General features: G+C 43.4%; 1 protein-coding gene and 1 long non-coding RNA gene across 2 annotated transcripts; both read right to left on the bottom strand.

Moving 5' to 3' along the window:
- Positions 1-3,398: 3,398 nt before the first annotated feature.
- Positions 3,399-4,046, bottom strand: LOC139057079 (uncharacterized; the record flags this gene model as incomplete). The annotated part of the gene is made up of 1 exon (XM_070534866.1): positions 3,399-4,046. A coding segment is annotated over exon 1 (648 nt), but the record flags the coding sequence as incomplete, so codon positions are not given.
- A 36,881-nt stretch (positions 4,047-40,927) lies between these two features.
- On the bottom strand, positions 40,928-54,174 carry LOC139057475 (uncharacterized). Its single transcript, XR_011512814.1, has 4 exons — positions 53,994-54,174; positions 52,400-52,441; positions 44,568-44,772; positions 40,928-40,982 (listed from the first exon to the last, which is right to left on the bottom strand). It is a non-coding gene; the product is annotated as an uncharacterized lncRNA (long non-coding RNA).
- Between the last annotated feature and the right edge of the window lie 17,915 nt (positions 54,175-72,089).

The following is a 72,089-nucleotide window of genomic DNA, read 5'->3' as shown; positions in this document are numbered from 1 at the left end:
CGACCGGTTTACTGTGGTCCTTGTGGCGAAAGCCATCTCCTGGATACGAACGTCCCAGTCCTTGTGCCGCTCGGTGAAAGCCACCAGCATTGTCTTAAGGTTTCTGTTGACACGCTCCGTGATGTTGGCTTGAGGGTGGTATGGTGTCGTCCTTTTGTGCTGCACGCCAAGAGCTTTGCAGGTGTCCACGAATATCCTGCCTGTGAAATACGTGGCATTGTCCGTGATAAGCTGCGCTGGGAAACCGAAACGGGTGAATGCTTCCAACAACCTATCCCAGATTATCTTAGAATCCAGCTTGCGTAGCGGGTACAGCTCTACCCATTTGGAGAAATGGTCAGTAACCACTAACAAGTATCGATTCCCTTTAGCTGACCTGGGGTATGGGCCCATAACATCACATGCCACAATTTCCCATGGGTATCGACTCTCAACTGGTTGCATGAAGCCCGGTGGCTTCCCTCCCCTCGGTTTCACGGTCTGGCAGGTAGGACATGTGCGAACGTATCTGAATACATCCTTTCTCATGTGCGGCCATGTCGCGACGCGACACAACTTTTCGAATGTTTTCTTGCCGTCGCTATGACCGGCGAGCCGGGTGTCATGAAAGTACTCTAGAAAAGGCTTGCGCAGCTTCCTAGGCACAACGACGCGGAATGGGGACTCACCGCAATCCGTATCGGCAGCAGGTATATACCGCAAGAGCAGGCCATCGTCTGCTTGCATGTAGCAGTCGTGGTTGCCGCTACCGGCAGGGTTGGCGCCGTCCAGTCCCTTGCGTATCAAGTTGCACTGGTCGTCGCATAGCTGGGCGTCGAGTAGCTGCTGGCGGGAGATCACTGTCCCCCAGGCGTCCACAGGCACTGCCACAGCCAGGACTTCGGGTGCCGGCTCGCCATCCCCGGAGAGTGGTGCTTGGGATAGGGCGTCAGCTACCTTGTTGAAGGTGCCTTTCCTGTATTCTACTCTGTAATTATACTTCTGAAGAGAGAGGGCCCAGCGGGCTAAACGGCCGGCTGGGTTTTGTAGCTTTGACAGCCACGTCAGGGCCTGGTGGTCAGTCTGAATAGTAAAGTCAGCCCCATCCAGATACATGTCAAATTTCTTTAGTGCAAATACAATTGCTAGGCACTCTTTCTCTGTTACGGTATAGTTCCGCTCTGCTCCTGTGAGAGTGCGACTTGCAAAAGCCAGAGGGTGAAGCTTTCCTTGGTGCTTCTGAAGCAAGACTGCGCCGATGCCATACTCACTTGCATCGGTCTGCACGGTGAATGGCAGGTTGAGGTCGGGAAGCAGCAGACGTGCGGTATCGGCGATAGCCGACGACAGAGCCCGAAATGATCCCTGCTCCACGTCAGTCCACTGCCAACTGGCACCTTTCCGTAGGAGCTGGTGGAGAGGTCTTGCCAGGTCAGCGCAGTTGGGGATAAAGTGGCGGTAGAAGCCCACCCTGCCCAAATACCGCTGCAGGCTCTTGACGTCTGTTGGTGGTGGAAGCTGCAGTATGGCCCGGAGTTTCTCCTCGTCAGGCCGGAATGTGCCTTGCTCGACAATGAAACCTAGGAGGTTTATTCTGGTCGAAACCAGTTGAACCTTCCGCGGGTTAATGGTGATGCCTGCGGCCTGCATTCGTTGTAAAACGGTGGTTAGGTGCAGGAGATGCTCCTCCAGGGTATTCGAGAACACTACCACGTCATCCATGTAAGCCATCGCATAATTGAATTTGGCGTCTTGAAGCACAATATCTATTACACGCTGAAAGGTTGCCGGTGAATTGCACAAACCAAAAGGCAATCGGACGAATTCGAACAGTCCCCGATGGCAAGTGAATGCAGTCTTTGCAATATCACAGGGGGCGATCGGAATTTGCAGGAAGCCCCTGCTGCAGTCTAAAGTAGTAAAGAACTTAGCGGACCCAAGTGAATACATCACTGAATCGATTGATGGGAAGGGGTACGAGTCTCGAACTGTGACAGCGTTCAACCGACGGTAGTCGACACACAACCGCGCCGTGCCATCTTTCTTAGGTGCTAGTACAACCGGGAACGCCCAAGGGCTCTTAGACGGTCTTACTGCACCGGTAGCGATCATTTCGTCTAGCGCACTATCAAGAAGTGCTCGCTTGTGGATGCTCAGGGGCCGCGGGTTCAAACGAATTGGGCGGGCGCATCCGGTGTCTATCCTATGAGTCAGCACTTTAACGCTGCCAGGAGCTTCCGTGAACATTTCGGCAAATGGTTTAAGTGCTGTCTCGATTTTGGTCTTCCCCGCCGGAGATCCTGTGAAAGACTTCAGAACAGTGAGGATACCACTACCAGTCTCGGAGACCGCAGAGATATTGGCGGTAAACTGATTTGACTGTGGGTCTCTTGGCTTAGTCATGAACTCGAGTGGATGTGCATGCATGCCGTATTGGTAGGTGCCTTTAGAGAGATCGAGAACGATTCCTGCTTTGGCTATGAAGTTACGGCCCAAAATCACCGGACAAGAAAGTCCTGGAAGGTGTAGGAAGCGTTGTCGGAATTTTTTATCATTCATGGTAACCGTTAACCGGGCTGCTGACGTAGCGGACGCAACGTGAGCGGATGCCATGCGAAGGGTCGTGTTTACACTTCGTAACTGTAGACGTTTCGTCTCGCAGGCGCTTTTGACACGATCGCCGAAAACGGAAACAGCAGAGCCGGTGTCTAAAATAGCAGGTACTTCTATTCCGGCCATTCTGACCACCACCAATGGTGTTTTCTCAATCTGGGCGTCAAGAAGACTGAACGTGGATGGCAAAGCCCTCACCATTTGTCCAAGATCCTGGGCCTTCGATCTGGGGGGGCGACACCTTTCCGGTACACCTACTACCGTTGATGCCGGTGGTGATTCGAGTGTGAGGAGCCGTTTCTTTCCCCCTCCTCGCTGCCGAGGTTGTCCTCGGCTCAACGCCGTGGCAGCAGGATGGTGAGACGGCCAAAACACCCGGCTTTTCGTAGTCTTGGAAACGCCTGCCCCCGCTTGGTGCTTGACGGCCGCGTAGTCTGCATGTGCCGAGGGGACGTCGGGGCGCGGTAGGTCGTTGGCCGGCGACTGGGAGCTGCTCACCACCGCCGGCCCTCGTCGTTTCCCTGCTGGCAGGAGCCAGGGGGGCTCGGGCACTGGCTCCTGTAGTGGCCTCGTCCTCCACACTGGAAGCAGACTGGAATGCTCCTGCGTGTATCTGCTGCGCCTGATTGGGCGGCAGCCACTACAGGCCTGCTGCGGCCCCGAGTGCCTCGCAACGTTGTGGCAGGTTCCGCGACCGGAGGCCGGAAAGGTACCTGGGTGGCAAAGGTGCGGTGAGTGAATGGGTCCAGCGCCCTTGGAGGCGGTACCATATTCCCCGGGCTTGCAATCTGAGAACCTTGCCACGCGCAAGACGGCTCGAGGGAGGCTTGAGGCGGGGGTGGAGGCTGGTAAGTTAGCTCTGCCAACATCGCCGCCTGAATATCGGACGCCGCTTTAGCGAGATCGTCAAGCGAAGAGAAGGTGCGGCTCCTTAGATAAGCCTGGAAGCGTGGGTGAGCTTGCCGGATTGCCCGGGTGACTCTTTCCGTTTCGGGTGCTGAAGGATCTGCGCGCTCGTAAAGCTCCTGAAAGGACCGTATGTATTCTAGGAGGCTTTCCTCCTCCGCCTGACTACGGGCGCGAAGCTCGTCTTTCATGCGGACAACGTAGTCGGCGGGGAGGAATTCTGCTCGCAGTAGCTGCTCGAAGTGCGCCCAACTTTGGAATGACTGGCGACGACGCCAGCGGGCGGCGGACCCAGTCAGGGCGACGGGCAAAACGCGCTGAAGAAGAACGTCATCCGTAATGGCTTGCGCATTGCGGTAATCTTCCATTTCCTGAAGGAAGTCCGCCACCGATTTCGTATCTGTGTGCCCTTCATATGTAGGCACAGCGAGCTGCAAATGGAAACTGGCTGCTGGAGTTACGTTTGTCTGATGCTCGAGCAGCGCGGTCAGCTGGGCAATAATGTTGCACATATCTTGTGCGGGCGCACCCTGGTCCTTATCAGGCATTGTAGTAATGGGTTTGCGAGGATGATTTTCAACCGCGCTCTTCTTGAGTTTACCCGAACGTAGGTGCATTAAAATGCCGGCGGTGCATCTTTGGTGTTCAAATTGGGCGGGCAAAGCGGTCCGACGGAATGGTCAAGCGGTTCTGCGGAAGCAGGATGGCGCGGAATAGCGGGGCGCAAGGAAAGCGGGAGGTCGAATAAACGTTCAGTGAGCTTACGCCGGTCAGAGGGGTTGGGTACAGATGCAGCAGCTGTGGGACCCGATGTCGGAGCGAAACAAGTAGGCCTAGGGGGCGAGTTCCAGCTGCCTCGAGATGGGGGCGGTTCCCTCGTTCCCGTGCTCGTGGTCCCTGCGGTGCGGAAGCGTACTCCAGAACAAACAGAAAAACAACGAGAAAGAAGAAAACCACGTTGGGCGCCAGATGAAGCCCCCTCGGCCTTCGCTCAGGGGGTCCGCGAGCCGCGACCAGCACGACAAAGGACCAAAGGCGCAAGTAACAAAAACCGCTTTAATTTACGATAGAATGTAACACTCAAAATTACCGCAGCCTCGCGGCCAATAGCAGAAAACAACAAGGCAAGGAAGCAGGCAGCAAAGAAGCAAAGCAGCAAAAAGCAGCAAAAGCAAAGAGGCAAGCAGCAAAACAGCGAGGCAACAAAATATACAAGCGAAAGGGAGCGACGAAAGAACGGCCGCTACCAACCATCAACCAACACAATCTTTCGGGCGATAACCGAATGCATAAAGCGCAGAAAGCAAGCAAGCACCGAACCAGGCGCGCAGACAGTCCCAAAAGCGAACAACAAGAACAACAACACTCTTTCATGCAGACACAATGCAAAGACGCTTTTCCCCCTGCTCTGCAGCACGCTCGGTAAAAGAAACCTAGACGGGCCACGCCCCACCAGCGCCTCCCCAAGCCCGCGCCCCGCAAAAAGCCCCGAGTGCCGTCTCCGCTGCCTTCTTATCGGGCAGCCGCCTTCCCGGCAGTCCCCGCGCGAGTTCTCACGCTACCGCGATCGATGCGCATGCTCCATGCGACGAGTGCCGTTGTGGCGCGCGATTCAAAGGCTTCCCCCGTGCGCGCCGCAGAGAGGGCCAAGGGCCCGACACTATATATATATATATATATATATATATATATATATATATATATATATATATATATATATATATATATATATATATATATATATATATATATATATATATATATTTAGTCATATCATAAGAATCCAACAAACACTGACACCAAGGACAACATAGTGGAAATTACTTGTGCTTAATAAATGGAATAAAGAAACGATAAACTAATGGAAATTAAAGTGGATGAAAAAACAACTTGCCATAGGTGGGAACCGAACCCACAACCTTCGCATTTCGCGTGCGATGCTCTACCAATTGAGCTACCGCGGCGCCGTTTTCCCATCCACTTTCTTGGGTATTTATGTGTCCTAGTAGAACCCTGGGAGTGTTAGCCAGTGCCACCACTCACAGACCTTGGCGGCGGACGTGGAACGTCATTTTTGCCGCAGGCGTCACGAGAACGTGATCTTTTTAGGGTGAAAGCAACTGGTCAATAAACCCACATATGCTACCTGAAGGCATCAATGTCGCCGGATTCGAGACCCTCGTTATGTAATAACGAGAAGAAAGGGGGTTAACCGAGGGGCCCGATTTTTATTAGTCATATCATAAGAATCCAACAAACACTGACACCAAGGACAACATATGTTGTCCTTGGTTGTTCAACTTTTGAAGTGTCCATTATGTGACGCAACCATATCCAACCATGAGACATGCCGTCATGTCATGAGAACGGCATGAGACATGCCGTTCTCCTACGCGCATGCCTCGCAGATAATGAGCCGAACCATTATTGCGCGGTTAGGGTAGGCTCACTTTCATTTGACTCACCCTCGTACATTATAAATGCAAAGATACAATGGGATACGCAAATGCGAAAATACTGCTTGATAAAGGACAAAAAAGTGTCACTGGAAACAAAGTTCACTGCATGTATACACAAAACCTCGCAACAAGATATTTAAGTATACGTATAAGTCTCCAATGAGTCTATGTATGTGACTGTATAAGTTAACTGTATATAATGCGTCTAATAACTGTATAACTGTAATAACTGTATAATGCGTACATAATACTGTAATAAAGAAGTAACTGTATATAATGCGTCAAACAAGGCAAATAAACATGTTGCAGAATCATAGATTCACAGAATCCTAGATTCCGCCCCCATTCCATCCACTCCCCCCGATGTATTGCGCGCGACGGAAGTCGGCGCGCTTGCTCCCCGCTTTTCTCCTTTGCGCACACAAGACTGAGCCACCATCGTCGGCTCACCTATTCCACCTCCCCTCCTACGCTTTCACTCGCACATACAGCATGCAGCGCGTGGTCACGATGTTATCACCCTTGGACTTTATACGAAACATGAGGGCGATGGCAGGAATGCGCCTGGAGTGTCCATATAATTGCTTTCGCAATAATATAATAAACGTATCCGGCAACTGAAGCGTCCCGTCGCCCATTACTTTCCGCAAAAGAAGTATCAAAATCGAACTTTCGCCATGCCACAATTCGCTGCGCCGCAACAATGTATTTTTTTTTTCTGTGAGGCGGAGGCACCGAAAGGAAAAAGAAACGCATAGGAAAGTATCTTCGCCAGAATCTAATGCCTACTTCGGGCACCTAATGGGGCTACGGAAGGAATACCGAAGAAAAGATGAGACGCTTGGTCCACTGAGAACCATACGCATACTGCTCAGTATCCTACAGCGGCGAAAGAAGACTTTCCGGAAAGGTTCCGCTCAAGGAATGCGCTGCAATCCTTCGAGTCCCCACAGTGATGGCGGCGAGCGACCATTTTTTTTTTTTCTCGTCTGCTAGCCAGAAAACGTCCAAAACTCTGTCCGGTGAAAATCCACTCGGCCAGAGCAAACCGAATGCGCACCAAAGTGTACCGCACGGTGGTCGGGGCCATACGAGAAAAACGTATGCGCTCTGGTTGGCTCTGGCAGCCCGCGGTTAGGGTAGCGAGAACAAAAAAAAAATCGAAGAGGCTCAATGTGTCCTCGCGAATAAAAGTCAAAGTAGAAAAAATAAATAAGAAGGTATTTACTTTGGCTGGCTTGAGTGTCTTGACATGGATGTTCTGGCGTAGGTTAAAAAAAATGTTTATATTTTTTGATGTGACATGACGGCACAAATGAACCACCCCAACGCTTCGTCTCATTGGACCTCGCTGCCTGTTTGTCAACTCATCTGCTAGTGTGTTGATTTGGCTTGTCTCGTTGTATGTTACGATGTAAGACTTTAGAAAAGTCAATAGACATTTGGCGTCAAATGTTTATAACAACATTAAACCCACAAAGTTCCGCAATTGAAAATCTAAAGCACAACTTTGGAAATGTCAATGCACCTTTCACATAAAGAGCTTATGAGATTTATACCCATAAAGTTTCGCAATTGATATCCATGCGCTCCACAGATTCCGTGGCCTCAGTGAGATGCCGCGGCGAGCCCGCTCACCATCAAAGCGCCCTCGAAACTTTGTGCTCGGATGGGACTGCTTGGCGTTATGTGACTACCTGTGTATGGGCGTTGCCACGAAATCCAGCCCGAGTTTGCAATCTTCGCGGTTAAATGTCTTTTCGAGCGTCAAAAAGACATTCTAGACAAAATCCAGAGTGATTTCCGGCGCCGGAGGTCACTATGGTCGGCGGTGCATGGACAGCACGAAAACATTTCGGGGGGGGCTGAAGCCCCATAAGCCCCCCCCCCTGGCTACGCCCCTGCCGTCTGTTGGTTACGTCGGTGGTTACGTAAATTTGACGTCTAGAGACTGGTATAAAGGAAGAATGAGAATAGTTTTTCGGTATACGGGCCTGCGTCTTGTCTACGTCCACGTTTAACCTTCGCGCTCTAAACACGATTTTGCATGGTAGGGCACCGGCACCTGCGTATTTCGCCCGAGGGAAAGGGCAGCGAATGCCGGAGTCAGAGGAGAAGAGAGCGCTCGCTGGTTGGCCTTTCCCGCACCTCCGCCATGAATGACGTCACTCATAAAAGCGACAGGGCGCCGGGGTTTTACGCGGTAGAAAGCAGTGGAGAGACATAACAAGGGTTTCGGGGCATGTGCATCACAAAACACTAACTACCTGTGAGAAGAAAGGGGTTTAACCGAGGGGCCCGACTTTTATAAGTCATATCATGAGAAGCCAACAAGCACTGACACCAAGCACAACATAGGCGAAAAGAACTTGTGCTTAATAAATGAAGTAAAGTAACGATAAATTAATGGAAATTAAAGTGGATGAAGAAACAACTTGCCGCAGGTGGGAACCGAACCCACAACCTTCGCATTTCGCGAAGGTTGTGGGTTCACATTGTGGGTTCGGTCCCCACCTGCGGCAAGTTGTTTTTTCATCCAGTTTATATTCCATTAATTTATCGTTACTTTACTTCATTTATTAAGCACAAGTAATGTCCTCTATGTTGTGCTTGATGTCAGTGTTTGTTGGCTTCTCATGATATAACTACCTTTGAAATACACGTGTTTATATAGAGACCTTTGAGGCTTCCGAAGGTTCAGATCATGTGGTCGTTGGTGAAACTGCATCGCTTTTATCCGCCGCCTAGGCTTATGCTTGGACAGCGCGCTCATTAGTGTAGGCCACTGCGTTTGTCTTGTCGGGATGGCCAATTCTGTCCTACCCTTCACTGCTCAGAATCTCGAAAGAGAACATTATCCATAGCCAATATATTTGATGAACATCCGTCGATGGCAGTCCCTGCTTTTTGGCTATTTAGGTGACCACCTTTGATTGTTACTGCATGAATGTCATTAACTAAATGTAATTGGTGCCCCTCATCGCTTGTAGCGGTCGATGTGGGAGAGACTTAGTTATGAGAAAGAAAGAAAAAAAGAAAGAAAGAAAGAGAGAGAGAAAGAAAGAAAGAAAGAAAGAAGGAGAGAAAGAAAGAAAGAAAGAAAGAAAGAAAGGAAGAAAGAAAGAAAGAAAGAAAGAAAGAAAGAAAGAAAGAAAGAAAGAAAGAAAGAAAGAAAGAAAGAAAGAAAGAAAGAAAGAAAGAAAGAAAGAAAGAAAGAAAGAAAGAAAGAACATCCATGGAGAAGCCTTCATTGCGAGACCCGCCTAGCTTTCTTTATATGGCCACTTGTTATTTTGCGCTTCCAGTTATGCCTCTTTTTCTGTTGCGATGTCTCTACCGATGTCCTGCATGCAAGCTTAGTGGAGGCAATTTTCCATAATACAACTTCTCATCTGGTTCTGCTTGAAAGACATATTTCTTTTTTTTTACAGCGCATGATTTAATGAGTGGCAAGCTCTGAACATGTCCGTGGCTCGAATAACTAAAAACATGGCGTCAAAAAAAAAAACGAAGAAAACGACTGGCCTCTTTTCAAGAATGCTATTCTCTTGCACGTCTTGCGCGTGCTGTCTCACGTGAGCAGCGCGACTCAAAGATGCTGTAAGCGTGGTGGACGCAGTACGAACTTGGCATAATGCAGCCGCTGCTTCACTTAACGCACGCTCTACGTTGCTCCCTGTTGGCGCGGAACGTGTTTGTGAGACCTGCTGAACTAGTTGTTGCACGCAGGAAAGCTTCCATTCTTGCCCGTGCACGTAGAAGTATACTTCAGGCAATATTTTCTGTTTCGCCCACAATGCTGGAGATATGCTCGGCGAGAACAGCCGGCACATGACATAAAAACTGGATGAGCACTCCCAGTAGAAGAGTGCTATTCAGTAGATGTTCCGATGAATGAACCTCTACGGCTTAAAATATACAACCACCCGGGCTCACGCGCCTAATTCAAAGGAAAAGCTGCTCATCCACAGACTCAATTTATTTATTTATTTATTTATTTATTTATTTATTTATTTATTTATTTATTTATTTATTTATTTATTTATACCCTCAAGGTACGGTTGTAAATTGCAGAGGGGAGGGGCAAGCTAAATACACAGGCAAATCACACAATAGTTGATTATAGAAAAAATTTATAAGTACAAAGAAGCAAAAACTTTCGAAGAAAGCGTCAAAGCTAAAGACGTGGAAGTCAACAATTAATAAAGAGGAACAAGGAAAAATGAGGAAGGAAGGCAACAAGATGGCAAAAACACCGCATTACATGGTATACAAGGTAGTAAGAATGATAAATAGAAACTTGGAAAGCATGGCAAAAATGCATGGCGTAACAAAAGAAGAAAGAAAGAAAAGAACGTACCATATAAAAATACAAGTCATAATTTAAAATTATGGCATAAGAGCAGTTAGTATGCAGAACAAGCAAACGCAACATTAATTTATAACATGAAACTTTGAAGTGTGGTTTTAAAGTTATTGGTGTCAGTTATGCTTGTAAGTAAGGCGGGTAAGTTATTTCAATCTTCGCTCGTTTTGGAATGAAACGAATATGAAAAGCCGATGATGTTGCAGTGCGGAATGTTTAGCTTTTGGCTGTGGTCAATGCGAAATGAAATGTATGGTGGCGGTTGAACAAAGATAGAACGTAAATGTGCGTTGTGGTAGTGTACTTTATGGAAAAGACATAAGCGAGATAGTTTTCTGCGGGTTGATAACAGCGGGTGGTGTAGGAGAGCTTTCATGTTAGTGAAACTAGCAGTTCTTTAGTTGTTGGTGAGAATGCAATGTGCTGAGTGATTCTGTATTACCTCTAGAGACTGTATGAGGGCGTTATGACCAGGGTCCCATACTGATGATGCGTACTGAGTTTTGTGAGTTGTGTACGAATGTGACGAATGTGAGTTGTGTACAATAAGCGTTTTAGCGACGATAGTGCTAGAGAAAATTTCCGACGAAAGTATCCCAGTGTACGAGTGGTCTTAGATGTTACGTGATCATTATGAATTTTCCAGGATAGATTGCTGGCAATGTGAACCCCCAAGTATCGGTATGGCGTTACACATTTTAGTGGGACGTTATTTAGCGTATAAGTGGGCAGATCACGTTAGTACGAGAAATCCTCATACTCTCACACTTTTTAATGTTTAATTCCATGCGCCACATACGACACCACTCATTTATGTTATTGATATCCTCCTGAATCGCTAGAATATCTGAGGAATTAGTTATCTTAGGATACAAGACGCAGTCATCCGCAAATAGACAAATGTTCGAGGAAACGTGAGTGGGCAAGTCATTAATATAAATTAGGAATAATAAAGGACCGAGCACGGATCCTTGCGGGACACCATAGTCAACTGGAGCTAAAGGTGAGTTAGCGTTATTAGTGGTTACAAATTGAACACGTGATGTCAGAAACGCGCGAATCCAATTAATGACGGAAGAGTCTACGTTTAGAACGTTTAATTTATAAAGAAGCAATGCATGGTTCACTTTATCAAATGCTTTAGAAAAGTCAAGAAATATGCAGTTTGTTGAAAAACCAGAATCTAAATTGCCATGTAGGCCATTAGCGTAGAGGATATGCTGAGTGTCACAGGAGAAGTTTTACGGCATCCATGCTGCATAACTGTGAAGTTGCTATATTCCAGAAAATTAACTAGATGCGTGTATATTATGTGCTCCATAACTTTACATGGTACAAATGTGAGTGAAATAGCTCTATAGTTCTGTGGATCATGGGTTGCTCCAGTTTTGTGAATGGGGATTACTTTGCCAATTTTCGAATCAGATGGTAAGGTGCCAGAGTTGTAAGATTGTGAGTAAATACATTCTAGAATGATTGAACAATGTTCCACTGTGTTTTGTAAGAATTTAGTATTAATTTCGTCTACCCCACATGTCCACATGATGCTTTAGGTTTTGATTTCTGTATTATGGCTTTGATAGCAGTTAAGTCGAAAACAATGGGATCCATGAAGTGGCAATTAGTTGAATTTATCTCAGGCATCGGATCAGGGATCTGAGTTGATGAGAATGACTGAGTGAACGTATTGTTAAGCACAGTAGAACACAATAGGTCAGGTACTGGGTCTCAAGAACTTGTCAGCAATGATATTCTAGTTTTATGGCTATTTCCTCGTATGGTTTCCCAGAAGCGCTTTGGATTGGTCTTCAATAAATTTGGAAGTGTACAATTAAGGAATGAAAATTTAGCTGACCTTAGGGCCCTAAGATATGCGTTTTTATATGTTAGTCAATGTGTCTGTTTTGAGGAGTGTTTCTCTGTAAGGAATAAAAGTTTTTTTTTTCTTTTTCAATAACCGATTCAGATATGCGATGTACCATGGTTCTTTATTGTTAGCATAGACGGATCGAAGGGGCACGTGTTTGGTGATTAGCTCACTGATTTATTTTTGAAAATAGACCAGTTAGCTTCCACGGAGCGTTGCAGATGAAGATATCTAGAAATATGCACAGTTATCTGTTGATGGCTTGATCATTAGCTTTTTCATAATCTCGGAACCTTTTCCGCTGTCCGTATATTTTTTGTTGTGTTGTTCTAAGTGTAAAATGCAAGACATCATGATCGCTCAGTCCGGGCATGTGCGTAACCGCAGAAACGTTATCGGTTGATGACATTAGAATGAGTTCCAGGAGTGATGATATCTTTGTGCTACACGTATTGGTAGTCTGACGATCTGCGATAAGCCAAAGCCAGAGCAAATGAAAATGAACCGATTAGCCTCAGCCGATGAAGGATTAGAAAAGGGATTGGCATGTTGGGCCAAACAATGTTGGGAAAATTAAAATTACGAGTATAATTTCAGTTCCAGGGAAACGCGTGGTAATCTTATTTAAGCAATCATATAAGTCATCGCAAAAGTATGAGTCGCTTGATCGGGATTGGTAGCATACACCTATTATGATTATTTTTAAACTAATAGTTACACAACAACAAATTAGCTCTAAATTTGTATCACTGGTCCCACAAAAACAATTAATACATTCTTTAAAGGCGAGCAGAACGCCACTACCAATTCTACCTGTTCGGTCACTTTGGGAACAGCATATTGGTTCCCACACTCAAAAGTTCGGGGTTTGTTATTTTGCTATTTAACTATGTTTCTGTGAGTACAATAATGTCAGCATTATAGTCGTTGATGACAGTGCATAATTCGTCTTTCTTAGGAACCAAACTACGAATGTTAGTAAAAATAGCTGAACACCCGCAATCTTTTAAGGCGCTTCCCCTCGGATGGCCATAACTTGGCGGTAACGTACGGCCAGAACGAAGAGTGGTGCCACGTGTATGCGTGCGCATTTCATAAATACTGTCATTGGCCTCATCATGTGCGTAGCATTTCCCATCCAACATTCTCAGTTTTTTATATCGTAGTTTGCAAAACGTGCTTTTTGATTTGCCATATGCTATTATTTTTTCCTTGTATTACGAGTCGTTCTTACAGGTCCCGCGTCCGCGGGCCTCAAGTCCATATCATCATATCGTATCACGATATCGTCGACCCGTAGTGACAGAAACCACTAAAGTTACCAGGGAGAATCAAACAATTAAACATGGCTCCACATAATAAATACATAATATGACGATGGAACTGTCGCGGGTATCGCCGGAAACGGGAACACTTGCAGCAGTTCATAAGTAGCAAGGAGGCCCCAGACGTCATCGACCTGCAATAAACGGGGGGACTGGCTAAATTATCCTGTTACAAAGCATGCGCTGCTTCCGACGAGAAGGCGTCCGTTACAACTCTCGTACATAGAAACCTTACGGTCATAGAAAACAACACTGGCGTGACCGACAGACCACGTTCTTTTTGAAATAATTCCCACGCGCAAGGGACAAGCAAGCCTTTTCATCTTAAATGTATACAGTAGCCCTCGACACAAGCTGAAATTTGGCCCGCTTTTTCGTAAATCCTTAAATTTAGCAGAAAGAAATGCAATGGTAATTGTAGGACTCTTTAATGCACCCCACGCGGCTTGCGGATACCGTTTGCAGAACGTCAAGGGTCGTAATCTATGGGTAGACGCTCAGCAGGCGGGTCTTACTCTCCTAACGTATCCACAGCCACCCACTAGAATGATAAACAGCGTGAGCAATGACACTACACCAGATCTAACTTTTACGAAGACCACATCCGATGCAAAATGGATAAACACACAAGAAAACCTGGGTAGTGATCACTTCACTGTAACAACTGTACATGCATGCCCATAAAGAAAGAAATGCAGGAAAATAAATAAGGAATTGTTGAATGGGACTCATTGCACAAAATCCGGGAGCTGCAAGCTAAATGAAGTCATACACGACATCGAGATCTGGACTGAAAAACTTCATCAAAGTGTGAAACGAGCCGCCAAGACTACTCCGGAAAAAGCGGGGATAGAGGAGGCAGACAGCAAACTCCTACATATCTCTAGGCCTCATTACCGATCCCATCGCATCGATCACAGCCACAAAGTTGGTATTGACATTTGTAACACTAAGCATTTCTTTCACTCCTTTTTGCCCAGGACTAGTCGCGATTGGAATCACCTTCCTTCTGATACCGTATCTATCACTGATAACCATCACTTCCGAAATCTTCTAGCCAACAATGTATAAACAAGGTATTTGTAATGTTGTTTTTTCATGTTATTGTACTAATATTTTACGTAATTTTTCCAATGATATAGCTAACATTGTATAATGAGCGAATATTGTATTTTTCTTGTACGTTTTGCTTGTATATTAACACCACTCCCCTCTGTAATGCCTTTGGCCCTGAGGGTATCATAAATAAATAAATAAATATGTGGGAGGCAAAAAGCAGCACGCAGAAACGCTGGAAACAGCAAAAACTTAATAGAAAGCTGAGAAGGAAAATCGCCCCACTCAATAAAGAAATAAAGGACTATGCGAACAGATTAAGCCGTCAAAATTGGGAAGCCACGTACAACTCCATGGAGAGACAGATCGGGCTACCTAAAACCTGGAATATTCTGCGTTACCTTTTAGACTCGGAAAACAGCAAGTCCACCCAACGACACTGCCTGCACAAATTAATTCACAGATACAAAGGCACGGAAGAAGAACTTTTACAGGAACTACAAAGGCTATACGTAGGAAATACAACCTGAGAACAACACCATCAGTATACTGGTAAGGAAAACCCGGATCTTGACAGCGCCATAACCAAGGCTGAAGTTCGAGCGGAGCTCATCAGGCTCAACACGAAATCGACGCCAGACGCGGATGAAATCACCAACAAGATCCTGCGAAATCACGATGATGAATCTATCTCGGCCCTCACCAAGTATATTAACAACTGCTGGGAAGAGGGTAATATTCCACGCCAATGGAAAACCACCAACGTTATAATGATTACAAAGCAGTGAAAGAAACCTCAAAATGAGAATCTCATGCCTGTATCGTTAACGTCGTGTGCCGGCAAGCTCATAGAGGACGTCATCCTCACGCGTCTAACTAATCACATGGACGATAATGGCCTTTTACCGCACACCATGATAGGGTTTAGACCAAAACTTTCTACACAAGATATTATGTTGCCAAAGAAACACCAAATAATAGACGCGGGAACCCAAACACTGGATACCAAAGCTAGCCTTGGTCTTCATCTTACGAAGGCCTTTGACAATATCACCCACATGGCTATTTTAGAAAACTTTGAAGGCCTTGTAGTGGGGCAACGAAACCATGCCTATGTTAAAGACTTTCTCTCTGACCGTATTGCGCAAATCACATTAGGTGAAGTGAAATCAAAAGAGATAAAACACGGAAGCCGGGGCACATCACAAGGTTCAGTCTTATCTCCCTTTCTTTTCAATGTAGCTATGATTGGCCTGCCAGCAGAACTAGAATATATAGAAGGATTACAGCATAGCCTGTACGCTGAGATATCACCCTTTGGGTAACAGGTGGAAGTGATGGGCAGATAGAGGAAATTCTCCAAAGAGCCATACATACGGTCGAGAAATATGTCGTGGATAAATGAATGAGATGCTCGCCACAAAAAATTAGAATTGCTTATATACCGACCGAAACGCAGGGGCCGTAAGAGTTCTACGGATAAACCAAACTTCACGCTCCTTGTAAATGGCAACCAAATACCTATTGTTGACAGCATCAGAGTCCTCGGACTCCACGTATCAGCGAACGGTCACAACGCGGAAACAGTCAGAGTACTAGAAAACAGCGCACAACAAACAATGGGACTACTTAAGAGAATAGCTAATCGCCATTATGGGATTAAAAAGGACAATCTGGTATGACTAATCCAGGTATTCGTCATTAGCCGCATAGTGTATGTAACCCCTTACCTAAGTCTCCTAGTAGCAGAAAAGACGAAACTCGAAGGAATCATTAGACGCTCATTCAAACAAGCAATAAGTTTGCCGATAAACACATCGAATTAGAGGCTCTTAGCCTTAGGTGTCCACAACACACTCGAACAACTCATAGAAGCCCATACGATAGCGCAATATGAAAGACTCACACAAATGCCTACTGGCAGACACATACTTAACAAGCTTAGAGTAGCATACGCGTCACAGTATGGCACTAAAGTAGACATTCCGCAAGACATAAGGAAGCAGCTTATTATCCCACCGCTACCCCAAAACATGCATCCCGAATACCATAGGGAAGGGCGGGAGGAAAGTGCAAGGGCTATACAGAGGAGATTCCAACGCTCTCAGGACGTGGTGTACGTCGACGCGATAGAGTACATGACTAGTCAGAATATGTCTATCGTTGCAGTGAACTCGGAAGGTGATATTAATGTCAGCGGCTCTATTAAAGCCAACATAGCCGAGGTGGCTGAGGAATCGGCCATTGCTCTTGCAATAGCTTCCACACTGGCCACGATAATAGTTAGTGATTCTGAAACCGCCATTCCAAATTACGCAAAGGGGTGGATTTCGCCGGAATCACAGCGAATCCTGGCAAACTTCTGTGGTCAGCGGGTTGTCCATATCATCTGGGCGTCTGCGCACTCCTCCCTACCCGCAATGAGGTGGTCGACACCGTGGCTCGAGGACTCACAAGCCGAGCCACAGGGGCGCCGCGGCTGGGGCTGACATGGGACCGGAAGGTTGGCTACAGGGGGATAACTAACCATTACAGATGGGGAGTGGGGGGTGCGTTTGCCTCCCGCGCACCCGTCATTTAATAAGCAGCAGGCGGTGGCATGGCGCCTCCTTCAAACAAATACGTATCCAAATCCGATGACTTATAATCATTATTACCCAGGCCTAATGTAAATTACTCGGCCTAATGTAAATTTTGTCAAGAAAGGGCGGACCGGGATCACATTATCTGGTCCTGCCCTAGGGCACCACGACAGGGCCAAAAAATTAAGAAACGGAAGCAGCGGGAGACCATATTGCTCAGCTCAGACCCCGAAGACCAACTTTTGGCCGTCCAGCAGGCCGAGGATGCCACTAGAGCTCAAGGGCTTCTAGCCGCCATCTAGGCGGGGTGGGCTACCCCACCAATCTGCAGGCTATATAAATAAAAGTTATTTCTCTCTCTCTCTTATGTCACGAGTTGCTTGGCCGAAATCTTCACTCATTGCTGTGTCCGTGCTTTTTAACAAACCTCGCTTTCAAGAGACGAGCTCCCTTGTTTTACAGGTTTCAAATATAGTTACTGGTGGTCGAGTTTTTGCCGGATCAAAGCGACCAATTCTGTGCGCCTGGCCTATGTCATAACCTGTGATGTCAATCTTCAAAGTATTATTCAGCAGGTTTAGTATCTTGTTTTCTGATTCTGATGAAGTTTCGTCTGCGGTGTCCGGTATTCCATAAAAGATCAGACTGTTTCTTCGAGATCGATCTTCTGCGTCATCAAGGCGTGAGTGAAACGCACTGGTGTCTTTTTTGAGGTGCTCTACAGTGGCATGCAGCTCTTTCGCATCTTGTTGCCACTGCTCGAAAACGGAAGTTTGGTTTTGAACTTTCGCTAGTCTGTCCTTTATTTCGGACATCGCTTCTGAAACAGACTGATGTGGCCTTACTGCAGCTACTGTTTCTAATATTGTTTTTTGCGCTGATTCCATTCTGTTTGTGAGCTCATTCAAGTCCTTCGTCATTTGCAGATCTTCTGCAAGATTATCGGGGCCGGTGTTGCTTTCAACATCCCCACAAAGAAGGAGCAGCAAGGAGCAAAAAAGTCATGTGACTGCTTCAGGGCACGGAAGCATGATGGTAAATGGATCATCTGATCTGAAGCTACGACAAGGTAATTTCGAAAGGCAACTAACATGCAGGACGAAAAAAGAGGTGTGTAAGCCTTTGGTTCTTCCGTTCATCGTGCCTCCGTGCCCACTGGAGAGATGCTGTTCGATGCTTGGTCTTATCCTTTACAGGCGTGATGACGTTGACGCCTCAGCTGCGCACTGGCGGAATTGTAGGTGGTGCTCGATGCGCACTGTTAGGCCCACGTAAGCTGTTGCCAGCAGGTGTGGGTCCATAACAGAGGTGGCATCACAAATTCCGTCCAAGGGTGGAAGGTTATACCGAAGGCCAACCACCAACGCGTCGGCCGCGAAGATAACGACGAACTGCAGGACGAAAAAAGAGGTGTGTAAGCTTTTGGTTCTTCCGCTCATCGTGCCTCCGTGCCCACTTATTTTTTTTGTTCATTCTTGTTGCGCAAATAATGTTTTGTCAAGTTCAATTTTGTTCATATTTTATCATGCTTTCTTTACGCATATATATATATGTAGTACATAAATCGGCTTCAAATAAAAATTATCCGGTGAACTGCTGCTAAAGGATGTACAAAATCAAGAACCTACGATTAGCTAGAGAGCTTCCGAACGATGGTCAATTAAATATCAGAGTATGCGAAATAAGTAAAACTTCATTATTATTACTTCTGGTTACATGAGCTCGGCTTTTGTTCAGCAAAGACATGTTGGTACAAAGACGCGTACAAAGATGGGCTATGAAGAATACAGTGCCTGTTCGTAACATTAGGTAGCATTCGGGGGTGATGTAACATTATCGGTGACGTTATTGGTGTTGCTTTTCATTCTTCCCACAAAACAGAACAGTTAAAACAATAGCAAAACGAGAATTTACATGACAGCGGTGTTTTGGTCAGCAATTTACTTCCCACCGTTGAATTAACAAAATTACTGGGTACACAAAACTATTTTTTTCTAAACGCATTGATATCTAATTATTTCAACTAGGCCTTGAGAAGCGTTCTTTTTTATGTACATAACTTTAATTTATCTCTGGAACGCGCTTGGAGCACATTTCCGCAACCCGGCTTCGTAATGGAGGCCGAAGCAGCGTCGCTCGTTGCGCGCCCAGCCAGAAATGTCGTCAACGAGACTGGTTTATTTATGAGGTTGTGGGGCTGACAGATGCGTTATTACTTGGACGAAAACCATTAGGCCCCCTCGGGCTACGCTTCATCAAAACGCCGCGGCAGTGAATTATTTTTTGTCCGCAAATCTTCCAATGCACATGCGCGAGCCTCCTCTCTACTGCGTTGCGTTGTCGCCGTTCGCGCTGCTGACACATCTGTGGCGCAGTATTCTGAGAAGAACGGACGAAGGATGTTCGCAGCAGTCGCAGAGCAGTTTGTAGGATGTACTCCGTTACCTGCACAAATTGCGAAAGCAGAACTTTAATGATGAGCGACATAGGGATCTGAACAGAATGCGCAATGAGGAGTGTCGTCAACGCTCTCGGAGAACACAACCTCTCCGCGAACTAGGCCGTGCAACTATGCTGCCTAGAGTTGGGCAAAGCAAAATGAAAACATTCAAATGAGAAATTTGTTGAGCAAGCTGTACCAACACCCACCCACCCTCTGATGCTGTATATATATAGCAAAATTTTGGTACGCATCAGATGTCGTGCATGGTATATAAAACTTTCTGTGAAGTTCACAGATGATCAACCTAGATTTAGACTGCGCAATACCACAGAACAACTAACTGCACAAAGAAAGAGGATTTCGGTGGTGAAAGTTGTATTTCAGAGAAGAGAAGACGCAAATTACGTTGCGATAGATCACAACAGACAAAGAAGAGACGTCTCAAAAAGGGTGTACCGTGCAGAAGTACAAAATGAAAAGTTTTATAGCTGTGTCCTTACAAAAAATGAAATTGCCGCTTGCCTTGAAGTAAAGATACGTGCCGCTCTTGACGTGAAAAAGCAGAAGTTCAGTTTGTAGTAATTTGTGAAAAGCCCAGGACGACGATCAGTAAAAGTAAATCTTCCAGAGAAAGAGGACGAGAACTCGCGGAAGGAAAGACTTCGTCGATTGCCTCCAGGCAGAGTATAACGCCATAGTCCGACGTTCTTCATACCACGTACTTGGATAAAGAAAACAGTAAAAGTACAAGTGCATGGGAAACAGCAGTAAGAGAGAATGAAGTACCTGAAACGCCACAGGGAGAATCGCATGCGTTACGCGTGTATGGAAATTTCGAAGGCTGCTGATGAAAGGGTTGGTACAAATGAGAGCTCCTGAATATTTAATGGCGCAGTTACACTTCCATGGATACAACGCTAGAGAACACGAAACGTCAAGGAAGCTACCAAAAAGGCCAGGAAACGTTGGCTTCCGGTGTGGAGTGAGATAAGATGTTCTGTGTACAAACTTTCTATACTAGCCCGCTGAAACTTCGAGTTGTTATACAGAAAGAAGGATGCTGCTTGCAGGCACTTTAGATAGAGTTGTGAAAGTGAAACATTCCAAGGAAGAGAATCACAACGAATAGAGGATAATAATATATATAGATATACAGGAAATATATCCAGTATAAAGGGCAGGGTAAAATGAATGCAGATAACTCTTGCGTTGGCTTATATTGCAATGGCGGGGCTGGGCGCAAAAAAAACAAGCAACAACTGATTCTTCTCGCGATACTCGAAAAAGATGCATCGGCTTATGCGTACATACCTGTATTAGAAGAATTGTTGTTATGCATTCCATGTTGTAAATGCTCTAAATCTATGCATTCGTTTCACACAACCTTGTGCATGCACCACAGAATATCATCCCTATATATGCATGGACAATGTGCGGGAATCTTGGCGTGTAGCTCCTTGTATTGCTGCAGCCCCTTAGTATTGTTGTCGTGTTCTTGACGGGCAACACCGACTTCAGTTGTTGTCGCGTTTGCGTTTACCCTATTTTCAGCGAAGGACCAAAGCCAATGCCGAATGATTATACTTATACTTGTCGGCAGCATCGGGCTCAGTCCGAGTAATACGTTTCTGCTTCACAATAATGCGGCAGTGTAATGGAAGTTGATGGGATGGCGTTCTCTACGCTTGGAAACACTATACTAAAGACTAATTAAAATCAATAAACCTTTATTATATTCTGTGTATCGCGCTGAAGAGCATTTACTCACGTGCAGTACTCCTAGCGGGTTGCCGTATACGTCTTCATGAATCTTACATGCAATGTACAGTTCTTTTCTTCTTCTTAACATTGATTGCTTGGCGCGGCTACGTTCAAACGTAAAAAAAAGACACAGACCACGTCTTTCAGCGCTGGGAACCAAAACTTAATAGCCAGTTTTGAAAGTACAAAGGAGAACCTTGTCTGCATGTTTTACTAACAGATACAAGCATTTGCAATAATGTTCTTGTTAGCTTCTTTACCAAAGCAAACATTCGTGAAAGAATGTGTGCACCCAAATCCAACCCCATGCCCAGTACACTAACAAAAAAGGGATGGTGTGATGGAAACTTGCCTACTCTAGTAGCCAGTCAAAAAAAAAAGAAGAGACCACAATCATTTCAATATTCTCACGATTGCACCAGTATTTCAAACAGTTGGGATTGAGGAGAGACAAGCTGCTGAGAAGGAACAACTTCAGCACAAGCGTTATTTTTAATCCCCAAGCTTATTTCTTTGAAATGCAACAAGGTAAGCAAAGTATTACGTAATGAATAGTTTAATATTTTATGCTGCCTTATTTTACTTGGTCTAGAGAGAGAAAGAGGGAAAAAGAAAAGTAAGCGATGTTAATTTTACTTCTTTGATTTAGCTCGTTTACACGTTGTTGCGCGTGGGGTTTGCACTCTTAAAGATGTCGATGACTGCTTGTTATTTTTTATGTTCTTTTGCAAAGCTGCACTATATAAAATGCTATATTTGAAGGCTGGTGAATGTGCAGCCTCAGTTAGTTGCAAATAATATTGCCAGTTTGTAGAAACCATGGAGAATAGAACTGTATTTTCCTAGCCCATCTGTCTTTGTAGTCCTGGCTACAATAATGACTCCGAAATGCTCGTTTGGGACTGCGCCATGTTTATAAATGGCTACAGATCAATTGCACGTCGCTGTATTATGTAAATACGCTCCACTATATATCTGATCAGGTGCTTTCTCTTCCCATTTTACATTATGTTGATGCCACTTTGTATCTTGTTGCAGCGGAGGTCACTAGTCAGATACTTGTGGTTTGTATTATAGCCAGCGCTGTACCAAGTAAAGACTCGGCAAGTCTAATGAGCGTGCCATGTAATAATTTGAGGTTCAATATTTCTTCCAGTGTGACACCACGAAAGCTGTAATTGAGGGCAGGTGTGCCAACCCTAGTCTACAGTCCCCTATCGACTTTGACATTCGGTTGCCGATTGTGGTACCTGCTAGTGGGCTGTGCGTGGTTTTCTATGTGACCTTGTCATAGGAGTCTTCTATGACGAGAAAAGCGTCTATCATTACGTAACACACATGGGGTTCAAGTCCTGATTTTGTTCTGAGAGAACAGACACCAGTGCGAGGAAATTGACATTACAAGTGCGAACTCTCTTCAAACTCAGTAGAACGCGTCAGCGTCACACACTAAAGCTAATACAGTTGAGCGTGAGAGTCATCCCTTGCGTCATCTCGTCTATGCAGCTTGCCAACACGATAGGGCGTTGTGAAGTCAGGCCAAGCGGTTACTTCTCAAGCTGACGTACAGGTAGATGTTTCAGTGGCTTACGCTGCAGAAGTACAATACCGTCAATTTCTGACAAAAGTTTTCACTTGTAGACAAAGTCAGTGAAATATTACGTCGCAGTTCGGCAGATGGGGACTCATCAATTACGATGTGCATTTCGATCATGTGCAGTGCTGGTGCCGTGGTTGGTTAGTGGCTGCAGTGTTGGGATGCTAAGCACAAGGTCGCGGAAGCGAATGCCGGCCATGGCTGTAGCATTTCGGTGGAGGCGCAATGGCAAAACACCCGTGCACTTTGAACTGATGGTGGTCCAAATTATTTCGGAGTCTTCCACTAGGGCGTGCCTAATAATAAAGTCTTGGTTGGGGCACGTAAACCCCATAATTTAATTACTTTAAGTACAGTGCTCAACACTTGAAACACCATACTCACGTCGGGCCTCTTCGCGCCTCCACTGAACAGTGGGTGACCACGGAAGAGGCCGAATGCAGCCACAATGCAACACAAAATCACTCGCTGTCAAGTCACTGAAAGATGCATCAGATCGTTTACCTAGCACTCGCCGGTTGTGGAAAAAGTTCCGGCAGCCATGCGCTCCGAGTATCGCGTTTAAACCACTGAACACTATACGTTTACTTTAGTTCTACGCACTGTAGCTGTAACCGCTAGGGGACAGCTATCGAAAGTTCCGAACAAGTATGTTGATGCCGTTGTGGACCAAGGCAGAAAGGCTTACTGCCGGAATCTACGAGAGCCGGCCTTGTGCCAGAGTTGAAGAAGGAACTGGAGCTGCGCATCCACAAGACGGCTGCGTGGTACGACTTTGGGTGTTCTGCTGTCATCATCATCATCATCATCAGCCTGGTTACGCCCACTGCAGGGCAAAGGCCTCTCCCATACTTCTCCAACAACCCCGGTCATGTACTAATTGTGGCCATGCCGTCCCTGCAAACTTCTTAATCTCATCCGCCCACCTAACTTTCTGCCGCCCCCTGCTACGCTTCCCTTCCCTTGGGATCCAGTCCGTAACCCTTAATGACCATCGGTTATCCTCCCTCCTCATTACATGTCCTGCCCATGCCCATTTCTTTTTCTTGATTTCAGCTAAGATGGCATCAACAGATGTCAGCTAAGATGTCAGAGTTCTGCTGTAGTTCCTGCCAAATACAGGCACTCAAAGCTGTGTCTCATGTTACAACATCTGTCATGAATAAATTTACTGGTTACATGAAATTCTTCACTGAAAAGGCGATTATTTTAGCGTGAGTGTTACTGAGTAAACTAAGTAGTCTATCAGTTATGAAACTACAGGAAAATATAATGATTGAAAGTAGTTAGTTACATGTAATTTGTTAAGTGCAAGTCGGCTGTGGTGACAAATGCATTAACCGTGGGCCATAAAGCAGATGAGCGAACAGGAATGGGGACGCGCCGCTGTATCATTGCACCGCCTGCACTTCTCAAAATATGAAAAAGTGCCGCCACCTGTTAGTGGAACCTTGTTCACGATGGCTGCTGTGCGGCCATTGCCTTACAACGTATAAATGAGCTTTCTCTGGGCTAATTTCGCCTTCTTGGAACTAAGAACTGAAAAAAAGTTATCGCAATCAATCAGTCAATGAATATTTATTTTTGACGAAATCAAATACAATATGGGTATAAGTACACATTTGGAGGCCCCGAACTATGGTGTTAGGCTGCTGAGCACGAGGTCGCGGGATCGAATCCTGGCCACGGCGGCCGCATTTCAATGGGGGCGAAATGCGAAAACACCCGTGTACTTAGATTTAGGTGCACCCTAGGACCCTAGGTGGTCCAAATTTCCGGAGTCCCCCAATACGGCGTGCCTCATAATCAGAAAGTGGTTTTGGCACGTAAAACCCCATATATTAATTATAATAATTGGAGGCCCCGAGGTAACAATTGTCGGGGGGACCTCCTAAGAAAACATGAAAAGGGGATAGTAGGATCATGATAAACAGTGAGTCATGTCATATATTATACAATTTCTACATCATCATCGGAAATAGATGGTAAGATAAAGAAAATCTAATAAAAATACCACAAGTATAATAGCACAGTTAAAAAGAAAGAAAAGAAAATTGAAGGAATCTTAAAAATAACTCGCAGAAATTCAAACGAGGACAAATGGCACGTAAAACTAACAACGAGGCGAAGTATCAGTTATAGGCGAAATTCAGTGACTCGGTAGCTTGAACAGTACATTGCATAATCTTAAAGCAGAACAAAATCTAATTATTTTAGGTTGGTTAAATTATACTATGTGTAAGATAAAGTGTTGATGAAATGCTCACTCATTTTACGTTTGAATTATGACAATGTATATGACTTCATATCAGATGGCATTGAATTCCAAACAGAGATGCCTGAAAACGCGACCATAAATTTCCCATAATTAGTTCTTGGTTTTGGAAGGAGAAGATTGAGTTGTGCTGAAAATCTTGTGTTGTTTTAAATGATGAGGCTAGAGCGAGTAAAAACCTGAAATATTAAACTCGGTATTTATAAGACGAAACTTAAGTAGTGACTGCTTATGATTGAGTAGTATGCGTAAAGGTAAAACATTTAGGGAACGGAATATGGGAGCAGATGGAGATGTAGGCGATTGGAATGCAATTATTCATAATGCTTCCTTTCGCAGAACTTCTAGCTGATGAAGATGTGTGGCATATGTATGACCCCAAGATGACAGGTAGTATGAGAGATGATTGTGTATGTACTCATAATATAAAGACATCAGAATGGTTTGCTGAAAAAAGGAGCGAGTTCTTATGATGATCTGAATACCAAATGATAATTTTTGAATAAGTGATTGAATATGCCACTGGAACTTTAGGTTCTCATCAATAACTACACCAAGACATTTAGTAGTAGACGCGGACCTTGCAAATACATTAATTTTTGGAGACACTACAATAGAGTCAATGTTCAAAGGTTTTGAAGAATGGAATACCATAAACGTTGTCTTAGAAGGGTTAGTGGTTAGCTTGTTTTTTGCGCACCATGAATGAGCATTCGCTAAGTCAGCGTTAAGATTATCCTGCAATGGGAATGAATTTCTGTCAAGTATGAAAATAGTGGTGTCATCAGCATAGAGAAGGCAGTGCGCATGTGTTAATATTTATGGCAAGTCTTTAATGAATATTAGAAATAAAAATGGCTCAAGTACTGATCCCTTAGGGACGCCTGTATGTATAATTTCGGAAGAGGAAAATACGCCATTAACTTCGACTATATTTGGTTGGTCTATTAGGTGGTTGCGAATTAATTGTAAAGGCGGCCCAGAAATCCATAAGATTCAAGCTTGCTTAAAAGAATATGATGGTTAATTGTATAAAGCACCTTATTGAAATCAATAAAGAGAGCACCGACTAAGAGGCATTGATCGATAGCTAATTTAACCCTCTCAGTAAAAGTAATAGGTGCTAGTTCAGTTAAAAAATTGTCACGAAAAACAAATTAATCAGGAGTTGAAAGGTTAAATTTGGATAAGTATTTAGTTAGGCGATTGTGTATTAGTTTTTCGATCACCTTACTAAAGAAACACGAAATGCAGATAGGACGATAATCGCTCATCGCTCATCGGACGATAATCGATAATCGCTTGCGGTCACTTTTTATTAAACACTGGGATTACTTTACCTGTCTGGAGGTGATTAGGAAAGCTGCCATCTCTAAATAGCCTGTTTGCTATATGTGCTAACGCAGGTGAGGTTTCCTTAGACACAAGCCTAATGCTAGAGGGGCGTATCAATTCGAGGCCTGGACCGGTTCTTTTAAGAGAATTGATAATATTACATACTTCAAGCGATGTTGTGGGGAACAGGTAAAAGGAACGAGAACAGTGAATGGGAACCCCTATGTGTAAGCGTCGCACCTAGACGTCCTAAGTACCTCTGAAATTGTTCTCAGCGAAATTGTGAATCATCGGCCAATCATACCAAAGTGTGCGAGCACGCTTTCGTATGTTCTGAGCCTTTCTGTAGTTACACAAGGGGTGCTTTTTTTCCTTGCAGAATGTTCGCGTTGAAAGAACTCCCTCGTCTAGTTCAGAATTCCGAATACCACACGCCAATTTCTCGAAAATTACCCCTAATGAGAAGCTTTCCGGAGCTGCCCGAAGTTCATCACGCAGCCAGCTATTTTGATGTTTCAGGGCGCGTCAGCGAAGCACATTCAGGAACTTAAAAGATAACTCAGTTCGCTAATCTTTCGTAAACGTATCTGTAAGCATAACAGTTGACTCAAAGCTAAAGAAACCCGATCGCGGCGAAAGCATGTCAGTGGAGCCGAACTGCGAAAACTCCCATGTGCCATGCATTGGGTGCAAGTGAAAGAAACCAAGAACCAGAAATGATCGAAATTATTTGCGCAACGGCGAGTCTCATAATAAAACCTTAGTTTCGGTATGTAAACCCTCAAGCAATAACGATGTGGAAAAATGGTGGTAGCTTTTGGTGTTCAGACAGGGAAGATTTTGTCTTTACTTTTACTTCATTCTTGGTCTGTTTCACTTTGTACGTCTGTGCTACCAAGCACTTAAGTACCTAATGCTCTAAACATGTTATAGAAAACAACCTGAGCAATATTCAGATATACTTGTTTGCTTATCTCTAAATATAGCCGATGAGTTAGTGGATCAATACTGCGATCGAACCAGCTCTGAACATCCATTAGCCCGCTCTCCGCGCCACTGCGGCAAGTGAATAATATATTTTGAGATCTCAGACGAGGCCAGCGAACGCGCTGACACAAACTATACACTACGCGATATGAGTGGTTTGATATTCTTGCTGCCAAGGTGCTTATTTATTAAGCAATAAGCACGCAGCATACAGTATTCTAAGCCTGTTGCATGTACCAGACTCTTCCTGTAAGGCAGCACAAGGGTCCTTGATCAAAAAAGCCTGTAAACAATACTCCAAGAAAACCACTAGCTGTTTGCACACAGGCAGCAGAATAGCTTATGATGTTCCTTAATAAAAGCTATAGTCCTATAATGTCATTAAAGCATAATGACACAATAATATGTGTTTCAAAGAAGGCTTGGAAGTCTTCGTAATATAGGTTCCACTTAAAAAGAAATCTGTTGCAGTCTTCCCAACAGGCTGCAGTTATCGCACAACCTGTTACGGTTACGGGCACTAATTGGTCACACAAAACTTCCTGGAAAGCCACAAACCAAACGTTATTTCGCTTCAAGTGGGATGAACATGCTGCGAGAGCTTGTTTTAAAGTGTTTTTTCTGAACATTGTAGGAATGTAACATGGGGTACGCAGAACATCAATATTGTACAGCCTCGGAAAGAATTATTTTCGCAAATATTGTGCGACATTGATTGAAGAGGCATGAGGTATGTCAGAAAGGCTAGCTTTTCAAAGCCGTTATAAATGTGTGGACTTCCGTTTTAATGAAGAAAGGATAATACCACAGACGTCGGGCCTAAAACATTGTACGGCTACTCATCGTCGTATAGACTGACTAATTATTGAACATCAATGTAAGGTGCAAGACATATGTTGCTTTGAGAGGAAACAAATTATAGTACAATGTATAGATAAATATTCAATATATGAGCGTATACGGAACGACAGAAATGATTCCGATGTTTGCACTTTTCAATATCATTTTTAAAAAACAATTCTGTTACTAAGAGATGCAAGAAAATTTTATAAAGCATCACAACCTAAGTGGGCCATCAGTTCAGCAATTATTCGCTAAGTGGGCATCAGTTCCATTTTACTCCTGTTGGTTCGGCACTGTTATCAAAACGTGCAGCCATCAATGTTACCGTGAACCAAGCACACTCGGCCTAGTGCACTTTGAAGGGCCACAGTCCAGGTCGACCTATGGAGGCGAAAAAAGACTAAAGGGATGATTATGCGTAGAGTCGATTTGCGAAGGCTAGCAGCGTGACGAAATTGTCCCGCCAAGTTTATTTCCTTCTCCCATGTTTTCGCAGCTAGTTTCATTGTCTTGAGCGCTGTCTATGGTGTTGAACTGTGAAGCAAAGCGAAACATGACTTGGTGCCAGTTCTGAACGCTTCAGACGCTCACGGTTCAGAAGTGCGCCATGAATACGTTATCGGTCAACCAACCACTACATGTATACAGGGCATCCCAGCTAACTTTAACGGGAGCCTAAAACATGGGAATGCCACGTAGGTGGAAAGAACAGAGGTGATGTTTTTGCCGTCGTTTCGAGGTGCTCAAACTCATATTTTTTTCATTCCACCTAATTAGACAATTAAGCGTAACATATTAATCAGCTTCTCAAACAATATATTTAGATGAAAAGCGTCAATCTAAATATTGTAGAGGAATATGAAAAATTCCCGATGCAGCTTTCTGTTGTTCAATACATGCTACATAAAAGTGTTTTTCGAGCGTGACAGAAGCTAGTAAATGCACGCAAAATTGCTGCGTGACTGGCTGATCGAGGCACTTTGCATGTATTCATGGGCTTCATTCACGCTCGGAAAAACACTTTTGTACAGTACGTATTCAGCAACAGAAAGCTGTATCGGGAGTTTTTCATGTTGCTGTACAATTTCCTAATTTACACTTTTCATATAAATATAATGTCTGAGAGGTTGACTAAAAAATTAAGACTAAATATCTAATTAGGCCAAATGAAAAAACAATTTGAGTATCTCCAAGCGAGGGAAAACATAATCTTTCTTGTGTCCAGCTACGTGGCATTTGCATTTTTCATACTCTCGTAAAAGTTAGCTGCGACACCATGTATACCTGATTCCTGCGCACGGATTGAGAGTTCATCACCTACAGTTCGTCTGAACAAAGCAATGTGGAATTAAGGCGTTGAAAAAGCCTTCCTAATGGCCCTCCAAAACATGGTAAAGTGCAACCTACACTCTCACACCACATGTTCAATGAATTTTGTTCATAGTGCTAGGACAATAAAACAAGTTCTATGGAATGCACATCAATTGGAATGCGTTCGTTTGCCAAACCGTGCGCAGGAATCGCACGCTCTGCGCGCGCGCGTCACAGATGCAGTAGTTGAAAGAAGAATGACTCAACGATAACGGAGGTCCTAAGCTTTTGCCCAGGATGCATTCACAGGATGCACTGAATCATGTGAACTGTGCCTTTGCTTCTCAGATCTCTGCCGCCATCAGCACTAATGATGGCGAAAGCCGAAAAATACAGCGTTTACGAACAGGGAGAGGCGTTATTTTCTGCAGCCCTTTAGGAAGTTCAGCTCAGCGCTTTGGAGAAAGGGAGGGAGACATAAATAGGCAACACGAAAGAAAAGATCCTCGTGGTCGCTGGACACGTAGATGAGATCGGTAGACAGGTAACCTATTGACAGGTTACATACCGGCCTCGCTTCTTCCAGAAAGCTTGAAGAAGGCGCTGTGATGCCGGCCTGTGAACAAAAGTTGTGATGCTGAGACAGCACTAAAGCTTAGCGTCGCGACCGTGTGCAGAGGCAAGCTTTCTTTCCGGAGTACGTGGTGCTGCAGCAGAGGAGACGCTGAACAGCCTCTGCTATGCCGCACGATGAAAAGGTCAATGGCTGAGCTAGCCCCACGCAGCACTTCAGGGCAGGTTAAGCAGATACCCAAATGTGCGCCGAGCAGCAAGGCAAGAGATCTCATCTGTTAAATATGGCCGCACATGCGTACGCCGAGCCCATTTCGACGCAGATGTTGTCGCTCTAGATGTCACCCGCGCAGACCTGAATACGCAAACCGTTTGTTCTTGAGAGAAGTATTGGCCACTGCGCAAGTTGCGTATAACAATATTTAGGATTCTTTGCTGAAGGCCAGATAAAGGCCTATATTTGCAGCTGATGCCTTTATTTACGGAGGGGGGAGGGGGAAGATGATATAATTTGTTAGAAAGACAGAGGCCTGTCTGAGCTAGCATGCTCGGGCCTGCTGCTCTGCACAGGGGAAAAAGAAAGGAGACCAGAAAAGGGTGCTGTGTGAACAATTTGACCTTGTGTATATATACATCCCTTGTCGTCGTCATCATCATCATTACTTATGGTTTTCTGCGTCTGCAAGTGCAATGATATTATAATATTATTTAGAAAATAACATTTGTATCAACTATACTAGGAGAAACCAACAACAAAATTGGTAATGATAACGAAGCAAGGTATCCAGGTTGTTAGACGGGGCAAGAAACATAATTCTAGAAGAGAAAGAGTTGTGTGGCCTCAAAGACAGTGCCCTCATGCTCCCCTAACATTCTTGTTTCTGTTTAAGCTAGGGCTGTACGTTCAAACATGAATTTAGTAGAGCGAAAAGTGTGTAATAACCCACGAGCCATGCGCCAATCCCATTTTCCCGAATCTCTCCTCGTAAAGATGTCTCGCGTGGCTGATCATAAGGCGATGTCAGAGATAGGTCTGTCTGAGCTGAGCAAATAATTTAGAGCCGGCCACCGCTTCCATGCCCCTTGGCGGCAGCTTTGGCAGTGGCTCCTTCCCGCAGACAAATTGCCGCCATCGTGGCCCGATCGTTCCGGCTTCGTTGGCTCGTCAGCGTGCACACTCGTGCCTCCATATTATACAATCACCCTCTTATTTGTTCCCCGTCCGCATCACTTTACGACCCCACCTTCACTCCTACTATTCTTTTGCTTATGAATGATAGAGGCCCATAACACGCGCGCATGAGCTCCTCTCCAGAGAGAGCGTAATGTCAGCCTTTTATTTGCATACCCGCTGCGCATGTATTCGTTTGTTTATGAGGCACGCTTTGGGAGTGTGTACACCGCAGCTCCGCTGGGCAGGGGGATGGCATGAAATGTGGTTCTTGCGCAAGCGCAACCATGCGGAAAGAAGAAAAGACAGAACCAACGAGCCCAACATTGCATTGTGCAGATGGATGGTGATGAGAAACTTCGCATCACGAAACGAAATTCCTATGAATTTTTTTAATTATGACGTGAGAGTTTTCCACTCGGACAACTTGTTCTTACCATCGCAGTTGCGTCCACTCTTTCTCTTGCGTTCAATGCACCTGAACACTTAAAAAAAAGGTGGTTGCGCCTCACAAAGTTATATTTTTTTATCTGCTACTGCAATATAGAAATCAAAGACATGGTTTTTCGCACCGCTCCTCAAAATAGACCACGTTCTATTTTTTATTCCACGCCAAGCCTCACGGCTTTCTCCGGTTTTAACTCGAAGCAAGCATGCACACGGCCTGGAAAAAAGCCAAAATGGAAGAACAGTCAAACAGGTCAGTGTGTATAGGGGTCTAGGGGCTTCGGCAAAGAAAGAATGCGAAGTAAAGTGAACACGGGAATGAAATAAACTTGAACACAGCCGAAAAAGTACCTCCCCCCCCACAATATCTGCTAATGGGGAATGCGTCACACTGGTGCCTAACTGATAAGACGCCTCTGCAATGTGCTCTTTGTTTTCGTCATTAGTTAGAACTTACGCACTCTCTCATGGTCGAAAACAACACTCACGTTGTCTTTCAGCCATTCACGATGAAACGACGACGGCAGTATGAAGACAATAAGATAGCATTGCTGAAATCATAACGATGGTACAATGACAAAGTGACAACGACAGTCTGAGGACGAAGTTAGATTGACGAGGACGGAATGACCGCTACGGCAGCACGACGAATGTATGACTACGAATGCATGACGATGCCCGTATGACAATGACGCAATGACGGCAATGCATGACAACGGTACGGGGACAATGGGATGAAGGTTGATGTATGACGATAATGACGTGACGACGACTGTATGACGAAGCCAGTATGACGACAATGACATCATGAAGGCACGATGAGAGTCTCATGAAGAAGCTGGAATGGCGACGGTTTCGCGACCATGTTGGCATGACAACGCAATGACGACGATGCTAAGACAACGATGGCCTAATCCGAATAGAACGATGAGAGAAAGATTGCGTTGGAATGACAAAAAAAAGGGTTGACGTAGACGGAATAATGAAAGTGGTATGACTACGATGGCGGCATGAGAAAAATAGAATCATGTTGCTGAAATGATGACAATAGTGAAACTACCACGTGATCACGACGGCGCAACAACAATGGCATGACAACGACAGTGAAACAATGGTGGCATGACGAGAGTCACAGAACGGAGTTGTAATATGAAGATGCGACGACCGCAGTGGCATCGCGACGTTGCTGTGACATCGAATGAAGAACTGCTCTATGACGGTGACGCAATAATGACGATGGTACGACAACAATATGACAGCAGTGGGAGGAGGACACGTGCATCACGGCAAAAGCGTGGCGACGATCATAACACCAAGCTTTACGACAACTAGCGCGTGACAACCGTTGCGTCCCGAGGACGGCATGGCGAGAGCTGTATGATCAAGCAGGAGTGATGACGATGGCATCACCACAGGGGTTTGACAAGAATTCTATGACATGTGTATAACGACTTTATGACGATGATGGCGTGACGATGGGAACATGGAGAGAGTTTGAACGACAAGGTTTAAATGATGACGATGCAGCGACCACAATGAGATCTAGACCACGGGCACACCCAGGCCCAGCGTGTTATACAACTTGGGCCTCTTGGTTCGCTTAGAAGGCGCGGCGACGACTGCATGTCAAGAGCCAGACCCTGAAGCTGGATTGGCGACGATGGAGCGACGATGGCATCATGACCACCAGCACACACTTGGTGGCCCAAGCTGCTAGGCAATCTGAGGCACTGGGTTGGCGTAAGAGGCTACACAACGAATGCATGACGACTGTATTGCGAGAATCGGATGACAAAGCTAGAATGACGGTCATGCAACAACCATGATCCATAGATAGATAGATAGATAGATAGATAGATAGATAGATAGATAGATAGATAGATAGATAGATAGATAGATAGATAGATAGATAGATAGATAGATAGATAGATAGATACTCCGCTCCCTCTAGCCAACATTCGCAGACCAGCCAGGTATAATTTGAAGCTCATCGCAATATGTTTTTATGAAGGGCAGAAGAATGCATGTGAGCACTCCTGCAACGAGGCAAACAAAGTTACTTACTGTGTTGATCACAACTTTGTAAACATCATGATATTAATGCTTCAAAAACCTTGTTTCTCACTTAGAGAGCAGACATCGTCCTGCAACTTTCGTTCTTAGCTTGCCGCAGCTTCGCTTTCACCGACTGTCACCATGCTTTGAATTATGACGATTGCAAAGAGAATGGTCGCAGGAGCTTCTGGCCTTCGTAGAGTAAACTTGGATTGAAGAAAGTGCCAGAGCGTGGTTGTTGCCACGCCAAATTAACTAGACTGTCATTACTCTGTCTTCGTCATGCTCGCTTGGTCATGCAACCGTCCTCGCGGCACTGGAAACATATCAATCGCTGTCATTTCTTGTTCGTTACGCCGTCGTTGTCGTGGTCACGCTGTTATACATTCTTCAAAAACATGTAAACGATGATTTGTGCCACCATTGTCACATTCGATTATCAAAGTGAGCAGTATACTTCAGAAGAAATGTTGCAGTGCCCCCTAGATTTTTGCGGCCGTCATAATCTATTTGCGTACGTTTAGTCCTCTCTCTCTTTCTCTTGACGATGATTTTTTTATATTTAAAGCAGTCTGTTATCAGCCAATTAACAAGCTACACATTTGAAAAATTTTTCATGATGCAAAAATACAATACAAAGTCCGTGATCAAGATTCCGAGGCCTAGAGGACGCGTAATGCCGCGGCCAGCCCCCAGCAACACACTGGCCATCTGCCACGCCGCTTGCCGAGTGCACCCTAAGAGCCGGCGGCATCACCACGCGGTCGCTGGTGGCAATGTATCAAGCTTCCCCATAGCCTTACGTAGAAATTTGGTGAACAGCAGCGAAGAATAAATGACTCTGGTGGTAATTTGAATCAATTAATGCAACAAAAAGAGGATGCGACTAGAGCCGACAGAGCTACCCCTTACAAAAAAAATTGTTGAAAGGTTATTGAGATATCATTGTTCAACGTCAACAAATGACCTTGAAAGATCATTGGGGAATTGTTGAAACAGCATTGAGGAAATTGTTGACAAGTGTTGATAATTGGCCCGCGACATTCTGTCGAAACATCATTGTGGCCTCTCAATTTGAAAGATCGTAGGCATATCGTTGAAACTATGGTGTATTTCAATGTTGAAAGCCCATTGAAGCATTGTTGAAGATGTGTTGTCTGTCAATATTGAAAGCCAATTGACGTATTGTTGAAATGTGTCGTTTGTCAATGTTGAAAGCCCATTGAAACATTGTTAAAGCTCAAACTTGAAAGCCCATTGACGTATTGTTGAAATGTGTTGTTTGTCAATGTTGAAAGCCCATTGAAGCATTGTTGAAGATGTGTTGACTCTCAAAATTGAAAGCCCATTGATGTGTTGTTGAAATGTGTTGTTCATTAATATTGAAAGCCCATGGAAGAATTGTTGCAGATCTGTTGAACATCAACACAAATTATGTTGAAAGCCCTTTATGCCCCACTGGGTATTTAGCAGTTTAAACCTGCACTTTCCTTAAAATACTGCTGAGCTATGCTGCATATAATTACCTTTGATGTCACGTTGGTATGTTTGCTGTGAGAGGGCAGGGATAAAATTTAAATACAGGGGTTTTGTATCGCAGGCCTCTGCCACCCTGGGCTCAAAAGCATGCTCCCAGATCGCCTGTAATAAACCATACTGTAAAACTGCTAGCAGTACTGTTATGCCACTTTTTTCAATAGTCAGAGTGGATGGACCTCCACAATATTAAGAGTGCTGAACTGATGCAGACAAAAACCATTTTTCTAGGTGAACTGTTTATTTGTAAACAAACATCTGTGTAAATGTACAACCATTTGTAGTTTGAGCACATCAGAAACTTCTTAAAAACTATTGCACAGTACAAACTTCCTGCAGCTTGACACCATAACAAAACAGAATACTGAAGATGTAGTCTGTGTGGCTCTTAAGTAAAACACATTTCTCAAAAGAAATAAAATTTTAAAAATAAATACCTAAATTAAATGTAGAAGCAGACTGACATGACTGTTAATAAGAGCACTCAAAAAAGGCACTTGCTTTCTCTATTTGGGAGCCAGTGGTACTATTACCATGGCACGATTTGCTTGAGCCCACAGCACTCAACTGAGACCTGATATGCAGGGTGGTTATTTTTAGGTTTCATGGAATTTATTAAACACGGACTGTTGCAGCTAGCATAATTCTAGATACAGAGTGCCAAACATTATTTGCATGAGAAATCAAGACACCATAGTCAGCTGATTAAGAAGAACTCAGTTCCTAATAAAGCTTTTCAAATTGTAGACGGTAATTTTACAAGGTGTATGCACTTAGAACGAACTTCCAGAATGACACCAGTAACGAGACACATGCCATCAAACTGGCTGTAGAAATGCACTGCTGTAGCACTTACTTTTTTTTAACAGAACGCACTGTTATGCATTGAAGCACAAAAGTAACCGGAATGCCCATGTATTTCTCACATTTATGGAAAAATTTCGCAACTGGTGTCATCCTGGAAATTAATTTCAGGTGAATATGTCTTTCAAAATCACTGGCTACAATTTGCAAACTGAAATATGTGCCGTGATGTGATAAGTGAATTAATAAATTTATGAGAATCAGTTTAATATTTCCATTTCTTGTGCTAGTAATGTCCACCTCTGAATAATCCAGCTCAAGAACAAAAATTATGCTACCTGGCACAGACAACTTAAAGATCTGTAAAACTGAAAAAGGATCACTGTAGAATCCTTATTTGTTGCTTGAATGGTATGTGCCAATTTCGGTAAATGTTACATACTTCTGAAACATGGCAATCACAATAAGTGATGCTGATGGGAGCAATTTATTATGCTGCATTGCTGTTGCATGATCCAGTTGTGTTTTCCGCCATGATAACGTTCCTGCGCAGGTCATTCCATATCAAGCGACTTATTCATATTAACTACTTCAGATTTTTATATGGAAAAAAAACAGCTATTAGTGATATGCTGGAATCAAAGTTACTCCTTGTGAGAGTTCTATTACAATTTTATTCACTGCCACAAAAAAATAACGAATGAATTCAGAAAAAGATATGGTTTCATGCAAACATGAAAGGCACATCATTGCCATTACCAGAGATCTTTCGTTGCATTTTAAATTTAAGCCGACTTATACCTATTAATTTTACTCATGTATTTTAGAAAGCAATAAGTTATTTTTACAAAGTTATGTCAAATGCAGTTTTTATTGAACTCTGACAATGGCACAGATGCACTTGCAGGTGTGCGATTCCATGCCGAATCGACCAGCGTTTTTTTGACAGCACACATATAGCTGAAACATTACTATATGTTTACTAGAGTTCAAAACTCGTTACCCACTTTTATTTATTTTTGCCAGATATTTTGTAGCACTTTGGTGACAGTTTAGTTTTCCTGCTCAGCTGAGCTAGAGGACATCAATCAACATTCTTCTTCAAATGCACATTGTATTGATCGAGGCCTTCAAATGGTGTGCGTGGAAATACGGTGAAGTGATGCAACTGCCAAAATAGCCAATTTTTTAAATATTTGAATACTTCAATTGCTTTCGGCACCGGCAAAAATGAGTCAAATTGCAATCCGTTAGTTTTTTTTTTCCGTAACGAAAATTCACAGGACAGAAATTAAATACAGAATGGTAGCCCAGGTGACATAGTATAGCAAAAAAATGTGAAGCTTTGAAGGTTCAGCTAATTGCCTGTAAAAAAAAACAAATTTTAATCTTTTGCAAGAAGCATCATGTTGAAGGAAAAAACAGCTTTCATGGTTGGCCAAAAAGTATGTGATACATTATTGGATAGCTCTACATGTCTGCTATGCATGTGTGAAGTTAAAAAAGGCATTATTTTTAAATGCGAGAAATTCTTTTTTGAAATTTTGTCAGCACCGACTTTTCTCGGATGTGCGCACTGCTTGCCAGCTGGGAATGCAGACCACAAAGCTGGCTTCGTCTCCACACAGATGACAGAGAAGCGGTGTTAGTGTCTCCATTTTATTGCCAAGGGACACATGCTCTAACGCAACGAGGCTTGTGTTTGGTGTGGGCCAGGTAAACCATACAGCCCTTGCACATAAAATATCAATACGAGGTCTGTTAGAAAAGTATCCGACCTTTGGCTGAAGAAAAAAAAAAACTGGGATAACTGGAGCGTTGGAAACCTAATCACTCTCAAAGTAGTCTCCTTGGGACTCCAGCCACTTCTCCCAGCGGTGCTGCCATTGTTAGAAGCATTCCGAGAAGGCCTCTTTCCGAATGGAGTTTAGCTCACCTGTCGTTGCAGCCATAATGTCTTCTCTTGTCTGAAATTGTGCTTCTTTCAATGGCCTCTTGATTTTGGGAAATAGCCAGAAGCCGCAGGCGGCCATATAAGGAGAGTAAGGAGCCTGTCGAACTACAGGAGTCTGGTTTTTCGCCAAAAGAGTCTGAATCAAGTGCGAGAAAAGCATTGTCGTGATGGATGCGCCAATTTCCTGTTGACAACTTTGGTATCTTGCGCCACACAGCATCACATAGACCATGGAGGACATCCCTGTAGTAGTCTTTAGTGATTGTTTGACCCTGTGGTGCGTACCCGTGGTGTACCACACTGCGGGAGTCAAAGAAAGCAGTCAGCAACACTTTAACGTTGATGCGCACTTAGCGGTCTTTGGTTTCCCGGTCATAAACATACATCCAAGACTTGTCACCAGTGATTATGGTGTTCGTGAAGTTGAGGTCACTGTTTGTGGAATCCAGCATGTCTGTCAGACTTCAACACGAAGTTGCTTTTGCTCCACCATGAGCAGCTTGGGAACGAATTTCGGGGCAAATGTCTTCATGTCCAAATCTTCGGTGATAATGGAATGTGGATAAAATGTGCTGATGCCCACCTCTTCCACAATTTCTTGGATAGTCACACGACGGTCCCGCATCACCACAGGATTCACTTAGGCAATGACCTGGTCATTTCGGCATATTGATGGCCGACTGGAGCGTGGCTCGCTCTCCACCGATGCGTGGTCATCTTTAAACTGGTTGTACCACTCCTTAATCTGTGTGCTGCTCATAGCGCAGTCACCGAAAGCAGTCTGAATCTTCCGAATGGTTTCCACGTGGCTGTCGCCCAGTTTCTGGCAAAATTTGACGCAGTAGCACTGCTCCAGTCGCTCCGCCATTTTCCTTGCAATAAAAAAACGACGAGAGCACTGTGTACTACCTCATTCAAATGCTGCGTCCCAGCAATTCACGCTATTGGCAGGCGGGAAAAAATTCATGCATGCGCGAAAAGGTTCAAGGGTGGCTGACGAAAACGCGCTTGTTTCATATTCATCAGGTGTCTGCAAAAAAAAGTCAAATACTTTTCTAACAGACCTCGTACGTATTAATATGTGAGGGAATCCTGCAGTGTTAAAAGATATCTTTCATGTAGTTTACAAAAAGAAATATCGGCTATTATGTAAACAGTAAATGCAGGAAGAGCGCTGATATTGTTCATACAAAGCATTTTAAAGGGCATGTCGCACTGCAATGCAACACAGAGGGAGCAGGACACTTCGTGCCCTGCTCCCTGGAGCCCAATGATGATGCAAGTAGAAAACACCTTCATAATTAAGACTGAAAACCTACATAAGTGTGAACAAATTCTTGTGGTGTTGTTTGCTACCACTGTTTCAGAGCCAGAACGTGTTCACCTATAAAAGTCATATTTGCCTTGTTCAGTCTGATGTGGTCAGACACCACTGGCGACCACTTTTTGCATTCATGTTAAAAAAATACAAGTTGAGACTGCAGCTGCAGCGCTTGACGTCACCTGCCTTCGCAATGATAAAAAAGGCAGTCAGTTTGTTGAGTAGTTTTTGTGGCTAATTATATTAACAGTCTTTCCTTGCTAGCTGACATGGCTTCATATATTTATGCTATATTTATGCTGTATGTGTGATCCACAAATGAACATTAGAGAAAATAATTTATTGCACTTAAAGAATACCTTTTTGTTACTTGTCACATGCATAGCAGACATGTAGGGCTGTGTAACGATGGGCGACATACTTTTGTGCCAACCTCCAAAGCTAATTTTTTACCTTCAACACGAAGCTTCTTGCAAAAAATTGGAACTTTCAGTTTTTTTAGCTGATCAACTGAACCTACAAGGCTTGAAATATTTTGCAGCTATCCCAAGTCAACCAGTCTGATTTTATATTTATTTTGTGCCTTCTGTATTTCCCTACATTAGAAGAAAATTCAAACTTTGCAAATTTTGGCAGTCACACCACTTGTCTCTTGACATGAACATCATCTGAATATCTGGATCATACAATTTCCCTTTCAAAAGAAACGTGTATCAGTGCCTTCTAGCTTAGCTGGGCAAGAACAATAAATTTTTGCCAAAATTCAAAAAAATTTTTGCGAAGGAAAATAAATGGGGAGCAAGAGTTCGGAGTTTCAACTATATCTGTGATGGTCAAAAAAACGCTGGTTGGTTGCCCTGGAATGACTCAAGTGTATGTATGAAAGCAAATTTTCTCAAAAATTTTCTCATTGTACCTACTCAAAATCAAGCAAACTTGAAATGCTTTGCCATAGTGGAACAGTTCTTGACAAAATGGGTGGTTTGGCATGAAATGACTTAAGATACTTAAAAAATATATTAATAAGGAAACACTATCCTTATTGGAACCATATCAAAAACTAACATAAAAATGTAGTGAACTATAACAAAGCACAACTCTTGTATTCTGGATTAAGCAATCCAATGTGGGCTTCTCAGGAGACTTGCATAATTAGCATAAATAAAATTAACATAAAAATGTCAAGGCATAGAAAGGCACAACATTTGTATGCTCATTTGAGAAATCCAAATTGAGCCCTTCAGGAGACTAACATAAAACATAAAAATGTCGAGAGTTACAAAAGCACAACACTTGTGTTTTGGTTTGAGCTGTCCAACTTGGGCTCTTGAGAGGCTATTGGTCCCATGTGAGAAGCGAGGCCGGAGTTCTTTACATAGGGCATGTTGGTACCAGGAAACTTGTGACACGTGAAGCCTGCAACAACAAGCCAGAACAAGTTTTAAAAAGCAACTTCTACATGCAAAAGAATGGCATGCAATATGCCCTTGTTATAATGAAATTGATTTATGTATTTGTGTAGCTTAATTCCAACTTTCCACGGGTACAGCTTTGCAGCATGACCATTTAAATTGATTCTGTGTGGCACGGGACTCCACTAAGTGTCAAATGCAGGAAAGGGCAAAGAGGAACAAAACACTGTAGCAAAATAACTTTACGAATATCCTCAATGTCGAAGATGTGAACTTTGCTTGCTGAGAAACAAAATGGTGAAAAAAATTCATGTTGTTCATAAATAAACCTGAACTGACAATTAAATTATTTCTTGTAACTTTCATAATTAAAATGTGCAGCATTTAACTGTGCTTTTCCATGCTCCAAATACAATACTGTCATGTCACTACAATTGAGTGTAGCTTCATTTGAAGTTAGGTTTCCCGAGTTCACATGCAATCGGAATGTACTTCTCGCCTTACAATGACTTAGGACTTTCTACATTAAAGAAGACACTGCTTACAGCAAAGTATGTTTTCTGCCTCAACGACTGAATTACTGTTATAATGAGGATTCCGTGTAGTTGTGCACCAAGCTGCTTAGCATGAAACATGCAGAATGTGACAGATACGAAGAAATGCTGTCTTTTAAGAGCCATACCGTATTTACTCGCATAATGATCGCACTTTTTTGTCAGAAAAAATTGACGCAAATTCAGGGGTGCGATCATTACGTGGGTTAAATTACCCGCGGAAAATAAAATTTTTTTTTTCCGTCCCGCGTTTGCTGCGGGATGCGGGTGCGGGACACCAAAACAAAAATGGCGGCCGGCGGAGCAAGCCGGACGCGCCGAACGCGATCTTTTTTTTTTCTTCTCGTGAGTACATTACGTGCATTGAAACAGTTTCTTCCGTGTCAGTGATGAATAATATCGTTAATATCGGCAAGTTTGCGGCAATAACGTAGCCATGTCCACTTTGAGGGGACAGAAACAGATGGGCGCGCTTAGGTGCCAGTGACAGAAACCCATGGCCGGCGTGCAGCGGAAACTGCGGCACCTGTTTTCACTACTATCCTAACACGGCACGTTTCCGCTAAGGGTGGCCGAATATCTTAGCTGTGTTACAAGCGTTGGCGTATGAACAGGGTACACTTTTAACGGATCAGTGTAAACGTGGCTACTATCATTGCCGCGCGCGATTTGTTGCGTGCTCACGAGTGCAGATGAAAAGAATCGAAAGGCGCCTCTTTTGTTTTTGTTGACTACAACCATTATAAAGCCTACCCATAATAAAGGCAAGTTTGGTTGTGCGGAAAGTGATGAAAGTAATGAAATGAGGCACCTACTTAAGCATGTTTGGTGCGTGCAGACGAGTCGTTCGCGTAGCATTCGACAGATGGTAAGCGCGATCATTATTAGCTAGACTTGGCACACGACATATCGCTGCGGCAAGTTCAGGGTGCGATCATTATACGGGAAATTAAAAAAATCGAATTTTGACGACAAAATTCAGGGGTGCGATCATTACGCGAGTGCGATCATTATGCGAGTAAATACGGTATGCCATAGGACTGACTTCTTTAACCCTTTTAGGGTTTACTGCCGTACATCTGTGGCTGTGACGGAACGTTCTGAAAAAATTTGCCTTTTCAGAACAAAGTGTTGCCTAGCATCCCACTGGAGGTGCTGCAACCTTCTGAGGCTTCTAGAAAATATTCTTAAAGTGCTGTCGCTCCATGGGTTTCTCCAAAACTGATTTTCACTTAGCTCCTTGGTGTCTGTCATTGCAGTAATTTGGGAGTGTTGCCACAAGTTTTTGTAAGTTTCATTACACAAAAAAATTATGCTGCTTTATCCTGCATAAAAAAATAAAACATCTAAAACTGCAAATACTGAAATGGTATTGCCACTTCATCGTTATTTAAAAATATTATTTACCACTTCATTTTCTCGGAACGTCACTCTGAAGAACTTAAATCTGCAATAAAAATATTAAGAGTGCACGAAAAGTGATTTTTGAGGCTGAACCGAATAATGCTAGAAGCAAATCAAATAATGGATAGCTTCTGAATAATGAACAGCTGATATCACAATTAATGTAAGATGAGGCTCACAACCTAGTATTATTAATGTTTGCAAGTTTCTGTCATTGTTATGTTATGAAGAGCTGTTTATTAAAAAGCACAAATGGAGCAGCAAAAGGTTTCTTCACATGCACAGGACTCTTCAGTAAGCATAAATGATTGCTGTACAGCCTCTAAAGTACAGCTACTTAAGTAATGTAGCCTGGTCTGCTATTCTTACAAGTTCTTACGTGTTATGTCTATACTATGTTATTGGACGTGAAAATTTACCGTACTTTGGCTCAAATTTCATGTTTTATTGGTGTTTCGAAATATTAGAATACTCACATTTACAAATAGTGACCATTCAAAGACTAAATTGAATAGGACACTATTCAATTCGAAAGTTTTGAGCATTTGCAAACCACAAAATATATTAACTCCTAAATTAGAGAGGCATATTTATCCCCAAAATGTGACCCTCAACGGGCTAAACAAGAGCGACAGAAAAGCCCATTCATCTTTTTGATTATTTTAAGCCCATAATCTACTTGGCAATGGTTCATAATAACCCTGTTAACAGGTAGGTGAAGTAAGGAAGCAGGAATCAATTCTAACAATTTCAGAATGGGAGTAGTGGACATGTCCGATGGACTGTAAGAAGCTTTATACATTAGGCCCCAAGAGCCTATTTTCAATTTATTGAAGTATATGGGGAAAAGCCGCATAAATATTTTTTTCATATCTTAGAATGCAAAGTGATAAAGTGCATGTTAATAAATACGAGTCATAGGTTAGGTGCTTAGAATAAGTAAGCATCCACTAAACATAGTACTGTTGACTGTGAAGCTGGCAACTCTGTCCCTGTTGTTTCTTTGATTGAAACTACCAAAAGAAAATTGCCACAACACTCAGGTTCCCTCAGCTGAAAGGTTGCTGTCTCGGATCACATAGACCTGCTTCAAGATAGGAGCAACTTTGATTTGATGTGGTCTGTTAAAATTGGTGAAACTACTGTTTCACATCTCAGAACATGGAGAGCTGTTTTGATTTCTGAAATTTGGTGAACGTGCTCCTGCTCGAGCTGAGCAGTAACCACACTTGAGCATAGCTTCTCCACAATTCGTGTATTAGAATAACACTTTCAGGCTAATTAAACATGTCCTCCATGCCAACAGATTTGGAGCGTGCTTCACAGACAACTATTCCTTGCAATGACAGCCATGTAGCACTGCTAATGCGCCAATGCAGCTCATGTTATGTGGTGGAGCCACTAAAAACTTTCAGCAGTGAAGGCAGCTTTCAAATTTTAGAAGCATTTGTGTATGGCGGCATTACGTACTTATGATCATATGAACAGTCATTCCAAATAGTAGGCTATCGTAGCACATAACTGCACACACGGGCTACTTGAAAGTCGTTTGTTATGCCAATGGCAAGTTCATAATTTTAGAAAAAAATGTGAATGTAAAAATGCAACCAGAAAGGATATATGGTACTTGCCTATAACAGCACTGACCCTGGTGGGGTCAAGAGCCCTTTTTGCCCCTTGGTGTTATTTCCAAAGGCCAAATGGCCCATGAGCTCCTCCTCTGTGAACACATGGTGAAGCAAGGCCCTTGCCAACTTTCCTGGTCCACCATGGCAGGCCATGGTAAGCTGTGCCAGGATAACCTTCTCAATGTGCACTCCTTCAACCTATGTGAACCTGCACGTTTAAGTAAATGTTAACAAAACAGTTTTAAGCCTTTCAAGCACATTCACACAACAGCCCTACTGCAAATAAATTAAAAAAGTACCTGTTGCAAATCTAGAATGCTAAACTGGACTTCTTACAAGCTTCTTATGCTGTCCGGATGCCACGTTTCAGAAGAACAATCCAGCACAAACAAGAATAATAAACCAAAGTATCCAAACATCTAGTACTTGAAAAAGGGGAGTACCAGCGAAACACAAATGACACGCACACAAGGAAACGGCATTAGACACGGACTCCCTGTCTAACGCCTCTTCCGTGTGTGCGCGTCCTTTGTTTTGCTGGTACCCCCCTTTTTCAAGTTCATCATGCACCAACTGGCCCAAGAGCTTGAGCTAATGCACATCTAGTACTATTTATTGTGATTACCATTCTTAGGATACTTCATACTTTCAGGTCTCTATTTTCCCATCCATTTGTGTCAATAGGTAGCCCATGGTCTAATGGGGAGATTGGGCTGCTATGTTGAGGGAAGAGTTCAAAATCAACCGTCAGAACAGCTTGGGTGACTGGTTATGCGAGCCTGGGCATATGCCACTTTTCAATGAATCTCTTTCCCGCTATCTTGGGCAACTGCTGCTGCTTGTGTTGGCAAGCAGCATTAGGAGCTCGAAGAGGGACATGATTGTCGATCATTACTAAGATTACCACTACACATCATGTTCACTTGCTGTGCTCCAGATGTAATGTGTGAGGATTCCACTCCACTGTATGAAATGTACATAAGTTGCAAGGACAGTATGTGCCAACCACCACCTCAATTAAATTAATCGACTCGCAAAGCACAGGCTGCACAAGATCACGGAGTGAACTCAGAAGTTTGTGGACAGTCAGTTGATGTCCATGTCAGGGACTTCTAGGGAGACTCGGTCATTTCCTCGATGTGCATCATCGTGCCGTCACACATTGTATTACAATTCTGTCTGTCTTGTTGTACCACCGTTCTAATAGTCATCACGTATCACCACAATTCAATATATAAATAGACACTTATATCTACTGTTTATTTAATCTTTATGGAGAATACTTTGAGCATGAGTTTTTGCAGAGATCATGAATTCTACAGCTTAAAGGAGCACTAAAGAAAAATTAAATTAATTAAATTCTGGCATTTTAAGTGCCAAAATGACAATCTGATGTTTAGGCATGCCATAGTGGGGAACTCTGGACTAATTTTTACTAAATTAGGCTGCAAGGTACCTGGGCAGTTTTGTATTTACCCTCCATCAAAATGCGGTTGTTTGATCCTGTGACCTCGTGCTTAGCGGAGCTGTGCCAACACCCCTAAGCAACTACGGCATGAAAGCACTAAAGAGAAAAATTATTTTAGATGTATCTGTACATGACCTTCCTACAATTCAAGAGATTCACTCATACCGTGACAAGAGGCTGAGTAAACTGTAAAAGCAGCAAGAGGAAAGATTGGTGGCAGTGCTGCCTTGAAGTTACCACACCCGCTTGCTGTGACGTCATGGATTTAGATGACGTCTGTTCAGGTGTAGCAATTTTTTTTTTACAAATAAAGATGTTCTTCATCATATTCCAAAAACCCAAATAAAAAGCGTCAGGAACATTTACAGAACCAATACAACCAAAGTATGAAAAAATACTTGGAATCCATGATGTGACAATGAGGTGTCAGCACGAAGATTTTGGGGCGATACTCAGAAAATTAAACTTTGAGCTTTATTTTCTCTAATAATCAAGCAACTACCAAGAAATTTACAGAAGTAGTTATTTAAGACGATGCTTTATTTAAAATTCATTTAGGGTGTCATTAGTGTCCCCTTAATACAAAACAAGGAATGCACTTGGCTGCGTAATAGGTTAACATGCATCACTGGTTCTCATTAAGGTAGGATTATCAGTATAGCAAAGGGCATGCACTGGCTGCTCCAGAGGGGAGCCCTTCCACTTCCCCTCAACCTTCCAATTTATGAGCAGTGATGCAATTTCTGTATCTTAACAAGACATAATGCCAAGATAGAGCATGTGGTGACCGGCACTTCGCACCATCCAGCTCGGCATCAATCTTTTTGGAATTTGGCCCTTGAAATGCAGAAAGCCCCGATCATTGCTCGTTCTTCAGCCAACTTTCTCGAAGGGTGCTGCTGTTCTGGTTTGATACATCTAGCAGTGCACTGCTGTATGACATAGGCCATTATACCTTCGTTCTGGTAAAACTATAAAGATGTTAAAGATGTATATGTATATGATGTATGATATGATGTATGATATGATGTATATGATGTAGATGTATAAAGATGAGTCCGGTGGAGCAGCGACCGAGCTCTGACCGTGTTTTCTTTGTTATAGCTCCGAGCCGTGGAACCGCCGCATCGCCCGATGACCATGGAAGCGTCGATGTGCTAGGCCTGCGGCAGATATCTGCGCAGGGATCTGGGCCAAGCAAGCGTGGATGACAACGGGACGATAACGCCGCGAAAGGGGGCGGCGCTGACGTCACAAACCACGGGTTCTACGGGCTACAAAAGGACGCTCAGAAGAAGAACGCCCCGCAGTCCGGTGGAGCAGCGACCGAGCTCTGACCGTGTTTTCTTTGTTATAGCTCCGAGCCGTGGAACCGCCGCATCGCCCGATGACCATGGAAGCGTCGATGTGCTAGGCCTGCGGCAGATATCTGCGCAGGGATCTGGGCCAAGCAAGCGTGGATGACAACGGGACGATAACGCCGCGAAAGGGGGCGGCGCTGACGTCACAAACCACGGGTTCTACGGGCTACAAAAGGACGCTCAGAAGAAGAACGCCCCGCAGTCCGGTGGAGCAGCGACCGAGCTCTGACCGTGTTTTCTTTGTTATAGGTAAGAAAATTGTGCCTTAATGAGACACGCTTGCCTGAACTTCATGCTCCACTGGACTGACTGCCGTGTTGAAATAATTTAGTATTGTAGTGTTCTAGCCCTTTCGAAGAAGTTATGGCGGAACGAGAGTGTTTTGCATGCCAGAAGAAGCTTGGCAAAGAGCAGTTTTTGTTGTGTTTTCGCTGTAAACATTGTTACCATCTGGGCAAGTGCTCAGGCATTCAGAAAAAAAGATTTCAAGGCATGAAACAAGGTGACATTGACATCTGGAAATGCCAGTCATGCGCAGATGAGGAAACTGAATCTTCGGATTCAGAGAGCAGCAATGCAAGCGAAAAAAACCCCGAAAGCGGCAAGGAGCCTCAGCAGCCAAGTGCTCCGGCTCAAAAAGTTGAAAGCTTGGATCAGAAATTAGCCAAAGTTTTGTGCAAGTTAGATAGTGTTGATAAGAAAGTCGACAAGCAAAACGTAACGACGAAATCAATAGAGAGCTTCATGGAACTGCTGTCAAAAAAGTATGATGAACTTCTTGCCAAAATCGGCTCCCAGGAAACTGAGATTTGTAAACTAAAGGCAAAAACTGAGGAACTTGAAAAACGGCTGACTGAAAAGGATGCTGAAGTTGCTCGCATAAGAGATAGCATTGAAATTGCAGAGCTGTACTCGCGCCGGAAAAATATTGAGATTCATGGCATTCCAGAATCACCAAAGGAAGACCTATTCCAGGTCTTGGTGAACCTTAGCAATAAACTTGACATTCCAGCGCCAGAACGGCATTCCTTGGAAGCAGCGCACAGGTTGAAACCGCGTCAAGGCAAAATCACTCCAATTATTGTCAGATTCACCGACCAAGCAACCAAAGATCTCTGGATATCCAAAAAGAACACTCTCAGGGCTGAGAAAATATTCCTGAATGATAATCTGACCAAAATGCATGGACACTTATTTTGGCAGACTCGACAGCTGGCGAAGGAGAAAGGGTACAAATTTGTCTGGACAAAGAACGGCAAGGTGTTGGTCAGGAAGGAAGAAGGTTCTAATGTAATTAGTGTCAATAGCGTGGCTGATCTTGCAAAAATAAACTAATGGGGTCATTTGAATCCTTCAGCGAATGGGATAAGCACATCCTTGAAACATTAAGGGAAGAAACACTGCATGAAGAGCTAAAAGTGCTACACGTGAACATTCGTAGCCTGCAGAAAAATTGGGATCACTTGTGTGCGTATTTGCAAACAATGCCTGATCTGGATGTCATTGCGCTGTCTGAAATCAACATTACAGCAGAAAGGTTAAGTTTGTATTGCCTCAGAGGCTACTCGCAATATGCCGTATGTCGGGAAAATAGGAAAGGTGGAGGTGTTTTGGTGTTTGTGAAAGATAGCTGGTTGTCATACAGTATTGACGTAAAATTTGATAATGCCGAGCTGCTGAACTTGTCGATTAGTAAAGTGGACACTACGTACACTTTGTGTATTATCTATCGGCCGCCAAACTTGAATACACACAAATATATTGAGGAACTGCAGCTTTTACTAAATAAGTATGTGAACGAGAAACACCTGATCTTAGTAGGCGACATAAATATAGATATCTTCCAAGAGTCTCAAAGAACTGTAACTGATTACCTTAATTTGCTAGCCGAACATGGGTTATACAACGCAATAAACGACTACACAAGAGAGGAATTCTTGGGCTCAAAAATTTCCAAATCGTGCATTGACCACATTATCCTTCGATTAACCAACCAGCGGTATACATCCGGCGTCGTTAAGCACAAACTGGCCGACCATTATTTTGTCATGTTAGCAATTATGTCTGAACAACCAATAACGAAAGAAAAGCCTTTGGTTACAAGAACTATTATCGATAATGCACAGGTTGACACAAAAATCAAAAATACTAACTGGAGTGCACTCTTACCGCTTGATCACTTAACCATGTACAGTAGTCTTATTGAAACATTCAATAGGATTTACGAAGGTTCCACTAAAATAGTAAAGGTGAAGAAGAGAAAGCCTGACAGTAAATGGATCACGCCAGATATCATAGAATTGTGCTACCTTAAGGACAAAGCATGGCAGAAAAGCAAGAAAGAACCGCACGATGTTACGAAAAGAGCAGAATACTGTTCACTAAGAAATCTGGTGACAGCAAAATTACGACTTGCGAAACGAAGATACCTGTCACGAGAATTCTCGTTAAATAAAAACGATGTAAAGAAAACGTGGGCATTGGTAAATGACCTGATGGGCCGATCGAAACACGCATGCGTTGAAGAAGTGATAAAAAAGAACTTCCCCACAGTAGACACGAAAGTAATGTGTGATAAGTTCAATGACACGTTCTTGCATGCGGCGGAAAAACTAAGAGCAACAAGTCGCGATGGGCACACCGAATACAAACCTAAACGCACATGCGCAAACACAGCTTTTCTGCCAGAAATATCTGAATTCGAATTATGGAATATCATCAAGGGTTCGAAGGAATGGAAGCCACCAGGTTTTGATAAGATTCGTAATCGAGACCTCCGTAGTAATTTTAAGGAACTAAAGGACGTATTATTAAAAATACTAAACGGAATATTTCAAACTGGAGATATACCGAAAGGAATGAAAATCTCCGTTGTTAGGCCAATATACAAAAACGGAAAAAAGAATGACTGCGGAAATTACAGACCGGTTTCTATCCTTTCAGCGCTTGCCCACATAATGGAAAAGCATGTAGCATCCGTGCTGCTGTCGTTCTGTGATCGATTTTCACTGAACAATAATGCGCAATTTGGCTTCACACAGAATAAAAATACAACTTCCTTGCTAGATGAGCTATCCGATTACATCAACAGTTCGATAGAAAATAACAGAGTGGTCCTGGCTTTATTTTTAGATCTAACAAAAGCTTTCGATACCATAGACCATAACATTATGATAAAAAAGTTGCAATACCTGGGTTTTCGGGGACACTTCATTAAGTTTTTTTTAAGTTATTTTGCTGACAGATTTCAGTGTGTTAGGTTGGGAGATACATATAGCAGTTTGGAGTCACTAAACTATGGAGTACCTCAGGGTAGTACGTTAGGACCCCTGCTTTTTAACATTTATGTTACAGACCTCAGCCTTCTACCATTACATTCTAAAATGTTTCAGTATGCAGACGACACTGCGATTACTATAGATGTTGCCAACATTGATACAGGGTTCCAACAACTACAAAGTGATATTGTTAAATTATGTGATTGGTTTCAGGAAAATTATATTTACATAAATAAAGGAAAAACAAAGCTTATTTGTTTTAAGAATCCCCACAAAGCTATCACAATTAATAGAAGGATTTTTTTGCATTCATCAGACTGTAATTCATGCCGTTGCCTACCTTTGCCACTCGAATCCACTGTAAAGTATTTAGGTGTGCATTTCGATCAATGTCTTAATTGGAATAGTCACGTTAAACAAGTATGTAAAAAGCTAAGATCAATTGCTGCCATGATGTATCACCTTCGAGGCAGAGCTCCATTTAAGGTAAAGCTTACTGTATTTAAGGCGCTAGCTGAGTCTTTACTTATGTATGGCATTACATTATACGGCACTTGCTCTGAAAACAAAAAACAAGAAATTAATCGCGTAATTCGCAAGATAGTCAAGAGCATAACCTACGGTACAGCGTTAGATAGCGCAGATACAAGGGAAAAATACCAAGCCCTGGGTATACTACCAGTGACAGAACTATTTAATTATGTAGTTTTGAAGAATCACTACTTCAGCAAAGAATTCAAGGTTGCCGTAAAAAAGAACGTGACATTGCGACAAACTGAGAGGTACGTGAAACCACGAGTCTACACTCACTATGGGAAAAGAACCCGGAACTACTATGTCCCTTCAGTATTTAATCAATTGAGTGATGAATTATGTACACTAAACACGAAACGAAAAATGAATAAAGCGATCAGAAAATGGTGTGCAAGCTCAACAAACATTTAGTAGGTAAAGCCAGTTGACTCATGCGGAATTGTTTACCGGCTTTGTTTTCAACTTTTATTTATGTTCTTGCTTCGATACCTGTGTATAATTGTGAATTCATCAGTTTGAAGAATTGAGTTGTAGTCCTGTAAGTGACTGGTGTACTTATGTATCGCTTTGATGTTTTGACTTTGTTTTGACTTTGATGTTGTTGTTGACAACATTGTGTAATGAAACGAAAAAACAGGAACTCCAAATGCTTGTTATTTTTTTATTTTTTTTTTATTTTTTTGTTTACTGCATTGGACGGTGTTCAGTGTATATATGCTAGAGAATGTATTAATTCTGGTAATATGAATGTATTATGTTGTTTCACCAACTGCCTGGTCATTTTACAAGCACTGCGTGCTTAGATTGACCTGCAATTTCACCCTGTATAAAGAAATTTGGATAAATAAATGAAAATGAAATGAAATGAAAATGTTCACTCATGTAGACCACTAATGTCCACACTAAGTTTCATATCAGGCATATACACTGAAAAAGGCACATTCTGCGTTTAATATGTTCACAAGTGACACTGAATTCACTCCCAGTCCCGGTGCAGTTGTTAAGTCTTTCAGCTGAGTGCTTAAAGGCACCATGTCTCCTAATGAAGGCACTCTGCACCAATTGATCACTGGAGCAAATGCCTTGCAGTTGCATCAGCAATGTTGTTTTTTTCCTGCTTCCTGCAATACATTTTCACGGCATCACTGTATTTGATCATGGTGACGCTACAGAATGGATGACCAAAGAATTCACCTTTAGCGTGCCAGCTGGGGCGTCTCCCAGCTCACTTTGAATCTGAAAAAAGATGTCAGTATTAAAACGTGAAGCCACGATGCAGCAAAAGCGACAATCAAAAGAGCTACAAGGACCATTAGGCTGACATAAATGGACGGATACAAATGACAAGTCATCGAATACACGAAAGTGTGGCCGCTCTTGCCAATGGCAGTGTGAGCTTGTCAAATAATTTATTTCACATTCCTCTACTTATTTTAAAAATTATTTCCACGCATCTACTTAACTGTTATGGCCACATATTAAAGGCAGCTCCTTCATATAAGGCCCCAGTGTTACATTCTTTTACTCCCCGTCTACCTGATGCTACTGAAGTTTTGCTTACACTCAAAGAAAGAATTTCACAGACCTGCTCTTTCGACAAAAAAACATTATTCCAAGCTTGTGGCAAAGCGTCGTCATTTAGTTCACAACGATGCGCTCCCCTTTCAATCTGCTCACTGTGTAGTGCTCGGATTCAAAGCAAAAATGGCTTTTCGACATAACTAGCTACTTCTATGGTCACAAGAAACAATGCTAATTATTGATGTTTATGTTGCCGATAACATATACATGCCGCCTCGAAACACAGTGGGACGACAAGGCAGATATGCCAGGCATTTATCTCGTTCCTTTACTGATTTTAAAACTTTGTTACATCAATCAGTTACTAAAGTGCGAAAAGCTGAAATTTCACGCTGTTACATTTCTTTAATGTTCTATCCCAGTAAAGTAGGACCTGGAGTGCCATGAAATCTGCCTTTCCGTGAATGCAGAGCACCTACGCGAAGCCGTTTGGGCGAAGCACTCGATGGCACCGAACGGAGAAGATAAAAAAAGAAAGTTGAATGCGCGCTAACAGGTGGAAAACAAAACACACGCGGTTGGCAAGGCGTATAACTCGGTGATTTCGCAGCACTCTGTGGCATCACCCCTATTGTATGTCACGTATCGCATAGAATCGCGTGTACACACTTGAAATTTTTTATTATTGCGAGACAGCCTCCTCTGTGTTTTCCGGTCGCGCGAACGTCGGCCGCACGGCGTGACAGATAGTGGCGTCGAAGCACCGCGGTGTCACTCGATCCTGAAGGGAACAGCGCAACAGAATACATTTTCGCTGATCCCACCGCCCCCCCCCCCCCCCCCCTTTGTTGCTACAGCTCACTCACACGCCTTGTACTAGCGTGGCGCAAACGAAATATCTTCGATTACAGTACAGATCGGATGGTTTCACGTCGCATTGTTATGCGCTCATTAATAAGGCTAACTCAATCGGTGCTCGAACACCGTATCAAAAATCATGGCGTACAACAGCCCTGTTTTAGCTGGCACCACATAGCTGCCTTACGTCACCACAAGCGGAGAGTAAAGTTAAACCAGGACAAAGCTCCACGTTATATATCACAAATCTAGTGCTGTACAACCAATTCTCGCAACGGAAGGATAGTGCTAGGAATGAAAACTAGAAAAGAGGCGCGCGGAAAACACGCACAGGCGCTGAACTTATTTCCGGGCTCCCGTACACCGCTTCGCAATGGACGAACAAGGGGAATTCGAAACATCAACTCACCTTTGATGACGCTGAGTCGGAGGCGATCATGGCGATCTTCGAGGCAACAAGCCCATAAAAAGCGAGCAACACGCAGGAATATTCCAAAGATGTCACAGCGAAGCACACAAAGAACGCAGAAAAGCAGGAAGCTTTCAAGCGAACAGCGTACACGAACTCGCCGGAATGCTCCAAGCATCAACACCGCAAGCGCGCAATCATACATGTACACTCATACAAATACACGCTTATATTATCATAAATTGTACTATTTGATAACAAATTCTGTGATGTCATGTTATTACAGAACAATTGTTGCGCTTTGCATGTGTATGAAAGTTTTTTGCTTCACTTCTTTGATGAACTACTTTCTTTGGCGCAGTAACGCGGTGCACCGGCCGGAGCTAATGGAGTGCGCGGGAAAAGGCGCCAAATTCAAACGTCGCAAACGCCGTGCTAATTTGTGCGCGCACAGTTTTCGTCGTTTGGATTTTAAAAAAAAGTAATGCGTGCCGCAACCATGCGAACTGAACTATTGACCAGAAAAGTACAGAAACGTCGCTGTTTGTGCTTCTTATTTCGACGTCACAGCAAACTGCAGGCGGTCTGTCGTCCCATTCTTTTAAACATTTGTGTGTGTGCTTCTGCGCTGTGCGATTTGTCACCGAGAACGTATAGCAGCGCAGATTCTGCTTGGTGGCCGAGCAGATTCCCAACACATTCGCCAGCACCCCGTCTACGTCACAGAAAAGAATGTGGCCTCCATGTGAAATATGAGCACGATGACATACATATCAGCCAAGCTTTTCGTTTCGTTCTGTGCGTGCTAACGGGTAACATCTAAGCGATACGCACTCTGTAAAAACGATGTTCACTCCTTTATCCGCCGCACCCGCCGTGGTGGCATAGTGGCCTGAGGTGTTGCGCTAATAACCCGAGTGCTTGGGATCTAGTGCCGGTCGGGGCGGCTGCATTTCGATGGAGGTGAAATGCAAGAACGTCCGTGTACTGTGCGTTCGGTGCAGGTTAAAGGACCCCAGATGGTGAAAATAAATATGGAGTTTCTTACTACGGTGCGGCTCATAATCAAAGCGTGGATCTGGCACGTCAAACCCCAGACTTGAATTTTGTTAACGTTCTCCGCCACCTTGACCATATTTAACATGGAGGCATGCAATGCCGTTTCCTAACACACAGCCAGGGCACTGCCCCCTTATAATGGACGCCGATGGAAATGCAGGATGCGTCCAATCATCGGTTGTTTGTCACTGCTAGTAGGGACGTTTGTCTTCTCAAACTGCATATATATATATATATATATATATATATATATATATATATATATATATATATATATATACATATATATATATATATATATATATATATATATATATATATATATATATATATATATATATATATATATGCAGGGTGTTTCTTCCTGCTAACTTTAGGCCGAGTGTAAACTCTATGCATTCTATGACGACGCGACTAAATGCATGTTGCTCCCTTTGGTATGTAGCGTGTCGCGCTATTTCTGTGTTTTGCTTAATTAGCTAATTAGTCAAGGATAATTAACCAACTTCTGAAGCAAGGAAGTTAGGAAAAAAATTCCAATTAGAATGTTGCAGAGCAGTTGGCAACACGTACGAATAAACCGTTTCTGTCTTTCTATGTGTTAAGCATTAGTGTTTTTCAGCTTACTGCGTATGCTCGCGAAATACAAAAAGCACCACATGACATGCCCGCCTGCGAGTCGTGATTGCACTGCTCAAGCCTTCCGCGCACATACGAAAACATACCATTTAACCGGTGTGAACACTCGTCTGCTTATCGCCATCATGAACCGCAGCGAGGGAAGCACGTCGCTGGCGTCAATACCTCAGCCAACGCCTTCGTCACTGCCCTGTCGCCTTTTAAGCGGCAGCACACCCTGCTCGATGGTATGCTCGTTTGAGAGCGCTGCAAGCACGGCGCGCAAGCGGGTATGTCAGGTGATATTTTTTGTATTTCGCAGGCATCCGCAGTAAGCTGAAAAACAATAACACTTAATAGATAGAAAGTTAGAAATGGCCTAATCGGACGTTTTACAAAGCGCTCTAGAACTTTCTAATTGGAATTTTTCGCCTAACTTTGTTCCTTCAGAATGGCTAATTTTCTTGACTAATTAACTACTTAGGAAAAATACAAGAATAGCGTAACACATACAAGAGTGAGCAACATGCATTTGGTCACATCGTCTTATGGTGCATCGGCATATTTTTAAACTCTGAGTAAAGTTAGCTGAAACACGTCTATATACATCTATGGTTCAAGTAACGTGAAACAACACCCTGTATATATGCAATGGTGACAATTAGTGATCAGTAAAGCAACATATATATGCAAAAAACGCAGACATACGTATGTTCGTGTGTTTTTCACATATACTTCGAAACTCAATATTGCTCGTGACTCAATCTTATTCAACAATAAGTTAACAACATTTAGTAAACGACTTTATTGTTGAAAACTACTCAACAATGGTTCAATACTCAATACTATTCAACAATATGTCAAAAGAATTTAGTCAACGACTTTATTGTTGAAAATTACTCAACATTGGCTCAATAATACTCAATACTATTCAACAATATATCAACAGAATTTAGTCAACGACTTTATTGTTGGAAACTACTCAACAATGCCTCAATAATACTCAATACTATTCAATGATATATCAAAAGAATTTAGTCAACGACTTTATTGTTGAAAACTACTCAACAATGGCTCAATAATACTCAACACTATTCAACAATATACCAACAAAATTTAGTCAACGACTTTTTTGTTGGGAACTGCCCAACAACTTTACTGTTGAATTATTGCTCTGTGGTTTCAATATTTGTTGAGGTATTGTTGAAAGGCTATTGAGTCAACAATTCGTCAACAATATGCCAACAACATTTCAACAGTCATTTTCATAAGGGACTAGAGAAACAACTACCCGCCGCGGTTGTTCAGTGGCTATGGTGTTAGGCTGCTGAGCACGAGGTCGCGGGATCGAATCCCGGCCACGGCGGCCGCATTTCGATGGGGGCGAAATGCGAAAACACCGGTGTACTTAGATTTAGGTGCACGTTAAAGAACCCCAGGTGGTCGAAATTTCCGGAGTCCTCCACTACGGCGTGCCTCATAATAAGAAAGTGGGTTTGGCACGTAAAACCCCATAATTTAATTTTTACTAGAGAAACAAAATTAACTGGAGGAACTACAGCGGACAAAGTGTGAGCAACTTGAGCGACTAGAGCTGACAAAGCGGGAGAAGCTAGAGCCATAATGGCGCACAAGTGAGCAAATATTTCCATTCATTAGAATGGTATTATAAAAACATGAAGCTAGGATTTTATGTTTAGCTGACCACTTGTAGCCACCCTCTTCTAGTGTGCGGGGGTCACATTATAGCTGAAAGCCCACAGGTCTTGCGACTTATAGAGCTGCGTTCATTATTTGAGCGATCTATGTTGAACTATCCACTTACCCTTTCTTTTAGGTCAAAACATTAGGCAGGGAAAATGAATGTGCCAACTAAGCTAGTGCGCTGACCTAACTGCTTTTTTTATTCGCAGATCAATGTTCTAATGGTGTTCATTCATTGATCACGGAACGCATAACGTTAATCTAATACGCGAGTCATAGAGCGTTAACTGGCATTAAAATGCACGCCCATATTACGCTAAAACAGAAGTCTAAGTAGAGAGTATGACATGCACGTTTAAATATAATCTACATCACGTGTAAGGCCAAGGGCCATAATTCACTGCCGAGAAAATCTTTGTGAAAAGCAGCGGATCACAGGCGATCGAGACGGGTATTACAGGAACCTGACATGTTCCAAATGAAACCAGTAACATAAGGGTCGAGCATGGGGTGCTTTGTTGCCGCATGTGTTCTTGAGAACGGGATGGGTATCTGGATACCATACTCGTGTGCGTTCCTACAGGCTTCATCGGCATGTTTCTGACAAATTATGCCACAACTGCCTGGAAGCCACTGAAAAGTGGCGTAATGTCCTTTCTCCGCAATTTGATGGTATCGATTTCTCATTTCTAGCACTAGTTTTTTCTCCGTAAAACTTCGAAAACATGTGTATTCGTCTTCGCGCGCTTTTCTTCTTACAATAGCAGGCCACATTGGGACTGCAGCAGAGGTCTCATATGTGCTGATGCCTAAGAATCTGTGAGTCCTGGCACAACCTAAACTTTTGACCATTAAGGGATACGGTGGACGTCGTCAATAGCATCCGCGTAAACGCGACCAGCATGCACCTGTGTGGTAAAATATGCAGTTCTTATGGTCGAACATAAGCTGATATTAAAAGTTGACGCTTTTTAAACCCTCACGCCCACAACGGCGTGTTATACCTGATTTGTAAGCGGAGATGTCATCATCGCGTTGCTCAATGTGTGGCTGCGTTCAGGCATTTCAGTGCGCATAAGCTGGTTGGCAAGGAATAATAATGGAGCCAGGGAAATCGTATCATCGACTAGATACAAATGAGCCTGTAACCACGAGTGCCTAAGGTTCATCGTGGAGCTTCCTGAAATACTGGGGAAGGAGTTCAAGGTTTATCTGACTAGTAATACAGCAAGGCTCGCTGTCACTATTTATTCAATTCTTTTTTTCTGTCAAAGTATGTTTACGGAGATAAGTATGCACCTATGGGCGTAAAATTAAGCCTTTTTTGATAGAGCGCCACTCTTAGACGCCCGTTCCTGCGTTGAGCGTAGGCATCCCTTAGCGTCGGCGGCGTCCCTCGGTTACGCAGAGGTTACGCCTAGGCGGCGAGACGTCGACAGCGAAGATAGGATGCGGAGGAAAGTGGAGTGGCACGTTGTAGCGGAATCATGAGGTGGAAAGTGGAGGAGGAGAGCATGGCGAAAACGTCAGAAGATAAGCGTAGTGCCGCGTAAGACGTGCTCTGCGGCGACGACCGACAGGAGATGGAGCCAAAGTACTGCGCCGTCGTCTCTTAACCGATGAGACCATCGCTAAGGTGTGCGGCGAGGGCGTCCACCGATACCACATATGGAAACAAAGCATTGAATGAGTGGAGGTCTGTCTGCGGCGGCCGCTGTGCATTGCGCCCATGCACCATCCAAGCGCTGCATATCTCGATCTCCCGATCAGCTAGGCAGTCGCGTAACACTTAGTTCCGTTTGCAATGTGCCACATGAGAGAGATGGTCTACGCCAGCCAGTATATCGCGGAATTAAAACACGCGTAGAGTTTCGCGCAAATTTCTCATTAATGAGTATCGTAATCGTCGGTGATTTTTTTTAACAGTGAGACAAAGATCGTATCTAGTTGTTCAAAAAGCAAAAGCAGAACCAATACACAGTGCGTGTAAGATTACGGTCAAGATGCTTAGATTTCATCTATATGTGCGAAACACCTTAGTGAAGAGTTTCTGAACGCGCTACAAATGGAGACGATGTGGACTGCATTAGGGGAATTCGAAGAGTTTTCCGGTATTGCATAATTCGCACGCATAACGGGCGCACAGGTCATTTCTAACAGATCTCCAAATTTCTAATTCTCCTCATTCTCTTATGCGCTCTGTATAGTGATTCAGGATAGCGGCTTATGTTTAGAAGAAATCTTTATGCCCAGTCTGAAATCCAGTCCGCGAAAGGTACACACATATTTCAAGCGCAGCCAACCATTTATATGAAAGATGGGGGCAAAAAGTCTTTCTTAGAGTGCGGGTATTGAAAAAAAAAAAACGGTATTCTTTCCTCGCATGACGGGTGATATTATAGAGGGAAATCTTCAGCATTCAACCTGCGAAAACGTTTATTGAGTAAAAGAAACGCGTGGGGCCCAAAGTAAGTTTTAACATAGTCATTGTGGTTATAAGACACCAAATAAGCAGAAGGTTAAAAGGGCACTGTAAAGGACAGGCAACGGGAAATGTTTTTCAGGCGCTCCGAGAAGAGCATCACTGGCGTCCGAGTTAAAGCGCACTTCGCACAGCTGACACCTCCCGCCTTACAAGGGAGCTCGACTCTTGTGAGAGGAGATCTGCGGAATAAGCGGCTTAACGAGGCTTTAAAGGATGTGGTCAAATTTCTCAAGAGGGATTCTACCGGCATGTATGGATTGTAAGGGAGGCTTAGAAAACCTGGGGTGCGCCCTCACGCTTGGCAAAAACGCCTAGGGATTATCGACAGATCGCCTTCCTCTCCATTGTGGAGTATTCGGGCGCACACAGAGCGCATTTCCAGGCCTGGTTTAGAAGGGTTCACGAAAAACGTTGCATAGAAACGCGACACAGCTGGATGTGCCCATATTAACGTGACGAAATTGGATAGGCTGCAATATATATATATATATATATATATATATATATATATATATATATATATATATATATATATATATATATATACGCAGGAACGAGACTACGACCTTTTTGGAAGACTTATTTACGAAACGTTTTCGGCTGGTGGACCAGCCTTCGTGATAGTAGATTCGAGTCGACCAGCCGAAAGCGTTTAGTAGATAGGTGTTACAAAAAGTTCGTCTCTTTCCTGTGTATGTTACGGGTCCTACATGCTGAACTGTGAACAAACCCCCTACATATATATATATATATATATATATATATATATATATATATATATATATATATATATATATATATATATATATATATATATATATATATATATATATATTGATTCATGGACACCATATTTTGCCTAAGAATTCGTGTTTATTTCTTGCTTGTTCAAGATGCAATGCGTCTTGTGCAAACCTGCATGATAGTGCCATCACTTCAAGACTTTCATTCCAAAAAAAATTCATGAAAAGTGCAATGTCCAATTGAAAAAGGATTCTGATACCTCCTTGTCAGGTAACACTGATTGTAAATGTGCAATTGCAGACAATTTCTGGATAAAACAACAACCCATTTTATTTAATAACTGGTGGCGCAGTACACACTGTGTCTAAAGCTGTTATTGCACACCTTTAAGATGATATTAAGAGGTATAGAGCATCATTGATTGGCACGGATTTTTGAAAGCTCTGTTACAGAGTAGTGCCACGCCGTGGCCTAATGGCTTCGTATTCGCTGTTTTCTCGGCGCTTAGTTTGCATTGAAGCGAGAGGCAGGAAGAAGGGCAATTTGCTCACTGCTGTCGCCGCAGTTTCTCACGCCACTGGTGTGACAGCGAGTGTGCGTGGTCATCGAGTTAGATGTGTTCCTACTGGCGTTTACGCACGGACACTATGCTTGATGATTTCGTTAGTAGGTTAATTTTTACACTTTTATGCGGCGTATAAAACTACTATCCTTACTTCATATACATGTATAATATTTTGCTGTCCGAAGCAATGCTTCCACCTAAAGGCGAAACTGCGAGATTACTTTTACACAATCGCAAAGCCTCATGCTCAAATGAGGGATTATGGCTCCTCCGGTTGCATGTCTTTTTATTTCCTTTTAGTATGCTTATGAAAAGGTTTATTGTTATTTGTACTATTCTAAATTAAAGTTACTTTCCTTTTTTACTGCTTTCTTTTTTTGCTTCATACGGTTGTTGGGCGTTACATAGTAATGCGTAAAATATATAGCACAATAATAGCAGGTCATGCGTGACTCTAGTCATTAAATGCGCCTGCTAATTAGAGAAATTATAAAGTGATTGTGGGTACTCTTTGCGCCACTAATGAAGAAGGCATAATTCCACGCGAGTATAATAGTAGAATAGTAGAACTAGGCTCATGTTTGCAGCAATAACAAAGGAATAACCTAGTACTAAACGTTCTATATGCTACCCTTTTGTTTCGAACTACGTGATAATTTTCGCAACTTGAATGTAAGGTGTGGCACAGTGGGGACTGCTACACTTGCTGTTCAATTATAGACTGCTGGCAGGCAAAAAACTTATTTATTGGATGAGCGATCCTTCAGCTATAGCAAATACATCCGTTCTAATTTGCTATGGCTAATGCAAAGATCAAGGTTTCACATTGAAAAACGAGAATTAATGTTTGTGCGCCGACACAAGATGCATTTATCTCGATTACCGAGGTCGGAAGGGGTCGCCTGTTCGGATGGTCTGTGACAGGATGACACGCCAATTATTTCCAATTAGCTTGTGCCCGGTTTTCTCCGAATGAGGTTTCCGTGATGACAGCCGCTGGTTTCCCTGAGTTTGTTGAAGCACATGATAAGGGATTGTTGTTACAAATTTACCTTTACTATTACTGTGTGATGAAAAACCCGGGCAGGAGACATTGACCTTATCGCTTTGCATTTATCCTAAAATGCAGGCTATTTTACAGGGAACAATCTTGGCTAAGAGATGTTTTCTCAGTATGAGCTCAATAACCACACTTCCGATAGGTGAACACAGCAATGATCCCTTGAGTACAGTAACACAGGTTACCCTATAGACAATCGCATTCAGCGTACTTTGCGTGGTTGTATATAATTACGCAGAATACATGTTATCATCCCTTTTGAGTGCCTACCCTAATGGAATAGCGTAGCAGGCAGCGACAATCTTGTGCGCATATCCGATTCTCCTCGTGCGCTCGTCATCATAGCACTTTCGCCTTTCCATAGATGTAGTTCTTGCTTCTTCCATTCATCGTCGTCGTCATACAGTCATGCTAAAGGCCAACGGTGGCAAGCGTGTGTCTTAGCAAAGCGGGTCGATACCGCAGGCCGTGTGTGTCGCGTGTAACAAGAACAAGGAAATATCCGAATGACCGCTACAAATTCTATATGTCTTCAGCCATATAATGCGGCGCGAACTCGCTTGATCGCTGATTACATTGCGGTCGATAGCCATCATGAGATTGGTTCTGCCAGAATGTTTCCAATCGTTACCGACGGCTAGCCTCATTTCAAGCCTGTATCGAATTTCTTTGATGCTCGGTGATAAATAGTCTACGCAAGCGAACAAAGCCAGTGAATCTCTCGCATCAGATACCTCTGTCTTGCTCTCGCGGTGAGATAATTTTTTTATAAAAGAGCTACATCAGGTTGGCATCTATGAAATAACAAGAGTACCAGGGTCTTAGATGTTGTGGAAATTGTGCGAATATTCAAACATTGTCTGAAACATCTGTGTTGCTCGACAGCGGCTGAATATTTCTGAAGAACTGACTGAGATAAAAACTCGGAATGAAGGGAGCATTTCGTTTTCATTGATCATTGGTGCATGAAGAACGTCAAGGCTTCACGTTCTTTACAAATCTTTGTCTTCCAGAGTCTGAGTAAGCTTAGATAAAAATACACTTTGCCTGTAGCCTGGCTGAAAATCTGACTTCATCGAATTAACCCAGTAATACTGTTGTTTTCTGTGGAGGTTAATGTTATTCTTCTTTTATGTCCAACAGGCTCCAATAGGAAGCATTTCTAGCGCTATCTCTAACAGATGTAACAAGCATGTGACGCCCCCTTCGGCATAATATTCGATGGCCCGCCAGGCTCGGCAGTCTATGAGGCTCGGTAGGCAACAATGGTCACCGCACCGCAATAAACACCGACGAGCACAGCTGCTCGGCGGTCAGTCATCGTTCATCACCACCACTCTGCGTAGCGTCTGTCTAACGGAGCGTGCCTCGAGCCCTCCCTCGTTCACGAAACCGGCAGGTGTGACAGCAGGCAATGGATATCACCCAAATATATACGTGTCGGGATCATTAGCCGCAAATATTTGACGACAGCAAGCTCAGAATTAAAAAAGAAGACTGTTGAATCATCACCTAATGTGACATGTTCCTGGAACCTTTGAAGGAGCGCGTCTATCAATCCCAAGTAGTTCTCAGACGACCTGAACTATTTGAAGTAAATTGTCGAACCGATAGCGATGGTTGCAGTGCACGAGGAATGGCCTCTGAAGTAATGAATGCCAGTTAGCCGGCATTCTTGAAAAATTTACGCGATCACCTCTACCTTATTGAGATTTTTCCTTATAGAACTTGTAGGTAAGAAACTGCAGCAGAACCTAAAAAGCACAAAAGCGATGTACCGGAAATTGTTGTGTGCATACCCCCTGTGGGTCACACAGCTGGACAGTTAACGGGAGCTTACATGCAACCAAATGTAGGCTTTCTAGCCACTCAGGGCAGCTAGGTAATCATCCCAGCTGAGATGAAGGGAAGGAGCGTGACCTGAGCCGTCATAAATTGCGTAGAGAATACGATTTATGGTCTCCTTAGCACAGCAAAAAAGAAAAAGGATATTTCCTGATATGGCATGAGTGATGACCCTGGGCAGCCGTAGTTGTAGATAGCTGGGATGAACCTTTCCCTACAGTGTACCTAAATAGGCTGCAAATGATGGCAGTGATAAAAGGGTAATAGGCTCCGTTTTAAAAAAAGGAAATGTTAATGTTCCGGAATCACGTTCAATCCAATACATGCGCACTTTCTTCCAGCAGGTAATCCCCGAATGCGATTATTAAATTTAATATATTTCACAATCTGGACAGAAATTCGCGTCTCTCTTCACGAAGCTGTCAAGCAATTTGATCAACACAATATTTTGTTTGCTAGAAGAAATCGCAGCTGTTACTGGCTGATATATAGCCTGCTGGCTCAAGCCTGCGGTAATGCATGGATTCGCGCTGAGCTATACATTTGCCCATGAATAACTTTGATAAATTTATTCTCTGATGTAAGCATCATCTTAAATTCTGGTAGAGTTAAGTGTGAACGCCCGGACTAAAGGAAGAAGCAAAAAAGAAACCGAGCCTGACAGAAGGAACAAGTTAACAGCTATGTATTGAAATAGCGTTGCAATGACATTAAAAAAACTGCGCCGCGTGATTGCTGCCTTTCAAGTAAAAAAAAAAAAGGCAAACGAGGCCACGACAAATTGCGACTTTGTAGGTAAGCATCAAAATAAACTAAGCTATATGTGTAGATGAAAGCATTTTTTTTTTCTCCTAACGCATTAGAACCATAAGTGCTGCAAATTATCCTCGAGGCCTGCAGTTTTATGTTGCGCACAGCAAGAATGCGTCGCAGAAAACTGCGTTTGCAGGACCGCTCGTCGAGCTGGAGCTAAAAGTGAGCGCTTGTTGTAGGCATGCAGGTAACGTGGTCTCGTTTGCTTTCTATTTTTTCAGATCGCTTGTAAATATTATTCAGAATAGGGAAGTCTGGCTTTCAGTCAATATTATGAATATGAATGGCCTGCTCATAGCGTGGTATGAGGCTCGCGAATGCAAGAGCAAGAATAATCCGAGTACTTCAAATGCCTTGTCATTCTTTTACTAGGGAGAGTACACAATCATGCGCCTGTTTTCGCCCTAACGGAGTAGCGCGTAGCTTTTTCCCTGAAGGTTTCTCTTGTCCCGAAATTCCAGCTCTTGCTTCAATTTGCGCTTCAGATATTTCGCAAATTGTGAGGAAAAGTAACCGCATTTTCCCCCTAACCATGCATCTGTTGTTAACTTGGGGTGGATTCTTCGAAAGCGAATGTTTTTGGCAATGCTATCAGTTTTCGCATTTTTTTTCGGTTGTGGTATTTCTCACCATATGAACGCTAAATGATCTATGCATCGTGCTCCCTTTTGGTCACCGCTCTGAAACGGCTCATACTGCATTGGCGACGATCAAACTATCAGAAATGGTTTACCTCAAACATACCAATGAAGTAACACCCTACCAGCACCGATACCAGTTATAGATACGTTATTTGACTAACGAAGACGTCTACAAAGGTCGATCACCGAAGTCAGCAATGGCTTCTGAGAATCCCGGTGCAGTTTGCGCCACGAAACGTTTTCTGATCCATTTATGGCTAACGAAGTCGCTCAAATCTGCTCGTTCTGTTGATATATATATATATATATATATATATATATATATATATATATATATATATATATATATATATATATATATATATATATATATATATATCAGCAAGTACAGACATTGGATATAGTGCTAGTTTGCCGATGACAATTTGCGTACGCACTGTGTAAGGAGCGACGCAATTTCGGAAGTGCTTCGTGATGCTTCCTAAACGAAGTTCATGACGTCGCCTCTCAACCAAGGTTTTTGCCTGCGCCCTATCGATACCATTGGTCTGTGTGCAACACAATTCACCTCTAGCCTGTAACATCGAATAAACGTCGCCACACGCAATTGAATACTCTTGAAGCATGTTTTTAGATCTCGTGCAAGTTTTTGAAGCCTTCAAAAATGAAAACGAAAGCAGGTATCTTTGCTGAAAAAAAATGAATTAGACAGAAATTGGTATTCTTTAAATCTATGCGTTCGAGTGGCCTATTAGGGAGACTCTAGTTCTCAATGATGTTCTCAACCTCCTCTTGTTATTTTTCGTGCCTTTGCTTTTTTCTATCCGTTATTCTTTCCATCTTTCATTTCCTCTTACCATTCCCGCAGTGGAGGGAAGCAAAAAAGAATCTTATCTGGTTGACCTCCCTGCCTTTCCCCCCCGCTTATCTCTCCCTTAGACAGAAATCACTATGCTCTACTTATCTGATTAAGCGTTCCCGTTTAGGTCGGTACTTAAAATATGGTATGTAATGTTATCATTAAATTTATTTGAAATATTTTGCATATGTACCCAGGCTATATTTTCATTACAAAATGCGTTTGATTCCGGACGTTCATTTTTTTTCGTATATTGGGTGCTTGTTGGTACATCCGTGCTCGGTGCCGTCAATTACGTGTTTTATTGAAACGTTGACTGAATACTCTCTCCAAACGGAAGATGTCCTTAACCATTCAACCATAGATATTTGCTCAGAAACCTAGATAATATCCTGGCACAAAGTCTTTTTTATTTGGTCAGCAGAAATAAGGCGGCGCTTGCATTGAAAGCATGCTATGTCTTATCGCACCTATTTTCACCTCCATCCAGCTATCTCCTTCTGATGTCGACTAGAGGTGACCCAACCCAATAACGAACGCTAAAGGAAGGTCAATAAATAATACGCTGTCCGAAAAATCTCGCGCTTTTTGGGACAAGAAAAGGCAGGACAGTAGGGCGTGTAGAGTTTCTGCAGAAAACGAAAGAAACTGTGAAACTTCTATGGAAAAAGATTTGGGCTAATTGAATAGGTCATAGAAAAAGTTTCCTCTGAGGGATTTTGTGAATAATGAAACATCGAAGAGACCGCTTGGCCTGCGTCTTATGTTACCGCTGCTCTGAAAGGCTTTTTTTATCCTGCCTTTTTCGATGCTGTCAAGAACGCTTTCCCGCTGAACACGACCCTGAGGCGGGAAAGCGGGAAAACGTTTCTCGCTCAGAGGTCAAGGCTGCAAATCAATTGAGGAGTGAAAAGGGAGCCCTGAACGCGCAGCTCATCTATGACGCTGAGATCACGCGTGCGCCTAGCTTGCGTGTGTCGCCGACTGCATATACCATCGCTGAGCGGAAGCTGAGTTTGAGGCAGGCTGCATGAACTCGACAGATTATGCTGCATACATTACATGCCCGGCACGAAACGGAGGAAAATCAATGTGTGTTTGTGCGTGTGCTTGTGCGTGTGTGCGTGTGTGTGTGTGTGTGTGTGTGTGTGTGTGTGTGTGTGTGTGCGCGTGCGTGTGTGTGTGTGTGTGTGTGTGTGTGTGTGTGTGCGTGCGTGCGTGCGTGCGTGCGTGCGTGCGCACGCGCATTGAACTGGCTACTGGTCTTGGCTGAAAGTCTGAACTGGTTGTGTAAATGCACTTATTCCTTTCTGCCTTCGCTGCAGTACTGTCTCATACCTTGCTATTTACGTTTTGTTTAAGAAAACTAATTTTAAATAAAAAATTCGAAAAGGAGTGTTTCTTTCTAAAAAGATCACGCTTTGACGGATTAGTATTCGGGAGCCGTGTATTACTTTTCAATCAAAGTAGAACTTATGGCCGAAATATGAAAGATGTGTTCTGTGAAAAGATTCTACGAAGTCATCAGGGCGTTTGTACACCAAACAAAGTAGAACTCAAAAGTTCATAGGGATGACGCCTCGTAAGACGCCCTGTATTACTACAGCAGATGTGCAGTGATGAACATGCGCCGAATGCAAACGGAGAGAGATACACAGTTTAGAGACAAACGTGCTAGACACAACATCAACGCATCGAGGAAACTTTAAGGCAGTATAATGAAACGACACAGAGGTTCAAGGGATATGAGGTAACATACATATGTTTAGTGATGCTGAAACGACGAAGCTTCGCCACCTGATCTCAAGGGATTGTGCGCCATAGGCATTCTTTGAGTCTTATTGCGCTCTGCTCTTCAAGGCGAAGGTTAGTTTTATTTAAAGACACCGTAGTTACTCTGTTCGCCGAGCAGAGTTCTGTGTCTGGGATATAATAAATAATAAAAATAATTACACATTTATTTTCTACATGAGCCAGTTTAACTTGGGCCTTGCATGGCGACCCTGTGCAGCCGTCAAGAGAAAACACCATTTCCTGAAACGCGATTGAACGGAGATATTAGTAGATGTACATGAGTGCAAAAGGAAATACTTTAAAATATTTCGTGAAATAGATTAAAAAATCACCTTGCCCATTGAAATCACCTTGCCTCTTCGCATTGAAGTTGCAGGAGAATCAATCACATTTCTATGGTAAAAGAAAAGAAGCATGCACTCATAAACACTTCTCGCTCCAGGAGTGGCTTCGTCCACAACAGCCTGCATTCTCCGCATCCGATTCACTATCGGAGACCTCATTTTCACTTGAACCGAATTCTCTTCATCTCTAGCACTGCTGTCATGCAAGTTTCAGGAGATAAATGTTTAGAGGGCAGTTCACTGTCAACATGGACAAATAAGGAAAAAAATATCTAATACTTCCGGCTGAGTAAAAAATTTACCTCTTAGTCAAGACGCTGGAGCGAGAGGGAGAGAGAGAGAGAAAGGCAAAGAAAAGACAGGGAGGTTAACCAGCGATTATCTCCGGTTGAATACCCTGTACTGGGGGAGGGGCATGGGGATGCTATATGTGAGATAGACAAGGATAAAAAAAGAAAAAAGAAATTCCTAAATGCACACGCACGTACACACGAACTGTTTCTGTGGACACTATCACGCAGCCCGGAAAGGCGTTCGTAGTCTTGCGCATTGTCACCGTACAATCCAAGGTCACAATGTGTACAGTCACAATTTATTAGAAAGTCCCGTGTTTTTTAAGTACCGCAGCAGCGCCGTCACAGCGGATCGCGCTGATGTTCGCGTAGGCCAGTTCCCAAGGATCATGTGTTCTGTCATTGGGCACTTGTCCGGTTTGACTAGGGTGGCTGAGAGGACTACTCTTTGTGGGTTGAAACGAGAGCACTGACAAGGAAAGTGTTCGATTGTTTCATTACACCCGCTGAAGTCACAAAGTGGGCTGTTGGCCATTCCGAGTAGGAAAGAGTAGGCACTTGAAAATACTACTCCAAGCCATAAACAGACTAGAAGGGTGCAGTAACGTCGTGGAAGCTCGGGCGCAATACGGATCTGTAGATTAGGGTCCACGGTATGAACGCGTGCACTTGTGAACTCGGATGAATTCCGCTGACCTAATGTCAGGTAACGTGCAAGCGCGGAAAGTTCTTCGCTGCGTCGGCTCTCGAAAGAGGAATGGCAACGCAGTTGACGCCATCATAGGCAGATCGGGCAGCTGGGTCTGCTCGTTCATTGCCATGTATGCGACAGTGACTAGGCAACCACTGATATATTATATCGTGTCCTTCGTCAGATGTGCGATGGTGGACTTCTCTGATCTCTGCGACGAGCTGCTCCTGTGATCCGTGGCACAGTGCTGAGAGTACACTCTGTGGGGCTGCCTTGGAATTACTGCATACTGACCACACATGGGGTGGTTCCTCCTGAATGAAATGAATAGCCACAAGCAGGACTTCCAGTTCAGCAGCTGTCGTTGATGATACGTGTGATGTTTTTAGCTGTATTTTGACGGATCTTGTTGGTATCACCACAGCGGCAACTGAACTTGCAGATATGACTGAGCCATCGTTGTAACGGTGTGCGCGGCCACTGTGCACCTCATGTAAAAGTTCTAATGTGGCCTGCTTTAGGACAAACGAAGGCATCTTGGCTTGCTTCATGATTCATGGGATGGTGAGGCGTATTTCAGGTCTGTTCAGGTACCTTAAAGGTAAGGATAGTTTTGCTGCAGGCATCTAGTTCCATGGCAATGAGGTAAGATTGGCAATAATTATACAACTGAAAGTTGCGTGTGGCCTTTCAGCGGGTAGAGCGGCAAGATGGTGAGAAGGTAGTTGGGCAACGCGCCGAATATGCGCCCTGAGAGCGTCGGTTACAAGTACGTTGACATCGGGTGATCTCGAGCTATGACAAACGTTGCCGCTGTAGTCGCACACATCGGAAGACCTAGACACGTCCTTAGGGCTTGAGCTTGTAGTCCCTGGAGTACACGCAGGATTTTTTTGCAGGTGTTCCCAAGCACAGGAAGGCTGTATCCTGCGTCACCGAGGAACAAGGCGTTATAAAGTTGCAGCAATGACCACATCGATGTGCCCCATGACTTTCCGCCGAGAAATTTGAGATGTATTATGTCACTAACCTCTTCTTTAGGTATGAAACGTCCGGGCTCCATGATAGGTCGCGGTCGATAATTACCCCTAAAAAGCGTTGTTTCCATGCATTTGCAACTGCTTTCCCACTGACACTTACAGAGTAACGCTTCATTGCCTTCCGAGTGAATGTAACAAGGCAACATTTTCCTGAAGACTGCTCTTAGTTCTGTGTTCGCAAGTACAGAGATGTTAACGTAGCGGCCTTTCGTAGCCATGCTCGCACCGGCAGTCGTGTTACAGCAGACGCCCAAATGCAGATGTTGTCGGCATATATTCATATTTGAACTGTGTTGGGCAAGCATCTGACTAGGCCAACGGAAGCATCACAGAGAAATATAATGGTCATGCTTAGAGGACACAAACCCCACCCGGAATTAAATATTACCTATGATATAGACTACTAACATTAAAGAAATTTGGCACTCAGTGGGTTGTACCAAAGTGCAAGATGAACTAGCATTCGCGCTTCAAAACAAAGCCTTCTTACTATATAGATATTGGCTGGAAACAGGAAAAACAAAATATCTAAAACAAACGCAATTTCCAATGATTCCACGCATATGTGAGAATCGAAGTTAGCCGAGCTCCTCTTTATATTTGAGCATATAATAAATCAAAGGGCACGCCAACCTAACGTAAATAACACACTTGTACGTGTCAGCTGAATAAAATGTGCTACGATGTTTCTGCAAATGCGTACAATAAAGAAAACATTTATGTGTAGCTTTTCAGTGCTGCAACAAAGGCGAGTTACATTTATTAGATGCAATGCACGTGCCTGCTCGTAGTTCTTTTTTTTCACTTTACGCATCGCCATAAATATGGCTGTTTGGAATTTTGCTTGCGAATATGACCACCAGCGTTTTGGACGGTCCCAGGGGCGTGGTGTTATGAATGGAGACAATGCGTGGTACATACTCACCTGTCGTATGTTCTCGGTTTTCTCTAGTTTCTTAGTGTCATTGCTGGTGTTGCACACTTTTGCACAATAGTTAGCAATGGATCATTAGGTGCAGAGGTGCACTGGTGTTCGAGCTTATCCTTTAATTTTCCTTCTATTGTAATATTGGGCAGTTACATATAAATATGATGTTTTGGTATGTTGGGCATAGTATATATATATATATATATATATATATATATATATATATATATATATATATATAGGTGTGTTTGTGTGTTTGTGTGTGTGTGTGTGTGTGTGTGTGTGTGTGTGTGTGTGTGTGTGTGTGTGTGTGTGTGTGTGTGTGTGTGTCAATGCGCGAACGTTTGCATGTATTTTTGCCCTGCATGTCAGCGAGGAAATAATGCAAAAGTATTCACAAACCGCACATTGATGAGTATCGTTTCGACCAGTAAGCTGTCATTTCTTTCCTTTAATTTCACGTAATCCTTAAATAAAACATTCGCCACAGCACCGAAAACAAAGTGAGCACATTTTCAAGCCTGCATAGTGTTCCATCAAAAGAACGAATTTTTTTTAAAGGCCTTGCTCCATATCGCAAGAAATTTTTACTCCAGAGGTTAAGAAAATTTGG

This window comes from Dermacentor albipictus, chromosome 3 (assembly GCF_038994185.2).
Source record: "Dermacentor albipictus isolate Rhodes 1998 colony chromosome 3, USDA_Dalb.pri_finalv2, whole genome shotgun sequence".
NCBI classification, from domain to species: Eukaryota; Metazoa; Arthropoda; class Arachnida; order Ixodida; family Ixodidae; genus Dermacentor; species Dermacentor albipictus.
This window is presented reverse-complemented; position numbering and strand designations above follow the sequence as displayed.